Genomic DNA, 72,089 nt, shown 5'->3' on the forward strand with positions numbered 1-72,089 from the left:
TTAGAGTGTATTACAATGCACAACAATTGGCCAGAATTTATGTGGAGGAGATAGTAAGGTTGCACAGGGTTCCCCTTTCCATCATTTCAGACCGTGGTACGCAGTTCACTTCCAAATTTTGGGGTAAGTTACATGAAAAGTTGGGTACTCTATTAACTTTCAGCACAGCTTTCCATCCACAGACTGACGGGTAGTCAGAAAGGACTATCCATGTGTTGGAAGATATGTTGAGGGCATGTGTAATAGACTTTGGGGGAAATTGGGACAAGTTCTTGCCCTTGTGTGAGTTGTTCTACAACAATAGCTACCATGTTAGTATTGATACGTCTCTATTCGAAGCCTATATAGGAGGGGATACAGGTCTCTATACGGTGTTTGAAGCTGGAGAAGTGGAGCCATTGGGGTTGACTTAGTGAGGATACTCAAGATAAGGTAAAACACATCCAAGCTAAGCTTCTAGAGGCTCAAAGTTGTCAGAAGGAGTATGCTGATAGCAAGGTGAGGGATATGACATTCGAGGCTGGTGAGAAAGCACTTCTAAAAGTATCACCCATTAAAGGGGTGATGAGTTTTGGCAAGAAGGGAAAACTCAGCCTTCGCTATATTGGTCCTTTTGAAATTCTTGATTGTGTAGGTCTAGTGGCGTACAGGTTGGCCTTACCACCTCGCTTGTCTGGGGTACACCCGGTGTTCTATGTGTCTATGTTGAAAAAGTGCCATGGGGATAGGGACTATATTATTAAATGGGACTCGGTATTATTAGATAAGGAACTTTGGTATGAGGAAGAGCCAGTTGCAATTCTTGATCGTGACGTCCAGAAATTGAGGACTAAGGAGATCAATATGGTTAAAGTGCAATGGAAACATCGTTCGGTAGAGAAATCTACTTGGGAGACTAAGAAAGACATGTGAGATAAGTATCCTCAACTATTCGACGAAACAGGTACTACTCTATCTTTACTTTAGCCCTGCTTTCCCTAATTAGTCACTCGGGGATGAGTGATTGGTAAAGTGGTATTTATTATAATGACATGTTCCCATCGTTAGGGATAGACCAATGAAGAAGGATTTCGAGCCAAAAAACTTCGGGTAGAAACTTTGGAAAATTTGAGCCTAGGCCAGACTTGGACGAATTTTGAGTTAGGTGAAGTATAGGGTGATCACGTGAACTATGAGAGGTAAATTTATAATTGATTGGACGGGTTGATACCAAGATGATACGGAGCATTTACGGCTTAGCAGAATTGCATTCAAGCAAGTAAAACTCTCGTAATTGAATTTGGCGTGAAGGGTATAATTTTAAGGCATCTTTAGAAGGGGTGTGTTGAGAAATAGGGGCTTGGAGCACAAACTCTGAGCTCACTATTTTCATATATCCCGCCAAAGTGGGACAGACGCGACTTAAATCGTAAAAAAGACCAGAAATGGTCTTTTCTGCAACAATCAGTTTTTAAAACCCCAAGAGGCGACCTAAGGCAATTTTCACTAATTGTTCATGAATTTTCATGCTTAAGGTAAAGTTTTTACTCTCTAGATTCATACTTTGATTCTTAGAAACTAGAAGTATGGGTAAGGAGGGGTAAGTGGGTTAAAAGAGCGTCTAGATTGAGAATAGGTTCTTGGAACATTGGAACGTTAACGGGTAAATCCATAGAACTGGTTAAGATTCTAAAGAAGAGGAAGATTAATATAGCCTGTGTCCAGGAGACAAAATGGGTAGGCTCTAAAGCTAAGGAGGTAGACGGATATAAGCTTTGGTTTTCTGGTAAATCGAAGTATAGGAATGGGGTAGGCATTTTAATAGACAGTGATTTAAGGGATCAGGTGGTGGGGGTTAGGAGAGTCAATGATAGGATGATGTCGATTAAAATGGTCGTTCAAGGGATCACGTTGAACATTATTAGTGCTTATGCGCCGCAAGTGGGCTTACGCGAGGAGGATAAGATGCGCTTTTGGGAGGATTTGGATGAGTTAGTGGGAGGCATACCACCTACTGAGAAGCTTTTCGTGGGAGGGGATTTCAATGGGCACATCGGGTCTATTCCAGGAGGGTATGATGATGTGCATGGGGGCTTTGGCTTCGGGGACAGAAATGGAGGAGGAATCGCACTTTTGGATTTCGCAAGAGCTTTCGGATTGGTGATAGCCAACTCGAGTTTCCCAAAGAAGGAGGACCACTTGATAACCTTCCGTAGTTCAGTGGCTAAAACTCAGATAGACTTTTTACTCCTTAGGAAGGATGATAAAGGTTTGTGCAAAGACTGTAAGGTCATTCCGATCGACAACCTTACAACCCGACATAAGCTCTTAGTGATGGATTTAGGAATCAAGATGACGAGGACGAGGAGGGTCGGGGAAGAACGACCTAGGATCAGATGGGGGAGTTTGACAACGGTTAGTGCCCTGGAGATGGGAGAGAAATTGAAGGATATGGGGGCCTGGGATAGTAGTGGGGATGCAAACGGTATGTGGGATAAGACAGCTAGCTGTATCAGGGCTGTAGCAAGGGAAGTGTTAGGAGTCTCGACAGGTAGTCGTAGTCGACATCGTGGGGACTGGTGGTGGAATGGAGAAGTACAAGGGAAAGTGGAAGCAAAGAAGGTGGCGTATGCTAAGTTGATGGAGAGCAAGGACGAGGTGGAAAAGTGGACGAATGGGGAACTGTATAAGATAGCGAGGAAGGAGGCGAAGTCGGCGGTTGCAACGGCAAAAACGACAGCTTTTGAACGCCTTTATGCTGAACTAGAAGAGAAAGGCGGGGACAGGAAATTATTCAAGCTAGCCAGGGCCCGGGAGAGAAAGGCACGCGATGTGGACCAAGTGAAGTGCATTAAAGACGTACACGGAAAAGTATTGGTAGAGGAGACCCTTATTAAACAAAGATGGCAGTCATACTTTTATAAACTTTTGAATGACAAAGGGGACAGAGAAATTGTGTTGGGAGATTTGGAACATACAAGAAGTAGTCACAATATGGGGGGTTGTAGGAGTATTACGGGCGATGAGGTTAAAGCTGTCGTTCGTAGGATGCGTAGGGGAAGAGCGACCGGACCTGACGAGATCCCTGGAGAATTTTGGAAGAGTGCGGGCTCGGTAGGTTTGGAATGGCTGACTAGGTTATTTAATGTCATCTTTACGACGGCAACGATGCCCATAGAATGGAGGTCGAGCATCATGATCCCTCTATACAAAAACAAGGGGGATAGCCAGAGTTGCGACAACTATAGAGGTATCAAGCTTCTAAGCCATACTATGAAAGTGTGGGAAAGAGTGGTGGAGATGAGGGTGAGGAGAGGCGTGTCTATTTCAGAGAACCAGTTTGGATTTATGCCGGGACGCTCAACTACGGAAGCCATCCATCTTATGAGGAGACTAATGGAACAATATAGGGAGAGGAAGAGGGACTTGCATATGGTATTCATCGACTTAGAAAAGGCCTATGATAAAGTCCCACGAGAGATACTATGGAGATGTTTGGAGGCTAAAGATGTACCTATAGCATACATAAGGGTGATCAAGGACATGTACGAGGGTGCCAAAACTAGGGTAAGGACAGTAGGAGGGGATTCAGAACACTTTCCAGTTGTGATGGGGTTGCATCAAGGATCAGCTCTTAGTCCGTTTCTGTTTGCCTTGGTGATGGATGTATTGACGCGACAAATTCAAGGTGAGGTGCCATGGTGTATGCTTTTTGCGGACGACATAGTCCTCATCGATGAGACTCAAAGCGGAGTTAACGCTAAGTTGGAAGATTGGAGACGCACCTTGGAGTCTAAAGGGTTTAAGTTGAGTAGGACCAAGACAGAGTACCTAAAGTGCCAGTTCAGTGAGACTCCTCAAGAGGTTGGCGCGGAAGTTAGGCTCGGGGACCAAGCCATCCAAAAGAGAAGTAGTTTTAAGTACCTTGGTTCTATCATGCAAGACAGCGGGGAGATCGACGAGGATGTCACACATCGTATTGGGGCAGGATGGATGAAATGGAGGCTTGCCTCCGGTGTGTTATGTGACAAGAAGGTGCCACCACAACTTAAGGGCAAGTTCTACAAACTGGTGGTTAGACCAGCTATGTTATATGGGGCGGAGTGTTGGCCAGTTAAGGTCTCCCACGTGCAAAAGATGAAAGTTGCCGAGATGAGAATGTTGAGATGGATGTGTGGGCATACCAGGAGTGACAAAATTAAAAATGAGGTTATTCGAGACAAGGTAGGAGTGGCCCCGGTGGAGGACAAGATGCGTGAAACGCGACTGAGATGGTTTGGGCATGTGAAGAGGAGAGTCCCAGAGGCACCAGTGCGGAGATGTGAGAGGTTGGCCATGGATGGTTTCAGAAGAGGTAGGGGTAGGCCGAAAAAATATTGGGGAGAGGTGATCAGACAAGACATGGCGCATTTACGACTTACCGAGGACATGACCTTAGATAGGAGGGTGTGGAGGACACACATCAGGGTAGAAGGCTAGTACATAGTGGCATTATTCCCCCTTATCCGTAGGCGTATTAACGCACTATGATTTTATTTTTTTTTGTACTCTGATTTATGTTATTTATGTTATGTATGTTATGTTACCTTATTATGGTATTTATGTTATTATTTGTCGATATCTGCTGTTTTTTTGGTGCTTTGATTATACTATTGTTTGGAACTTTTCTGTTATCTACTTTTCTACTTTTAATATTCGTGTCTGACCTTTCTTCCTATGCTTCTTATTGAGCCGAGGTCTTTCGGAAACAGCCGTCCTACATTGGTAGGAGTCAGGTCTGCGTACACTTTACCCTCCCCAGACCCCACGATGTGGGATTTCACTGGGTTGTTGTTGTTGTAAACTAGAAGTATGGGTGATAATCATTGGGGGAAAGTTTGAACTGAAAAATCTATGCTGGAAAATAGCCCTAGGATAAGGTTAGGATCATGAGTTTGGCCTAGGGAATGAAATTGTGTTATATTTCTTGATAGTTAGGCCATTGTATTGATCCTTGATATGTATTTAATATTTCTAAACCAAGAACGAGAAGAACGAACCCGGAAAGGGAAGGCTCTTGCATTGTAAGGTTGTAAAAGCTTGAATTTGAGGTAGGTGATAGTCTAGTTTTCCGTATGTGTTTTATATACTTATTAAATTGCTTCATAATATGCATGTGTATATGAATAGGGAAACATGCTAGATTATGTGTGAAATGATTACTTGCTGGCCTGTTATTGTGATGAACCTGTTCTTGGTGGTATAAATCTTGTAAACATTAAATATACCTGTGGTTGTGATATTCTGGGATCGGATTTCACATTCTGACACATAATTTAGATCGGGTGTCACATTCCAACACGTATTTGGATTGGGTGTCACATTCTTACACATACTTGGATCGGGTGTCACGTTCTGACACAAAGTTGATTGTTTGTAGGTCCCTTGTGTGAAATTATAGCATGTGTAAGACATTGAGTTGGGATGTTGAGGTGTTGTTGACTTATTCTATATATGTATATGCCTATTGTGTTGAATTTACTTGTCTATGATCCTTTTATTGTCTAACCGCGTGATCTTACTAGTACATCATTGTCTTTGTGTACTGATACTATACTTGCTCTGCCTTTTTGTTTAGTACAGGGCATATTCAGCCGGTTGCGGAGAGACCACGTCTAGAGGAGTGATCGTGTCTTCGAGTTCAAGGGTGAACTGTTCCTTCAGGCTGCCGTGGACTTTATTGTTATTCTAGTCCCTTTTTTTCCAGGATTTGGGTGTTCAAACAACGTTTCTAATTATTACCGGTTTCTATTTGGAGTTGTACTCCTGTTCTAGACTTGTTAGTTTAGAGTTTTGTTATGATGACTTTCAGTTCCTAGGGGTGTTTAATTCCGCACAATGGAGGTTATAACTAGTTAGTTTCCTAAGTTTATGAGAACTCAGCACTTGTCTTTGATTTAAATCTGCTTTCGCATCTTTAAGCTTGTGTATATATTGCGATTATTGTTGTTGGGCTGTTAGAATGGTTTTCCCACTAGAATAAGTATTGTGGGTGCTAGTCTTCGCTCCATCATATATGTCCTTAATTACCCTATTATAAGCTATAGTACAGTTTTCGCCCCCAAACATCTTCATAGAATCTCTCCTTGAGACTTTGTCAAATGTCTCTAGGTTAATGAACACCACATGTAAATCCATCTTCCTCTTTCTATACATATTGTTCGATAATCTCCTTATGATATCAATGGCGTTTGTAGTGGAATGCCCTATCGTGAATCTAAATTCATTCTCGATAATAGATACACCCCTCCTTATTCAAAACTTTATAGTTCGACTTAACGGTTTGATATTCCTATAGTTATTGCAATTTTAAATATCACTATTGTTCTTATACAATGAGATCATTGTATTCCACTTACATTTTTCGGACAATTTTGACATCCTAAAAATGATGTTAAACAACTCAGTAGTCATTCCAAGTCTGATCATAATTTGTCTGTATTCTTCCAAAATTTCAGTGGGATCTCTTGGTCCAGATGCGCTTCCCTTTCTCATCATACAAATAACCTTTTGAACCTCCTCAAACTTTATACCTCTACAATACCAAAAATCTCGACAACTCTCAAAATACTTTAAAAATCACTCAGCCCAATATTTTATATATCCCCTACTTTGTTCAGTAGTTTGTGAAAATATGTCTTTTCTTGTCATCTAATAATGCCTCTTCCACTAATATTTTATCTTCCTCATTTTTGATGCATTTCACCATAACTCAATTGATCCTAGCTAAAGGTCCAATTTGTGCTTCGTGTTAGGTAACGTAGCACGTTAAGTTATATAAGGAAATTGAAATAATGTAATTAAGTCAAGTCATGACGTGGAACAATTAGTCAAATTGACGGCCAATCAAAATCTAAAACCTCAAATTTTAATGTTTAAGTGACATAGCTAAGTATAATCAAATCCTAACTAATTTATCGACATATCTATTGTGATTAGTAAGATGACTCAAGTGAACCAAATACCAATAAAGGAGGTTCAATAAAGTTAGACAGTGAATGACATTCAAGAATCTAAGTTCAGAATCAAGCTACGCTTCAAGAAGGTAAACCACTTATTTTTTTAAGAAAAAAATATTCCAATCGACGAGTACAACATAGTGAGCTTCAAGAAGATTAGTTTGTCATTCCATTAATTCATATTTCAATAAAATTCATACATGAATTTTCCTGGTATAAAGGAAATTTTTAGTAAGTCGATCAAACTACTAGGTCGTAAGTTTTAATTCTGAGGAAGGCATAAGGGATTCATCTAAATCACTTTGGAGAAAATTTAAATTATATATAAAAAACGGAAACTAAAATAGAGTGATTTCAAGAGTCTATAACATTATGTTATATATATATATATATATATATATATATATACTTTATTATTACAATGCTTAAGAAACATAAGGGACTCTTGTTGAGAAAACAGAGTTTTCATTGAGCATGTTACATAAAAGATGCTCAATTCCACAAACATTGAGAAAACCAAACTTACTAGGTGTTAATATGCACTTTCTACATGGTAGATTGTATTTTTACTAGCATATTCGACGTGAGTCTAAACTAGTCATGCCAGTAGATTTTGAAGAAGTTTTACAGAGTGTATATATATATACACTATAGCCAAAGAGCTTTAGCTTTCATGAGCAGAGGAACAAGATTTCCCTCTAGATGGAGGCTCATAATCTCATTCGCACCGCCAATTAATTCTTGTCCAATGAACACTGCTGGCACGCTAGGCCGCAGGCCTAGCATCAGCAGTGCTCTTTCCACTTGTAGGCCATTTGGAAGTTCATCCAATTCATATACAGTTAAATTAGTACCAAAACTTGATATGAGTGTCTTAATGGTGTGACACATACAACACTTGTTTTTGCTGAACATAACAACTGGCTTTTCAGCTACCATTTTCTTCACTGACTCCATTTTTAATTATAGGAAAAATGATTAATGTAATATAAGAGGAAGATGAATTGATAAGTTGTTGAAGTGATGAAGAATTTGAAACCCCCATTGAAGCTATTTATATACTAACTAAAATAGTGAATTGTGAAGAAGATTCAATATGCTTCCTCTATATCCCCACTCCCACACCAATAAATTAAAAGAAAAGAATAATTTCAGATAAGGAGTTGAAACTGTTAATTAGTAGGCATTTGAGGTTCTTGATACTGCCTGTCTTCAAAAAAAAATTAAAAAAAAAGTAAAGGTCCACCATAAAGTATGGAGGTTAGTATGTGTACTTTGTTACATATCTACATTTTTTTTTCCAATTAAGAATAAGTTATATGGTAAAGAGTTATGTTCTATGTACCTAGTTAGAGTTTAAGTTTAATAGGGGTCGTTTCAATAAAATTGGGGGGCTAAAGTCAGATTTCATCAAGATATCTTAATTTTATTTTTAGATGACATATATAAATTGAATGACAATATAAACAACAATAACATATCCTGTGTAATTCTACAAGTGAGGTCTGCACAGGATATGATGTACACAGACCTTATGAAGGAAGAAGGTAAACAATGGAAATTTTCAATGAAAAATATTATATAAAGTTAGAATAATAAATTTTGGCTCAAGAATGTAATAAATTTATATAGCAATATTGAAATAGTATTGCGCCAAATCTGATAAGTTGATATAAAGATATCAAAATAGTGTTGTGTTGCTTCAATATAATGATAACTTGATGCAGTGCTTGAAATTTGAAGAATGCATCAAAAAGAAGATTTGATCTTTTTGAAAACAGATAAAGATAGATTTTGCATAATGCAAAAGGTTTAATTTTTTTGGGAGACTTCAGAATGTTCAATAATTAGAAAATTGCTCAAGATGGTAAGCACCCCTCACTTCCAACCCTAAAATTGTGAGTTTGAGTCATAAAGAGAGCAAAAAAGTTGGAAGCTAAGAAAAAAGAAAGGGAAGGATAAGAAAGAAATATATAGAAATAATAGTGTGGAATCATGTTAGTAATCAGAATATTAATGAAATAACAAAATAGGTAGCTATTATACGTAAGAATGTATACTATAATTACCTTCAAATTATTCAATTTTTCAATTATTACAATGATCTCCACATGAAATAAGATTTTAAAAAAAAGTATATTTTCTACCCAAAAATTCTTTATAAATTTATTAGTACATGATACACACTCTCTCTCTCTCTCTATATATATAATACATTTCTATGTGTATATATAAGTTATTAAATCTCTTTTAACATAAAAACTTCCGAATATAACATTTTTTTTACGTGTTTTGAATCTCATTATTAAGACGCTACTAAGTAAATAGTCAATTTGTTATTGTCACACTTATGCTCATTAAATTGCACCACTTTAAATTCTTGTTCTAAAACACATGGGTTTTGCAATCAATAAATTTATTTATTTTGTAAAACAAATGTATTATATGGATATTAATGGAATTGATGGTATTGTGACAAACCCATGTTAGTATACTTAGCAATGGGGAAAAAAAGTTTGATTTTATCCACTAAAGATATTCTTGGAAATGATATCAAGAAAAGTGATTTTACCCTTTTAAAGGAAAATAATGGTCGTTATTCGTTAAACAATGTGAGTTATCGTTTCATTTTACTTGCTCATATATTAAACATAGGTATTTTATTTTATTTATCCATGCTAACAAATTAAGAAAGTTTTTCATATAGTTCCAAAGCATCATATAAAATTAGTTCAATAAAATACACCTTTAATTAAATTTTTTCTTAAAATGTATATCTAATTAGGGGTGTTCATGGTTCGGTTTGGGTCGGTTATTGATTAAAATCATAATCAAACCAATTTAATCGGTTTTTAAATGTCTAAAACCATAACCAAACCAAGTAAAATAATAACCACCGATTTGGTTATTGTCGGTTTGGTTCGGTTATTCGGTTTATGACTAGCCGGGACAATTCAAATATTCTCTCTCTACATTCTTCAAATTTCTTATGAATCTCTTTTTTTCTCACAACCCACAAGGGCGAACGTTGCTGCATATTGAGGGAAAAACATGATGATGGCAAATCAGGTGGACCAAACTTGCAACGCAGTTTAGATTTAAAAGAACAAGTCAAACAGAGGTTCCAAAATACAAACAATTTTGTCAATTAAAATAAAAAAATGACATATTTAAACTAAATTAACTAGAGAATCCATAATATAATCAAAAGTTGGTCTTGGATTGTTGGACTTGGACATATGCTGCTTAATGCTTACGACTTATTAAAATTTAGAGTTGGGCTTGGATTGTTGGACTTTGACATATTCTTTTAAGACATGGGCCTTAAAAATAAGTAGATCAAAATTAAATTAATAATTAAAAGGTATAAAATATCTTTAATTATTTATGAAAAACTAATATTATACATATAAATAATTATAAATTTTATGTATATAATTATCGGTTTGGTTCGGTTATTTATTCGGTTATTTTTTACTATAACCATAACCAAACCAAATATTATCGGTTTTTCAAATTTAAAACCAAATCAAATATCGGTTTTTTTATTCGATTTGATTAAATTTTCGATTTGGTTTTGATTTTAACCAAAACTGTGAACAGCCCTATATCTGATGAATAAGAATCAAATAATATGAAGTGGATCAGGAGTATTTTGCCTAACACATGCTTATGACATATTCTTCACTAATTCACAATCATAGGAGAATTAAGATAATAATAATTCACAATAAACAATGCAATGAATAGTATTATATTGTTCCTAATTATCATCATGTGATTTTATTGATCGTTTTAAGATGCTTACTTAGGAATTTCATTAGGTCGGTTATTTTTTCGACAAAAAGTTGTACATTCTGTTCATATTACTTAATTTATAATTAAAGATTCTTTGACTCATTTAGAGATTATGACTTATGAGATAGCTAGAGACTTGAGATTTCTTTTTTGGAGCCCACTGTTTTGCTTTTAGCATATGAACAAAGCTAATTAAAATGGTAAGATGTTGTCATGTTTGATAATTAAGGATATGTTTTTTTTTGGGAGGAAAACCGGTTTTAAATATTCTTTCTCTGTTAATATACTATAAATTATAAAAAGATTGTTTTGTTTGATAAATCGTTAAAAGTATGTATAAGAGTCGCAATCAAGCGTGTATTCGGTATGAAGAAAAATATTTTCTATGAAAATGTTTATCAGAAAAATTGTGTTTCTAACTTATTTTTTTGTGTTCAGCATGAATGCAAAAAATATTATTCTAAAATTATTTATGTATAATCGAGACAGATACTATTAAAAGTGGGGTTGGGTAATTGAGGTGCGGGGTGGTGGGGATGGGGCTAGACCCATCAAATGGGCTGGTTGCCCCCCCTAACCGGCCCCTTATGACCGGCCCATTAAGGGCCCAGCACAGGGAAAACCGGACCGGGCACCGACCCAACACAAAAAAAAAATTGGATCGGTCCGGTCTATTTTTGGCCTTGAACCGATAAGACCGGTCCAGTACGAGACTGGTACCGACCCACCGGTTCACCGGCCCAGTTTTCAATTTTTTATTTTTTTATTTTTTCTAAAATTAATTTTGGGCCACATTTTAAAAAAGAGTCGTTGGGCTCAACGGTTATATAAGTGGAAGTTTTTAACTTTCAAGTGTTTAACATTTCATCAAGTTTACGATTCTTTATTTGATTCCGGCGATTTGGTATAATCGTTCCTTCTCTTGCTTTTATTTAGTAAATTAATTCTAGTAAATTGAAGAAATAATGTCAATTGAAAATCTTTCGGCACAAGCTAGTCCAAATTACGGATTTGTTGATTTTGAAAATTATGAGTCAATTCTTATTAATGTTATTACAGATGAATAGGAGAAAATGATTCGAAATATGTAGAAGTTATAATTTATTATATACAACTAATTATAAATTTTTAACTTGTATATTTTGAATTTTATCAATATATTAATAAAGTCAAAGTCTTTGCATTTCTTAATTTTTTTCCCTACAAATTTTATATGATTCAATTAAATAATTATTTTTACTTTACATAATCATCTAAGGAAAATTAAATTTGTAGTCACTATAAGATTTCAATACTTGAAAAAATATGATTATAATAAATAGTATATTATGAGTATATTTATTATACATTGTAAGTATATATAATATATAATGTAAGTAATAGATAGTATATTGTGAGTATATTATATATATACATTGTAAGTATATATAATGTAAGTATATCACTATAATAGATAGTATAATGTTAGTATACTTGATATACATAGTACGTATATATAGTATAATGTAAGTATATACATACTAATTGATAGTATATTGTAAGTAGATTTGGTATACTTTTTAAGTATAAATATAACATATAATTAATTATATCACTATAATATATAGTATAATGTTAGTATATTAGATATAGATTGTAAGTATATATATAATATATAATTAAGTATATCACTATAATAGATAGTATATTGTGAGTATATAAATTGTTATAATTACTTCTAAATTAACTAGATAACGATACACTATATTGATGATTGACTCAAATTTTCAAATACATAAACGCCGCAAAAAAAATCAAGCCCAACGGCCCAACCCAGCCCGACCCATTAAGCCCAGACCCTATATCCTTAATGGGTCATGGGCCGGGGTTTTAATAATATTTCATTATTGAGACCGGACCGGACCGGCCCAGTACCCCCGTGATCCAAAAAAATGGCCCAGCCCGGCCCAACCCATTTAACACCCATAGATGGGGCCTTAAGGGGTTGGGAGTGAAGATAAAATATGTTGGATAGTGGAGAGCATAAAATCACAGTGGAATGTCACTCGTATAATTTGTTTTATTTCCATCAAGGAAGTTATTTTCTTCATTTTTAAGCAATTTATTTTCCTAGAAAAAATATTTCTCACCAATTTTGACCAACAACATTAGATAATCGAAAAATATTTTTCTCCAAACTGAACACACCCTAAGAGTCCCTTTGTGTACGTGGATAGCCTCCAACTTTCAAATGGTCTAAATTGGACCGATAAAAATGGGTCAAGTTAAAAAAACAGGTGTATTGGACGGATCATGCTTTCATGGAAATCGACGCTCTATATATAACTTTAAAGTTTAGTCAACAAATGCTATCGACATTTGTAGCCCCCCCCCCCCCAAAAAAAAAAATTGGCAATCGATAATGTAACACCCCCCAAATATTTTTCCTAAGATTCGGACCTTTCTTGTATTCGTGTAGGGTCGAACTCAATTATTGTGAAGCGTGTGCATGAGTTAGGATGAGTTCCTAAGTAATTAAAGTGTGTTAGAGGTAATGTGGGGTCATAAGGGATCCTTAGAACCAAGCTAAGTCCAAAAGAATTCGTCTTGGGTAAGTTGTCGAAGGAGTTTGTATAAGGGTCGACTTCTAACGACCATATCATTTGAAATATGATATCTGGGTGGCCCACGACCTATTAAATTAAAGGTCGTCGAGTCTTCTTTCCAACGCCATCAAGAGTATAATTTTTGGAGTTCGGAGTCAAAAGATATAACGATCCTAAGACGGACGGGTACTGAAGGAATTTCAGGTCTGGGTTGCAACTCCTGGAAATCTGGGCTTGGCGCCACAGTGGCGCGATGCGCCACTATCGCGCCAGGAACAAGCCTCAGTAGTTTGTTCCCTGGCGCGGTGCGCCACTACGAGATGTGCAGGGTTTTCAAGCCTATTTTCCAGAACCCAAAAAACTTGGGCTTGGCGCTGTAAGGGCGCGACGCGCCACTATCGCGCCATAAAATAGCCTCAGTAGTTTGGTCCTTGGCGCGACACGCCACTATCAGATGTGCAGGTTTTAAAGCCTAAATTCGACTTGGCGCCGCAGTGGCGCGACCCGCCACTATCGCGCCAGGAGAGTTTTAGCCTGTTTTCTAGATTTTTGAGAAAGGGCAATTTGGATAATTCCCCAAATTATATATACACTATCCTTGGACGTTTTTGGGACCATTTTTCAGTCCCTCTCTCTCTCTCTCTTAAAGCCCTAATATTTTCCCTCTCTTGTTCTTCTTCTTCTTCTTCTCCAAATCCTTCTCCAACAAAGGGTGCCTTCAAGAGTTTCAAGGATTCAAGCCTCCCATTGAAGGCCTAACATCAATGTCTCCTCAAAGTCTTCACAAGGTATGTAAGGCTAACCTAAAATATGGATTGAGTTCTTCCATATGCCCATAGATGTGTTGGATAGGAGTTGTGAAAGAGTTGAACCTTCTAGGAAGGTTTTCTTTAAAGTTTTTCTAAACTATAGGATGTTTTTAAATACTATTGGTTGATTGATGATTTTAATGACTTGAGTTACTAAATAGTTATCTTTCATATTATTGACTACAAATGGATCTTTGGATATAGATTTATAGGTATTGACGGTATTCTTGAGTTGAGTTTTATTGGGAGTATGGATTCATGTTTCATTCATATGAACTCAAGATAAGATTTCTTTGTCATAATTGTCTTGAGGTTGAGATGGATGGTTTTGTGTATATGTGTATTGATCGGAATGAAAAGAATGAATTGGATAGTTAAGAATGTCCTTTTGCTTCTATAAATTGAACATAGGACTTAAGGATTTTTGGAGTAGATGTTTGACGATTGATGTGATGATGATATTTGACAATGATGTGATGATAATTTTTTATGATGATGATGATGATGTGATGATGATGTTTGATGATGATATGAATAATGATATTTGACGATGATGTGAATGAAGAGGTTATGTTGATGAGGATGTTATGTGATGAATTGGATTGGAGTCTAATGTGATTATGTGGTATGTGATTTGCATAATTTGAGTTGATTGGAGTCTTATGAATATTTTGAAAATAAATGATCTTTTGAGAAGGAGCTTTAAATAAAGAGTGTGTGAATCTTTTTGCATAAACTATTTATACACTATTTTGAGTCTAAAGAATGATTATTTTCATCTATGATTTAAAAAGAGTTTAAGCATAAGTTGAGTTTGAGAAGTCTTTTAATTATTTTTGAATACGAGTATTTTGAGTATAAATGAGTTGAGCATTTCTACTTTAAAAATGTCGATTTTTGATATTGAGTCGAGATTGTATAAATTTTAAAGAGAAGGGTTTGATGATTTGAGATGAGTCGATTTGAAAGAAGGTCCAATGAGGCCAGATTTGAGTTGAGTTTTGAAAAGAGTCCAATGAGACTAAATGAGTATTTTGAGTATCTTACTCACTTGATAGATATGAGCATATTGAGTCTTGGGAGGAGTATCGAGCACTGAATTGGGTAAGAGTACAGTCCATACTCGAACCAATAAACTACGTCGCCAAACGTAGGAAGGGATTGAACCGTTAAAGTCGAATGCTTCCCATGGGATCGAACCGTTAAAGTCAGATGTTTCCCATTTTACTGTCCTAACATGATAGGACTTGGTTGAATTGGATCCATGATTGGTTGATCGTTCATACCCTGGAAAAGTACGGACGGACGTGGCAACAACGTCGGATTATTGTACTATCGCTCGCTCATATGGCGATAGTTGTCGGTTAGAGAAACTCCCAATTGAATGGATTGTGCTTGATATGATTGGCTTGATTGTGATTGTAGATGATTGAGTTGAATTGTAAAACATTGCATAATTTAATTTGCATATTTATTGAGTTGAGTCCTTTGAGTTGATTGTTAAGTTGATGGTATATGATTGGATTGGGTTAGACGAATTGTAATTTGATTGTACATGATTTGGTTGGATATGTGATAGGATTGGATTAGAGGATATGTGATTGACTTCGAGTTAACGGTATATGATTGGAGTGGATCGGAAGATATATGATTGAATTGGATTGAATGATTTAATTGAATTGTATCGTACATGATTAGACTGGATTGGATGGTTTATGATTGGTCTCTGCCTAACTGTGTTCTTACTTTAGACTTATGATACTTTGATTGAGTCTCTCTTATCTTTCTGATTTTGAGATATTTGAACCAACGTTATTCTTCCTTGAGGTATGTTTCATTCTGCCATATTACATACTCGTACATTCCACGTACTGACGTCCATTTGGACCTGCATCGTTCCATTGAGGATCTATTCACACTCAGCGTATTGGTGAGTCCTCCCCTACATTCGGAGGACACCGCTTATGTTATTCTTGCGTCGAGTTAGCCTTTTCATTTTGATTTGAGGTAGCCATGAACATGTCATTGGCACCATTTAGATAGTTAGTGATAGAGGCTTCATAGACTAGATAGTGATGGTCGATTGAGTATTTCGTTCCTTGAATTATTCTTGTCAAACTATTTTTAAATGACAAATATTAGAGTTGATTTGTTGGCCAATGGCCTTTATTCTTTGAGTTAGATTGATGTTTTGAGTTGCCCACCGACTATTCTCTTTATTTTAAGTCTTCCGCTGATTGAATGGATGAACGGATGTCTGATCAGGCTATGTGGTTCGCTTGGGAGCCAGAAATGGTTTCTGAGTGCCGGTTACGTCTAGGGTACCCTCCCGGGGCGTGACAGATAACTCGCGTAACTTTCTCTCTATCTTCAAAAAAATCTCAATATATATCATATACACCACTATATATCATATACATGTTTTATTTATTTACACATATATAAACGTCATCGATAAATTGATATACAAGATGAGCATCAGAAACAAATTCTTGTTTTTTGTATGAAGAATTTGAAAGTTTTCCGGTGAAATTTATGTATAAGCATGGGAGCGATAAATTAAAAAATATTGGACATACAATATCAACTTCTTATTATCATTATTATTAAAGATTGTAATAATCGCACATTGATTTTCTTTCCTTTAGATGTGTATGATCGTGACATTGTTCACTTTTAATTAGAGGAAAGCAAATTAATGTGTGATTTTTTTGGCGAGTGAAGTCCACAAACATAACAAAAATTTACTAATTAGGGAGATGCGGGGCTTAAAATGAAGTTTATTCTCATGACACACTCGAGTCAAATAAAAAAAAGTACAGCCCGGTGCACTAAAGGTCCCGTTAACTTATAAAAAATATTAAGAATTTATTTAATAATTCCAAATGTATCATAAAAATAGTGGTGATGAATTTAGAAGTTAGATACTGTAAGGTTAATAGACGTTATTTTGGTTCATTAGATCGATGCATGTATGAACCTAAAAAGTATCCAGAAAATTTGCCACAACAATAACAATACACAACAAAATATTCAATGTAATTTTATAAATGAGATTTGGGATCTGTCTTGAGAGGCACAAGATTGTTTCTGACAGATCCTCAACTCAAAATATCCTGAAAATTTATAACAATAACATATCTAGTATAATCTCACAAGTGACATATGAAAAAAATATTATTTACGCAGATTGTATCCCTACCTTTGAAAAGTTATTTCCAATAAAGTGCCCTCAACTAAATTATACCTAAAAATCTAATTTATGAAAAGCCTAGATTTTGATTGATGTCATAAAGTTTGTTAAGAGGATATTTTAACAAGAAATTATTCCCCATTTCCAATTGAAATTATCTCCAGAGAATTTATTTGTAAAAAAAAATTAAATAATATGCATCAATACCCCAAGATACGATAACTGACATACAGCTCTACATGCATCTAGCTAAAATAAGTTGACTTTCAGTATGTATTAAATTCCCCTTAGATGCCAATTCCTGACATATTATGAACTCTAGAAGAATTTAAGAAAAGTTGACATTTTATCCCTTCTATAATCTACTTTTTTCTTTTCTTTTTAAATGTATATTAATAATTTAGGGGTGTATAAAGGAAATCAATAAATCACATCAACACTATAATTCAAGCCAAAGGATTTTTTGGTTTCAAAAATAAAGTCACGTAGCTTTAAAAGATTATCTCACTCACTTTTTACTCTTCTGAATTTGAGCTAAATGTAAAAAATCCAGTCCCTCTTCTACTATGTCATCAAATGAATTTGGATCGAAAAAAGAAAAATTGAGTTCTTTTTAATTTGAATCGGATCCGGAAGGGTAAAGATAATGGATGAGATGACTTTTTAAAGCCACATGCCATTTTTTGAAATTTAAAAACCAACTTTAGGATTTTTATTTTTATTTTTTTAATTCTGGCAACAAAAAGGATAAATATATACTATCTATTAGGGATGTATAAAAATCGAACCGACCGATAAATCGAACTGAAAAAAGTGTTATTGATTTATTGTTATTGGGTTATTGGGTTAACAATTATTTAATAATTTTATAAAAAAATAATTATTGAGTTATCGGTTCAGTATTATTTTTATAATATTGGGTTATTGCGTAAACTAATAATCCATTAAGACTATAATAGTTTACTAATTAAATTTTTAATTTTTTACTCATACACAAATATCAAACAAAAAATATTAATATAAATATATAATCAGTTAATCACTATATAATACTATTTAGTATTTAGTATTTAGTATTTTAGTATTTTACCCTTTAGACTTTGCCGCATTAGGTTCTGTGGCAAGGATCTGCAAGTTGCAAGTTTGCAAGTTGCTACGACGGCAGCTCTAGGATTCGTATATTTGTTTTAAAGTTTTTCTTATTAGTTAAATCGAAAATCGATCTGTTAAAGATCAAAAACCGATAAATCGAAAATCGATAACAAATATCTTATTGGTTTAGTTATCGGTTTAGCGTATTTAGAAACAGAAAACCGATAAATCAAACCGATAAACTTAAAATCAAATCGAACCGAACCGATCGATACACATCTCTACTATTTATTAAACAGAAAAAGATAAACATTATTATTTTAAAGAGAGAGGTAGTCGCTTTAAATTGCAAAATCAAAAGATACATTTATCTCTTTTCCCTTAAATCTAAATACAAGGTTAATACTTGTTATTGATGTAAAGTAGTAGTATCGTTTGACACGAAAGTGCAATAAAAGGTTCCAAATTAAAGATGAAACATTCCTAAGTTCCATTCTATTATTCATTCAGTCGATCGGTGGTCACATAAAATTTGAATGTTATCATCAAGACAAAAAGATATGATGCATCAATACCCCATGAGATGCCAATTGGTGACACGTAGCTATTTAAGTACGGTATGCAAAAATCGAATCGATCAATAAATTAAATTTTAAAAAAAATGTTATTGAATTATTACTATTGGATTAATGATCAGTTTTTAATGGTTTTATAAGAAAAAGTTATAGGACTATTGGGTTGATATTGGTTTTTAATATTGAGTTATTGGGTAAACTGATGACCCATTAAAATAATAGTAATTTACTACTTTTTTTCTAAATAAATATTAATATCAATACCTTATTGGTTACTACCTTTGCCCTTTAGTATTCAATTCACATTATTGTCCTAGATCTTTTATTTGTGTTGCACTTGTAGAGTTCTTTTCATGTTAGTCACTATTGTTTCTATTTTATGTGCATTCTGTAAAGTTATAGTATTGTCTTGTCGCGCCAAATAGTTGAAGAAGTCATACAATTATTTTACGAGCATTTTTCTATTGGTTAAATAAAAAATTGAACCGTTAAGGATCAAAACCGATAAACCGAAAACCGATAAAAAATATCTTATTAATTTTTTATTGGCTTAGCATATTTCAAAATCGATAAACCAAATTGATAATACATAAAATCGAAACGAACCGACCGATGCATACCCCTATCTAACACAAGAAAGATTTGATTTTTCCCTATTTTATTGTTTTATTTTCTTCCTTAATTACCAACACACACACAACCATCATCTTCAGCTTATAACCATCACTATTATCAATCACCATAATATGTTATCATTATTGGGATTGATAATACTTACATTCATCATCATCAATCACCATTTCAACAGCAACCGTCAATCATAATTGACAATCATATATACACTATCAACTATCACTACACATCACTAGTCATTACTATCGGTCATTATCGATATCATCACTATTGGTTATTTCTATCTTTCATCGTAATTATCAGTCACGACAATCAATTGTCATCATTAATAACTACTATTAGTCATCATTGCCATTAATGATCATCATTGCCACTAATGATGAATCCGCAACTATCACAATCAATCAATACCACCCCAAATATGTTTTCATGGCCATCATTGTTAGACATTATCACCACCAATCATTTTATATATATATATATATATATATAAAAAAATTTAAAATAATCTATATATTATTGATATAGCACGAGATTAATTATTATTATATAAATTTATATTTATTAATTTTAATCAAAGTTAAAAATTTATAAGTTTTATCTTTTCAAATGTTGAGAAAATAGACAATCTTAATTATTAAGTAGTAAGCTCTTAATATAATATTTTCTTAATGTAAATATATATCCAGATTCACAACTATTAATCTTTAATAAAAATAAATGAAGCTTTCGCCAAAATCTCCCTATTAGAAAAACTACACAATGTATAATTATTTTAGAATAAGCTTTAATTCATGTTGGAGCGATTAACTACATAAGTCATTTATCATGTGAGAAGATTGGTTGAGAAATATAAGAAAAGAAAGAGGAACTTACATATGGTGTTCATTATCTAGAAAAGGCCTACAACAAAGTCCCAAGAGAAGTCTTACAGAGATGCTTGGATACAACCGAGGGATTACATTAGGGAAATGGAGGACATGTATGATAGATGGAGGAGACTCAGAGCGAGATTGGGTTGCATCATGGATCAATTCTTAATCCATTTTTATTTTCCCTAACGATGGATGAATTGACATAGAATATTCAAGGTGAGACGTCATGGTGTATATTATTTGCAGATGACATAATACTAACCGATGAGATTTACAACTGAGCTAAAGTTAGGTTGGAGGTATGGAGACAAACTCTGAAGTCTAATGGATTTAGGTTTAGTAAGACCAAAATAGAATATTTAGAGGCAAAATCAGTGATACAACTCATTAGACAGGCATGAAAGTGAGGCTTGATACACATGCCATCCCGAAGAACGAAATTTTTAAGCATCTTGGATCTCTAATTCAAGGAAATATAAAAATCGATAATGATCGATGTAACACATATTATTAGAGCGACATGGATGAAATAGAGCCTGACATTTAGAGCCTTGAGTAATAAAAAGGTACCATCAAAATTTAAAGGTAAGTATTTGTCATGACCCAACCCACCGAGCTGTGCGGTCACCTATTATACACCCTAAGTAGGAGAACCCTTAACCATTCTAGGAAAATATTGCGGAAGTTAAATCAAGACTTGAACAATTAAACCAAGATTTCTAAAGAAAACTATATTAAATCTAGCTTATACAAGGTTATACACCCCCAGGGGATACTGGTCTAAACAGATACAAGAGTTGCTAAGACTAAAAATAAAATAAAGACCAATGACCCAGCTTCCACCAAGAGAAGGAAAAAATAGAAGCTGCTGGAGGATCGCCTTCGTCTTCACCTATGAGACATAACTGACCCTACAATCAAACTATGCCAAGTGGTATAGCAAGAGTATATCAGTACAAACAACACGTACAAGTAGGAATCACCGTTCAATTTGATACCCACCGCATAATATATGAACAGAAAAGTAAGAGATATCATAATAATTAAACTTTATCATATAATTCATCCCAACCAAATAAGTACATTCCTTACTCCCACCTTAAGGTGTTCCCTACTCTAAATTTCAGAGTCCACTGCCATTCTAGTTACAATTTAAGACCTGTGGGTTATGAGCCCATCATACTACTGTTCATTTACTATAACAGTCTCCACCTAACAACCTTAACCACTTAATGATTTCACCTAACCGACACTAGTCCTAATCCAACTGTCTTACTGCATAACGCATATTCATCTCACAACCATACTCTCCAACTCACCTGAGTTCTAGGTAGCTACTAACCCTACCACAGTTATTCGTGGAAATCAAAATGTAACACTCTCTGGCAACTAAAAACCTCAACTTCTAAGTGTATAAATATAGAATACGATTATACCATATAGATCACATCCAGGTCTAACAGGGCTCATTCTCTTATCCACAAATAAATTTGTTTTAAATTACTACCCCTCAACTCAAGAGTTCATTTACAGGTCCTTAGACCATGACTTATTTACCATTAACTTTATTAGTATTTGGAAGTACAGTTATCACCAAGTTCAACCATATTCCGCAATATCACAACTTAATATTTTCCACATGCTATAACTTCACCCAAGGATCCTCTCAAGGGACCTACAAACAATCAACTTTATGTCAGAACATAACACTCGATATAAATATGTGTCGGAACGTGACATTCGATTCAATTATGTGTCGAAACGTGAAATTCAATCCAATTATGTGTTGGAACATGGAACCCGATCCAAACATACCACAATCACAAATACATTCCGTATTTACAACATTATATCACTAAAAATAAGTTCATCACAAGCAAGCCAGCAAGTAACCATTTATGTAAGAACTAATCAGTTTTCCCTTATCGGTACATATTTAGGCATATCATAAATAACGCAATTACATTCTTGAGAAAAATCTGGGAACCTAATCAACACCCACACTACCAAACCCCTGAGGTTTATTATCAATCTCTACTTAGTTTTGTATTCTTATACACAATACTATGTTCATTATAAATTAACCGTCTGTATGCAAAACATCACCACCAAAACACTTCCCTAATCATTATAACACCCAGGTCACATTCGTGTCAAACACTAACACTATCGAAATTCTACCCGTAACCCGTGGCCCATAGTTTAGTTATATGATTTCTCACTAAATTTTCTTCTATACTACACAGCAGGTATAGATTTACTACTCAGAAGAGAGAAGCCTAGCGTACCTAATCCTCAAGCATCCATAGAAAGATAATGTTGTTGAATTTATTGGTTCCAGATGTTCTACGGGCAAAACCAGATTGAATTTCATTGGTTGAAGCCTTCCAAAAAATGAAATTACCTCCCCTCTTCTTCACAGGTCAAGAGCAGACTTTTTGGAGGATTTTGCAGAAATCCTCACCTCTAACTTCCACTTGGAAGAAGTGGGGGAAATAAGAAATTCGTGTCTTAAGTTTTGTCCCACGACCTCCCGCTCTGATGGCCATATTCCCGCTCCGATGGCCCCGCTGAGGCAAGACCATCCCTCCTTGGTGGTATAGTGGGACCCAGTCAAGTAGATTTTTTGTGATTTTTTTTAGTCATAATTAACGATGATTCAGATCGTTATAGTATTACAGAGATGTGGTTAGACCAACTTTGGTGTGTAGGACGATGCTAACTCCCATATTTAGAATGCAAATTGCGAAAATGAGGATGTTGAGATGGATATGATGGGGATATTAAGAGAAATAAGTTAAGGAATGAGGATATCTGGGACAAGGTAGAAGCGACTTCTATAGTGGACAAGTAGAGGAAATTAAAGCGAGATTGAGATAGTTTGAGCATGTGAGGAAGAGATGAGCAGATACACCAGTAAGAAGGTGTGAGAGGTTGGATAGAGTGGGTAAGAAGAGAGGTAAAGATAAATCGAAGAAATATTGGGAAGAGGTGGTTAGACAGGACATGGTGTAGTGCTTCTGTCATAGCAAGAGATAAGATGTGATGGGCATACTACCGAGGATAATATGGCCTTAAATAGGAGGATATATATGGAGGTTGCAGATTAAGGTAGAAGGTTAGTAGATATGTGAGTGTTGTCTTGCTTTTCAAAAGGAATAAGCTTGGTGGGAGTCTATAACGCCGTGTCTAGCATATCATTAGCCTTATTCATGTATTCACTTGTTTTTAATATACGTTACCATTTATTGTTTAATTTATTGTGTTTCGATTATCGTACTATATTAATGTTACTATATTCCTTTTTTGAATACTTTATACTGCTTTCCTTACTGGTTATTATGTTTTCTTCACTATCATTTTTTCTTTTCATACTATTCTGATTTGTTGCACTTGAATAGATATAAATAAAGCTGGCATATACTATACCCTCCCTAATTTAACTTATATATATATTAAGATATACATTAGCAGCTATTCTATTTAAGATTTTTCAACTGCACCTAAGTCTGCAGGATTAGAATTTTAATCATCCTCCACTTATACAAGTACAACCTTTTCTTTTTGGTTGACTTATCCATGAGGGGAATTTTAATTAGCTTTATTCATATGCTAAAAGCAAAAAAGAATTCTCAAGTAGTCTCTATCTCATCATATAACCTCTTAACGAGGAAAAAAATATTTATTCTTTGCAACTATTAATTATTAAAATATTTTTAATTAATTGGAGTTTTGGTCACAACCACCTAAGTAATATGAAGCTTTTATAATCAAAAGAATAGACATCTTTTTGTCGACAAAATCACCGACCTAATGAAATGCCTAAGTAAGCATCTTAAAACGACCAAAAGAATCACATGGTGATAAGAACAAATATAATATCGTTAACTAGGATCATTTGGTCTGAAGATAAGTTTAGTTATGTTATCGTTGATATATATTGGATTAGTTATTCTGATATAAATTTTAATTGATTCTTTTGGAGTGTTAGTTTTAGAATATATGTATCACATAATTTCTAAAAAAAAATTATTTATTTATAAAAATACACTTCATCTTATTTAGTAATAGAAAAAAGGATTTGAGGGACCTCATGAATATTTTTGTTATTTTCATTATTTCATTTCGGGCTAATCAATCCCCATACTATTAGTCACCATTTGATAGAGATAATTTATCCCGATACTAATTACTAATTCTATATAAGCTAATTTCATGATTAATAATTAAATAAAAATACTATATTTTTGTTTCTAAATTATCTATGTTTATCTAGGAAAGCATCCCTTAATTGATTGCATTGTTTATAGTGAATTGCTAGATCTTAATTCTCATATGATTCTGAATTATTGGAGAATATCTCATAGGCCAACATTTGGTGCAACGTGTTAGTATATGGATAAATTTTTGACCTGTTAGTTTCTTCTTTAACGAATAACGACCATTATTTGCTTTAAAAGGGTAACATATTTTTTATTATTTCCAAAAATTGAGATGGAATTTGACAAGAATATCATTAGTGGATAAAATCAAACATCGTTTTCCTCATTGCTAAGTATATTGACATTGGTCTGTCAACATAATCGACAAATTCAAGATGTATTATAAGTAAAGAGAGTTCGAATAAAGATTGATTGTGCCCGAAAGATTATGAATCGATTTATAAGTCCAATGCCAATGGCTTGGTTTCTAGTGGCAATACATCGTGAATCCATGTATATATCATCTGCTAATACACGACCAATTTATGTTTGACTAAAAATCTTTTCCGACATTATCCCATTCTGAGGACTCACAAAAATAGCTCGGGCGGTACCACAATCCGTTCAACGTACAATAATGTGTTGAACTACTTTAACAAGTCTGCAAGTGAGATAATCAGTGTCTGATGTTCGTACAACAGTTTCCACAACTCCTTTACGGGCTCCGTAACAAGAAATGATGTATTCTGTTAAAGAGAGTCCTTCACGTAAATTTCTTTGAATAGGTAAATCAATCATTTGTCCTTAAGGATCCGACATTAATCCTCTCATATCTACTAATTAATGTACCTTAGATGCATTTTCTCAAACTCCCGAGAAAGGCATTATATGAACTGGATTAAAAGGGTCAGTCATCCTAAAATTCGGATTCACTTGTTGGCGCAAATATTCACTTGTAGCATACCATAAGTGTGACCACGACAAATTGATAGAATTTTAAGTGGTGCATTTTAATGAGCATAAGTGTGACCACGACAAATTTTACTTAATAGTGGAGCCAAAAATTTTTATGATGTAATCCTAACAAATATAAAAATGTCATATATGTAAGTTTCAATTATATTAAGGAGACTCAACATCTTATGTGTATATATATATATATATGTAGATCTTATTAAACTATTATACGAAGATAGTCAAATTATTCTTTCCTTTTAATTTATTGGTGTGAGAGTTTGGAGGTGGGGGTGGGGGTGAGAGGGGGTAGAGGGAGCATATTGAATCTTCACAAATCACTATTAGTATATAAATAGCTTCAAGGGGAGTTTCATATTCATCATCACTTCAACAACTTATCAATTCACCTAATTCCTTTTGTCTCATCACCTTCCTCTTATATTACATTAATCATTTTTTTCCAAAAATTAAAAATGGAGTCAGTGAAGAAAATGGTAGCTGAAAAGCCAGTGGTTATGTTTAGCAAAAGCAAGTGTTGTATGTGTCACACCATAAAGACACTCATATCAAGTTTTGGTGCTAATTTAACTGTATACGAATTAGATGAACTTCCAAATGGCCTACAAGTGGAGCGAGCACTGCTGATGCTAGGCCGGAGGCCTAGCGTACCAGCAGTTTTCATTGAACAAGAATTAATTGGCGGTGCAAATGAGATTATGAGCCTCCATCTAGAGGGAAATCTTGTTCCTCTGCTCATGAAAGCTAAAGCTCTTTGGCTATAGTGTATATATATATACACTCTATAACTTCTTCTTTTTCTTGTTTTAGATATCTGGTATTCGAAATTTACTGGCATGACTAGTTCAGACTCACGTCTAATATGCTGGTAATACTACAATCCACCATGTAGAAAGACCATTGTGACACCTAGTAGTTTGGTTTTCTCAATGTTTATGGAAATTGAGCTCAATGAAGACAATGTTTTCTCAACAAGAGTCTTTAATGTTTCTTAAGCATTGTAATAATAAATTATATACAATGCCATACACTCTTGATTGTGACTTCAACATGACTCGTCATTCTCTTTCAATATTATTTTTTTCAAATATTTTACTTGAGTATGAACTTGTGTCTCCGAGATACGAATCCGGGATTTGAAGTATGTGGATTCGGGATTTAATCCAAAAGTAATTAATTGACGGATCATTGACTCGCCCAAAAGCTATTTGAGCTGAAATAAACTAAAATGCGGGTCATAACCCAACTCGCCCAACTCTTACTAAGTTTTAATTCTTTATTATGACTATATATAAATTTTGTTGAAGTTAGTGTACAAAAGTTAAACTCCAAAATTATTGATATTTCACAAATGTAGACAAAAGCAAACAAAATGTTTTAAGTTATTTCCTCAGCCACACAGAAAGACAAGGTGGTGAGAAGCCCCCTCACTCTAGACTACTCAATTCAGCCACAAACAACTTTCTAAAATTACATGGCCTCAGCAACAGCTCCACCAGCTCCATTCACCTTCCTTTCCAGGAACCAAAACACTGAGCGTAGAACATACAGACGATGGTTGACAGTAAAACAAAGAAGTCGCAGTGTTGGCTTCCAGGTTTATGCAGCCCAAGAAGTCCCTAGTGGGCGACAACGTGCTCCTCCTGGTGTTGACACAAGAATTCACTGGGAAAACGAAGATGAAGGATGGATAGGAGAAAGTAAATCACAGTCAGCACAAGAACGAATCAAAACAGACGAAAAAAATCTCCTTGATGAAAAATTCTCTGACCTGCTCAACAGTTCAGCTAATTCTCATTACCAGTTAGTCTTCATTTTCTAGTTTCTATCTTTAGAAAGTTTGCTATTATCTTATCTCTTAACGTGTGGCTCACATATAACTGCCTGTTATATGTCACAAGAGATAAATATTCAATCATAAAATTCTAATTCTAATGTTTCAAATTCAGGTTCTTGGGAGTATCTGCAACAGCTGATCTGGAGGAAATTAAAGCTGCTTATAGGAGGCTATCAAAGGAGTATCATCCAGACACAACTAACCTTCCCATAAGAGCAGCATCAGAGAAATTCATGAAACTAAGAGAAATTTATGATGTCCTGAGTGATGAGGAACAACGTCGATTCTATGATTGGACACTAGCTCAGGAGGCAGCAAGTCGGGAAGCAGAGAAAATGAGAATGAGGCTGCAAGATCCACGCATGCTAGAAGTAGAAAAGTGGGAATCTGTCCCAGACATGGTGGATCGACTTGGTGGAAGGAACATGGAACTCAGTGATCAGGCAAAAACTGCCCTCACATTCGATATCTTGATTATTATCTTTTCGTTTTGTTGCATTATATATGCAGTATTCTTCAAAGAACAGTATTAACAGGAACAACTATCCAGACAATTGCTTAATGCATTATACAACAACATTCTTTACAGTCAATACGCTACATGCCTTTCTTCGAGTTTCTTGAATAAATACTGTGCAAAAATGTCAAGAAACTGAGAATTGATGAATGGTCAAAGCATGTATTGGGTAAAATATTTGCTACCCCATTCAATTGTACTCAAATGTCTGATTTAGCTTAAGGTTACCATAGTGATTTTAAAAGAGAATGGCAACAAAATAACTCAGTTCATATTGCAATGGCAATATGACTGGAGCTTTAGTCATAATAATTAACTATAGTTTATTTCTATTGAGCTTACAAATTTACATTATTGTCTTTTCATGAAATTATTGATAGCAAATGAAGAAACAACTCTCTCATACATCGATAAAATCTTTCATGACGGGGCTATGTTTCTCAATGTTAGCCTGCCTTCGCCAATTACTCACTGCCTGCTTAACAGTATCACTGGCTTTCTGTATTTCCTCAGCAGAAAATTTGTGTTCCACAATGCCCAGTGGACCAGGTTGTAGTACCTTAACTACAGTTTCCATATCCAGCTCCAGTTGCCTGTCAAAACAAGCACCAAAATGTGGAAGGCTTAAAGAAATGGTGAAGTCAGAAACTGAATGTCAACAATTTGAGCTCTGTCTCATTCTTGTCTAACAAAGCATATTATGACAATTCAATTGAATAGTACTTTAAAGCGCACTCTCCTATCAGTCATTTAAATATCTACTCTTCAATCAATAATTTAATAGCAAACAACCGGAAGAAACTCCAAGGCCATGCTAAACAAAAACAGGAGTTTATAATTTCCTGATAAGTCAATTCGTAATTCTCAAGTGTTTGACAAGTTCTAAAATTTCACTCACTCTTCCAATATCAAATGAATTAACTGATTCCTATTGTTGTTGGGGGTGGTAGGTATACCGCGGAATTAGTCAAGGTGCGTGCAAGCTGGCCCAGACACTATAGACAATTTAATTTATTGGTGAAAGTAAAGGATAGTAGCTGATTTATCAGTTACGTTATATTTCATACTCTTTGAGGTGAATGTAATGTCTTTTGGAAAAACTCCTCTGTCCTCTCAACCAAAAAGGAAAAGAATACTAGTGTTAGATAATTAAACTGCCATAAACATCAGTTTCTGTAAGATATGACTCCAACATTTTCACCATTTACAAGCCAATGTATTGAAGAACTAGCTCTAAGACGTTCTATCTTTGTTGATTAGTTGCTTAAACATTATAATATAGGGAACAATGTGTTAAGAGAGAATGGTAAGGGATCAAACTCAAGGTCCACAAGATATAAGTATCAAAATTTAAAATTAGATGAAGCTCGTAGCCAGCACAATATGAGTCAATCAACTATGCCTTCGTCGCAGTAGTTGGGATCGCCCATATGATTCCTCTGAATCCATTGGCTACATTGGAGTTCATTTAATTTTCAAGTCTCCCATGTTGCTTTTTTTTTTTGTTTTTCAAACGCAAAAATACAAAGGAAAACTCATGCAGGAAAGTCTCGCAAGTAGAACCTTAGTAACTCAGTTGGTTAGTTACTTGAATTTTCACCTCGTTGAAGAGGGTTAGATTCCTCACCTTGTAATCCCCTCCACCATTCCCCCTTCCCCTGCCCCTTATCTTTTTTATTGAAAAAAAAAAGTCTCGTAAATTGTGCACATGAATTGGGCTGAATATACTTGAGCGAATCTCAAAACAATGTAACCAAATACAGCTTAAAATGCACTGCAACCATCAAACAGAATTACGTGATCGGCAAATCCAGTACAACAATGAACATAATATAAAAAAAGGGCAGTCCGGTGCACTAAAGCTCCCGCTATGCGCGGGTCCGGGGAAGGGCCTGACCACACAATGAACATAATATAACAGAGATAAAATACTTGCATAGAGCACTTCAAAATGGGAAAGAAAATACTTTCATATAGCACTTCAAAATGGGATTTTTTCCCAATCTCACCACAATACTAACTGTATGTTAGTATATAGAAATAAAGCCTAAAATACCATAAGACATGCGCGCTTAAAAAAAAAAAAAGGTTCAAGATAGAAACTTGGATTGGTTCCAAATTTTCAAGTGAAAATCAAAGACATTGCCTGAAAACAATGGTCAGGTAACTAACAATCGAAAAACAGTGGTCAAGGAACCCCCAAACACAGATCCATCACGAAAAATAAAAAATAAGATTACAAAGCCTATATATCAATCTAGTATCTAAATCAGTGGGATTCAACTATAAGAACCCTTTGTATCCATTCATCTCTATTTAGGTTCATTTCCTTCCAATGCTAAATATTTCAGTAATCAAAAGATTCATCACAGATAGACTACACTTTTACTCTAATCTCAAGTTACGGCAACCCTTCGTGACCTAGTTATTATTGTATATTAACTTGAGGTTGTTCCATCAACTTCAAATCCTGAATTCGCCTTTTAAGAGTAATAAATCAACAATTTTCGTGTTTTATTAGCGATCAAGTAACAGTATAAAAAAAATAAACTAACATTCCATATGATTTTCAAGCACAAATTAGCTGATTAAGACACGAATAATGAATGAGATGTAAGAATTACCTGAAGAGCCTGGAGAAGGGTAACACATTCCCGATTTTCGACAGCGACACAGTCATCTTCCTTCTGCCTATTCCTATCAATTCCCCCAAAAAAATGTGCTCACTTCAACAGAACTACAGTCTGATTAGGGTTTCAGCTACAGGGAAAACGGGGGAGATGTGAATAATCAGTCGGTTTCGGGTCGAAAATCAACCCGACTCCACTGGGTTCGTCAAGGCCTTTATTTTCCTCTCGTTTTTTATTAAAATAAACTTTGATTGCTTTATTCTTGAAATATTATTATGATTAATTATTTTGGTAGGAAAATATTATGATTAATTAGTATTTTGATATAGTTTCAAGAAGGGAGGTTCATAATTCGGTTTGAATTGGTTTTTTTATTATAATCAAGCAAAAACTACACAAAATGGACTTAATTGTGAACTATTTGCTAAAAAATGGCCTAACCCAATCTATTTAGGCTTAATGGACCAACGGCTCAAACAATTTACCCGCTTACCTTATTTTTTCCCTTTTTATTTCGTGCATGATGTCAACATGACGTCAGCACCACTACTATGGATTAATCATATGTGATACTCTATCGGTATATTGATATCATATCAATATCATATAGGATAGAGCTCAATCTTATGTGATACTTCGTCAGTCTATTGACACCCTATCGTTATCATATAGGATTGAATTCTTTTTTAAGAAATAAATAAGAAACAATTAAGAAAAAAAAATTATTGAAGTCATAATCTTATTTATTAAATTCTAAATTAGTAGAAAATATATTTTTATAATTTTTTTCTCTTTTTACAATTTTTTTTAAAACAAATTGTATCTAAATTATGACTCTTTTTAAAATTATTTTTAAATTAAAATATTAAAGAATTGAAACATACATCAATGATATCATGATAGTATGTAGATATACTGTAATAGTATCATAGATGATTGAGTAATCTCATCGAAGCACTGAAGCAGACCTCAATGAAAATACTATTTATGTAACAACCCGAACCATCGTTAGTTACAATTAAAAAGAAATCGCAAAAATTTGACCGACTAGGTCCCACCAGAGCAGGATGGTTCCGCCTCAGCGGCGCAGCCAGAGCGGGAATATGGCCGCAAGAGCGGAAGATCGTGGGACAGAACTTAAGTCGCGAATTTTTTATTTCCCCCACTTCTCCCAAGTGTAAGTTGGAGGAGAGAGTTTCTGCAAAACCCTCCAAAAAGGTTGTTCTTGACTGGAGAAGAGGAGGGAAGGGAATCTTAGGTTGTGGAAGGCTTCAACCCGTGAAATCCAATCCGTTCTTGCCCGTAGAACGTTTGGGAATCAACGATGTCGACAGCATTATCTCTCCACGATTGTTTGGCGCCCAGGTAGGCTAGACTTCTCTTTTCTGAGTAGTAAATCTATACCTACTGTGTAGTATAAAAGAGAATTTAATGAAATATCATATAATTAAGTTGTGGGTCGTAGGTCATGGGTCATACGGAAAAAAAATCGATTGTGTTAGGATTAAATCCGAATGTGACCTGGGTAAAAAGGTGTTGCAATAAATGGGGAGGTTATTGATTGTGATGTTATTGTATACAGACAATTAATTTATAACGGGCATAGAATTGGGTACAGAAAAGTAAAACTAGTAGATTTTGAAGATAAACCCTAATGATTTGGTAGTGTGGATGTAATTGAGTTACTTATGACATGCCTAAATGGATACAAATAAGGGAAACATGTTAGTCTCTATATAAATGATTGATTATTGCCTTGTTTTGTCATGAACCTATTCTGGTGATAAATTGTTGTAAATATATGAATGTATTTGTGATTGTGGTATGCTTGGATCGAATATCACGTTCTGACACATATATGGATCAGGCATCACATTTCGACACATATTTGAATTAGGTGTCACGTTTCGACACATTATGTCACGTCCCGAGAGGGTACCCTAGACGTGACCGACACTCAAAGACCATTGCTGGTCCCCAAGCGAACCACTTGGTCCAATCACACATCCATTCAATACCAATCAACCAGCGGAAAGTTTAAAATAAAAAAATAATCTAGTGGGCAATCCAAATCAACGATCTAACTCAAGAAAGAAAGGTCACGGGCCAACAATTCAAACTTCAATCTTTGTCATTAAAAATAGTTTGACAAGAATAATTCAAGGAACGAAATACTCAATCGACCCATCACTATCTAGTCTATGAAGCCTCTATCACTACTATTTAATTGGTTCCAATGACATGTTCATGGCTACCTCAAATCAAAATGAAAAAGGCTAACTCGACACAAGAATAACATAAGCGGTGTCCTCCGAATGTAGGGGAGGACTCACCAATGCACTGAGTGTGTATAGATCCTCAATGGTGCTCCTATTGACGATCTCTTAAACCTGTCTCTGCATCATGAAATGATGCAAGTCCAAATGGACGTCAGTACATGGAATGTACGAGTATGTAATATGGCAGAATGAAACATACCTCAAGGAAGAATAATGTTGGTTCAAATATCTCAAATCAGAAAGATAAGAGAGACTCAATCAAAGTGTCATAAGTCTAAAGTAAGAATACATTTTAGACAAAGACCAATCATATATCATACAATCCAATCCAATCATGTACAATCTGATCCAATCCAATCATATATCATCCGATTCAATCCAATCATATACAATCGGTTCAATCCGATCATATACGATCCAATCCAATCCAATCATATACAATCCGATCCAATCCAATCCATTCACGTATCCAATTCAATCCAATTCATTCACGTATCCAATCCAATCCAATCAAGTAACATCAACTCTAATTCAATCCCATATCATCTAATCCAATCCATCATATATCACCTAATCCAATCCGATCATACACAATCCAATCATACACAATCCAATCATATATCCTCCAATCCAATCATATGCAATCAACTCCACCATAAAGTCAAAGGACTCAACTCAATAGTTATGCAAATTAAATTATGCAATGTTTTACAATTCAACTCAATCATCTACAATCGCAATCAAACCAATCATATCAAGCACAATCCATTCAATTGGGAGTTTTTCTAACCGACAACTATCACCATATAAGCGAGTGATAGTACAACAAGCCGACCTTATTGCCACGTCTGTTCATACCTTGCCAGGGTAAGAACGAATCAACAATCATGGATCCATAACCAATCAAGTCCTATCATGTCGGGACAATAAAATAGGAAATATCTGACTTTAACGGTTCGATTCCATGGGAAGCATTCGACTTTAACGGTGCAATCCTCTCCTATGTTTGGCGACGTAGTTTATTGGTTCGGTATGGACTATACTCTTACCAAATTCGGTGCTCGATACTCCTCCCAAGATTCAATATGCTCATATCTATCAAGTGAGTAAAATACTCAAAATACTCATTTATTCTCATTGGACTCTTTTCAAATCAACTCATTTAGTCTCATTGGACTCTTTTCAAAACTCAAATCAAATCTGGCCTCATTGAACCCTCTTTCAAATCGACTCACCTTAAATCATCAAACTCTTCTCTTTAAAATTGATACAATCTCAACTCAATCTCAAAATCGACATTTTAAAGTAAAAATGTTCAACTCATTTATACTCAAAATACTCGTGTTCAAAAATAAGAATTTAAGAGGCTCTTTCAAACTCAATTTATACTTAAACTCTTTCTAAATCAAAGATGAAAATAATCACTCTTTAAACTCAAAATAGTGTGTAAATAGTTTATGCAAAAATATTCACAAATTATTTATTTAGAACTCCTTCTCAAAAGATTATTTATTTTCACAATGTTCATAAGACTCCAATCAAATCAAATTATGCAAATCACATGTCACATAATCACATTAGACTCCAATCCACTTCATCACATAACATCCTCATCAACATAACCTCTTCATTCACATCATCATCAAACATCATCATCACATCATCATCAAACATCTACTTCAAAATCCTTATTTAATTCTATGTTCAATTTATAGAGACAAAACAACATTCTAACTCTACCAAGGTTTCGTTTCTTTTTTTTATGCCCTTCACATTCATAACTATCCCAAAATTCTCATATAACTAAAAATCAATTTCATCAAACTCATGTAAAAGAATACATTATTTTACTATGAAAATAATATTATTTTACTATGAAAATAATATTATTTTTATTATACATAAAAACCATCAATCTCGTCCTCAAGACAAATTATAACCAAAAAAAAATCTCATCTTGGGTTCATGTGAATGAATACATGAATCCATACTCTCAACAAAGTCAACTCAAGAACATCATTAACACATTTTAGTAATATTCTATAGTTTAGGAAATTTTAAGAAAAATCGTCAGAAAAGGTTCAAATCTTTCACAACTTCTATCCAACACATCTATGGGCATATGGAAGAACTCAATCCATATTTTAGGTTAGCCTTACATACCTTAGAGTAGATTTTGAAGAAACCTTGTTGTTGGGTCTTCAATGGAAAGCTTGAATCCTTGAATTTTTTAGGGCAAATCTTGTTGGAGATGATTTGAGAGAAGAGGGTGAAGGTTAGGGTTTCTTTGGAGGTGAGGAGGCTGAAAAAAATGAGCCTAAAATATTGTATGTTAGTGTATATATGTTTAGGAAAAATATCCAAATTGCCCCTCTTCAAAATCTAGAAAACTGGGCAAAAATCTTGTTGGCGCTATAGTGGCGCGTCGCGCCACTGCAGCGCCAAGCCAAAATAGGCTTAAAACCCTGCACATCTAATAGTGGCGCGTTGCGCCAAGAACCAAACTACTGAGGCTGTTTTCTGGCGCTATAGTGGCGCCGGGCATCACTGGAGCGCCAAGCCTAAATTTCCTGCAGTGGTCGCCCAGGCCTGAAATTCCTGCAGTACTAGTCTGTAGTACAATGGTCATAACTTTTGACTCCAAACTCCAAAAATTGTAATCTTGATGGCTTTGGAAAGAAGACTCAAAGACCTTTAATTTTTGGTCGTGGGCCACCCAGTTCATTATATTCTAGGAGATATGGTCATTTGAAGTTGACCCTTATACTAACTCATCCAAAAACTTAATCAATTGGAATTTTTTGGACTCGGTTTGGTGTTAGAGATCCCTTATGACCCCTAAACACATCTAACACACTTCAAATACTTAAAAATTAATCCTAGCTCATATATATAATTACAATTCCTTCGGTTCGAGCCTACACACACATGGAAAAATGTTCGAGTCTTTGCAAAAAAAAATCTGGGGTGTTATGCATTATTAAATCGGATGTCACATTCCGATACAAATATGACTGGATTGGTCCCCTGAGAGGGCCAGGTATGAGTATGTGTGAATGGTCCATGAGAGGACCTGATGATATCTGTAATTCCATGTAATATAAGGTTAGTGGCAAGAGCGTCATGGATTAAGAACCTATAAACGAACTTTTGAGTTGAGGTACTGGTTATAAATAATTGTGAGCTTGAACAAACTTATTGGTGGGTAAAAGTGTAGGTTGTACTAGGACTTGACGTGACATGTGTGTTATAATCGCACTCTACAGTTATAGGCTTGGAGTTTGAGGTTTCTTATCGACAGGGAGTCTTATCATTGAGACTTCAACGAGTAACTGAGGTAGTAGTAGTGGTTACCTAAAACCGGATTGAGTAGAAAGTGTGGTTGTGAGAGGGCTAAGTCCTATGTCGTGAGACAGTTGGTCTAAGACCAGTGATGGTAGGGTGAAACCATTGAGTGGCTAAGATTGCTAGGTGGAGACTGTTAGTTGATTGAGCAATTATAAGGTAGGGTCCATAACCCACAAGTCTTAAGTTGTAACTAGGGTGGTAGTGGAGCTCTGGAGTTTAGAGTGGTTTATACCTTAAGGTAGGAATAAGGAGTGTATTATTAGGTTGGGATGGATAAAATGATAAAGTTTAACTATTATGATATCTCTTATTTTCTGTTCATAGATTATGCGATGGGTATCAGATTGAACGATGATGCCTATCAGTACGTGTTGTTTGTATTGATACTACTCTTGTTATGCCACTTGACATAGTCTGGTTGCAGGAGTCAGTTATGTCTCTTAGGTGAAGACGAAGGCGATCCTCCAATAGCTTCGATTTTTCCTTCCTCTTGGTGGAAGCTGGGTCATTGATTTTTTATTTTATTTCTACTCTTAGCAGCTTTTGTACCTGTTTTAGACTAGTATCCATGGGGATTTTTATGTGTTATTCTTATACAAGTGTATTACTTCAAATTTTTATATAAATTTTTGGCTTAATTAGTCAGGTTGTTGATTTAAATTCTGTAATATTTTTATATAAAGGGTTAAGGGTTCTCCTACTTAGGTCATAGAATGGGTATCCGCACAGCGCAGTGGGTTGGGTCATGATAATTTAGTTATTCCTATATACCACTAGAGTATATTATACTTTAATGGTATCAAGGAGGAAGAAACAGTCCTTCAATGAAGGCACTGCTCAGTTACTCTTTAATACCATCAGAATATATTCATATACTATAATATATTGTAATGGTATCATAGGGGGGGGGGAATGTGGGTGCTAACGTCACCGTGATAATAAATATAGATGCATGTCATTTTAAAATAAAAAGAGGGTATGAAAGTAATGGAACATTTAAGGATAAATATTTTACTTTTGGGGGTATAAGTGTTCTTTTTCCTAAAATTAAAATCAACTAAATTTAGTTGATTTTTCGAATATTATAACTAAATCAAATATAATACATATTTATTGGTTTGTTATAATTGATTTCGTTCGAGTTTTAAGAAATCTAACAATATTTTTCTTTCTTTTCTTTTTCATACAATAAGAAAAGATGTTTTTCATTTTTCTCAATGTATAATCTTTTACTACCTTTTCATTATGGATTACAGAAGGAACCTTAATAGTTACATTAAATCAATCATCATTTTATTTGAGTGCTTATGTTTATGCAAATATATGAGCAGCTTATAACTAGTAAACAATGTAGTTATATATTTTCGTATTGTAATTAGTTTTAGAAGAAAAAGGGATCTTTATTTTTCTATAAAAAAAGTCTCACTAAAAAATATTGCATAAAGAGATTATCTTTCTCATTCAATATGTATATAAATGGATATCATTTTTGTAACGACCCATTCCCGTCGTTAGGGTTAGGCTAATGGGGAAAGATTTCGGAACAGGAAACTTCAGGTAGTAACTTCAAAAAATTGAAGCATAGGCCAGACTTGGACGAATTCTAAGTCAGGTGAAGTCTAGGCGATCATGTGAATGACAGGAGGTCAAATTTATAATTTGATTGGACAGGATAATAGCCAAGATGATACGGAGCGTTTAAGGCTTCGCAGAATTATATTCGAGCGAGTAAAACTCCCAAAATCAAAGTTGAAATGAAGGGTATATTTTAATACATCTTTGAAAAAAGGTGTGTTGTGAAATGAGGGCTTGAAGCAAAAACTCCAAGCTCACTGTTTCTGCATATCCCGCCAGAGCGAGATTATTTCTGCCAGAGTAGGATCTGTCCCGCTAGAGCAAGACAGTCATGACTTAAATTGTGAAAAAGATCATAAACGATCTTTTCTACAACAATCAGTTTCTAAAACCCCAAGAGAAGACCTAGGGCAATTTTTATTGATTCTTCATGGATTTCCACGCTTAAAACCAAGAACAAGAAGAACGAAATCGGAAAGGGAAGGCTCTTGCATTGTAAGGTTATAAAAGCTTGAATTTGAGATAGGTGATGGTCTAGTTTCCCGTATGTGTTTTATATACTTGCTAAATTGCTTCATTATATGCATGTGTGTATATGAATACGAAACATGCTATATTATGTGTGAAATGATCACTTGCTGGCCTATTATTGTGATGAACCTATTCTTGGTGGTATAAATATTGTAAACATTAAATATTCTTGTGGTTGTGATATCTTGGGATCGGATGTCATATTTCGAAATATATTTGGATCGGATTTCATGTTTCGACACATATTTGGATCTGGTGTCACGTTCCGGCACAAAGTTGATTGTTTGTAGGTCCCTTGAGAGGACCCTTATGTGAAATTATAGCATGTGGAAGACATTGAGTTGTGATATTAAGATGTGGTTGACTTATTATGTATATGTATATGCCTATTGTGTTGAATTTACTTGTCTATGACCCGCTTACTGGTTAACCGCATGATCCTACCAGTACACAGTTGTTTTTTGTACTAATACTACTCTTGCTCTACCTTTTTGTTGAGTACAGGGCATAATCAACCGACTACAGAAAGACCTTGATTGGAGGATTAAAAGTTGTTCAAAGTCTGAGGGTGAGATATTCTATCATGCTACCGTAGACTTATTTATTAATCTCAGTCTTTCTTTCGGAACTCAGATGTTTAGACACTGTTATATATTTTGACTTCTATTTGGAGAATGTTTCCCCCGTTCGTACATTGACACTGATTAAAATTTTGGTACGGATGACTTTCAGTTCCTAGAAGGTTTTGACTTCTGCATCTTCATAGTTATTAAAATTATTGGCTGAGTTTATAGGAACTCAGTATTATTTTCTAGTTATATTCCTGCTTCTGCAAGATTTTTTATACTTATTTCTTAAGTTGATAAGCTGGGCTTTAAAAATAGTTCTCCCATTAGAGTAAGTATTGTGGGTGCCAGTCACGGTGGGTTGGGGTCATGACAAAGTTGGTATTAGAGCCTAGGTTAGTTAATTTCGTCGTACCAAAACGAGTCTAGTAGAGTCTTGCGAAACGGTCCGGAGCGTCTGTACTTTTCTTCGAGAGGCTACATAATTTTAGTAAAAGTTTTACAATCTTCCTTCCTTCGTTCTGTCTGATGATCCAAATTGGTATCTAATCACTTTCACTCTCTTGTCCGTAGATGGTTAACACACGTTACAATGATGTTAGACCTGTAACTCCAGTTTTGCCCAAAGAAGAGCCAGTCATTCGAGGGCATGGCAGAGGGAGAGGTAGGCGAGGCAGGGGCATAGAGAGGGCAGCATCTTCCAAAGTATAGGTTCCTATTGAGGAGGTGATAGCAGGTAAGGCCCCTCCACTCTTCAGAATGAGTTTGAGGGAGAGGTAGAAGTTAGAGAGGAACAGAAGCGGATAGAACAAGGGGAGGGTACCCACACTGAGGCTACTAGTATCCCCCCTCTAGATCCAATCTTAGCTCAGCAGATCATGGCATTCATGAGTGGGATAGCTGACATTAGTGTCACCCCCACCATGACCGCAACACTAGCTCCTATTGACCATCCGTTTGTTGCTGCAGATCAACCAACAAATGAAGTGGTAGGTACAGATGCATTCTTCAGGCCACTAATGAGTTCTGTGATAACTAGTACTGAGCATAACATGCTCACCAAATTCCTTAATATCAAACATCCCGTTTTCCATGGTACCAAAAATGAGGATGTCTATGAGTTTATTCTTAATTGCTATAAGAGGCTACACAAGCTGGGAATAGTGTATCAACATGGAGTGGAGTTTGTAACTTTCCAGCTGGAAAGAGAGGCCAAGCAATGGCGGAGGGCCTATGTAGAGTGTCATTCACCTGTGTTTCCCCCACTCACTTAGGGTCAGTTCAATGCTCTATTTTAAGAGAAGTACATGCCCCACACCCTAAGGAACAGGAAGAACGATGAGTTTATGGCCCTTGAGAAGGGAGGGTTATAAGCGGTTGCTTATGAGGACAAATTTTATGCACTGTCCAGGTACGCTACTCTACTGGTCACTACTGAGGAGGAGAGGATCAGGTTGTTTGTGAAGGGGTTGGGCCCCGAATTGCAGGTACTTTCTGTTCATATGACTTCATCTGGTAGGTGCTTCAATGAGGCCACAAATTTTATTAAGAAAGTTAAAGGTGTGAGAAAGGATGGGTAAGCCAAGGCTTTGGCTAAACGACTCAAGAGTGTAGGTAACTTCCAGGGGTCTTATTCCATAGGGTCAAGCAGGCTGGTGATTGCTGCCCAGCCAATTCAGTCAATACTTTTCGCTTTCACTGGCAGCTTTTCAAGTACTCCACAGCAGCATCAGGCCCATAAGGGTTAGGGAGCATCATTTTCAGGTAGCCACCCATCTTTTAATCACGACAGTTTTAATTGTAAAGAGCTGGGCCATATATGAAAGGAGTGCCTTCACCCCCGAGATAATTTTAGCACCCCAGCAGACCAGAGCATAGTCCAGCAGATGGAGGGAACGATGGCAGAGTACACCCACAAAGTGGGCCAGGAGGAAGTCTGAGAGGCCGTGGTGCCGGAGCAATAGTAGTACAGGTAAGGGAGCAGTCTAGCAAAGCAGAGAGATGGCCCATCAGGATGACCGTTCTCAGTTTTATGCATTTTCAGGCAAGACCAAGGCAGAGGCATCTGATGCGGTTATCATGGGTACTATTCTTGTTTGTGATCGGATGACTACTATTTTATTTGATACGGGTTCCACTTATTCATATGTGTCTGTAAGATATGCCTTGGGTTTTGATTCATTGTGTGATATATTGGATGCCACTGTTCATTTTCTACCCCTATTGGAGAGTCAGTCATAGTCACCCATATATATCATTCTTGTTATTTTGTATTTATGGGATACCAGACTTGGGTTGACTTATTGATCCTAGACATGACAGATTTTGATGTGATCTTAGGCATGACTTAGTTTTCCCCCTACTTTGTTGTACTTAATTGCAATGCAAAGACTATAGCTCTACAGATCCTGGGGAGGGAAAGGTTAGAGTGGGAAGGGGTGTACAAGCCTAAGTCAGTTAACGTCATATCCTTTCTCCAGGCAAGGAAAATGGTGAGGCGGGGTTGTTTGGCCGATTTTGCCCATATTCGAAATGTGGAGGTAGAGTCTCCTTCTATTGAGTCTATTCCAGTAATGTGTGAATTTTCAGAAGTTTTCCCTTTAGACTTGCTTGGTATGCCTCTTGACCGAGACATAGACTTCTACATTGATTTAGAGATGGTTACTCATCCAATTTCCATTCCTCTACCGTATGGCTCTGGCAGAGTTGAGAGAGCTTAAGGATAAGATTCAGGAGCTTCTTGATAAGGGGTTTATTCATCCTAGTGCTTTCCTTTGGGGTGCTACGGTGTTTTTTGTCAAGAAAAAAGATAATAGTATGAAAATGTGCATTGACTACCAATAGTTGAATAAGGTCACCATTAGAAATAAATACCATTTGTCTTGTATTAATGATCTGTTTGAATAGCTACAAGGGGCTTCAGTCTTCTCAAAGATTGATCTCAGGTCTGGGTATCATCAGTTGAAAATTAGACCTGAGGATGTGCCCAAAACAGCTTTTAAGACAGGTATGGGCACTATAAATTTCTAGTAATGACCTTTGGATTGACCAATGCACCTGCAGTCTTCATAAGTTTGGTAAATAGAGTGTTCAAATTGTTCCTGGATTTGTTAGTGATAGTGTTTATAGATGATATATTGGTGTATTCAAAGAGTGAACAGAAACATGCAAATCATCTTTGAATTATGTTGGGAGTTTTGGAAAAACAAAGGTTGTATGTGAAATTGTCTAAGTGTGAATTTTGGCTGCTTTTAGTTGCCTTTTTAGTCCATCTTGTTTCAAAATAATAAGTAATGGTGGACCCACAAAAGATTGAGGAAGTTAAAAATTAGGCTAAGCCTAGTTCTATGACAGAGGTTAGAAGTTTTGTAGAACTAACTAGTTACTATGGCTAGTTCTTGAAAAACTTTGCTTCTATTGCTACTCACTTGACCAAGTTGACTAAACAGGAAGTACTATTCGAGTGGACTAACAAGGGTGAAAAGAGCTTCCAAAAGCTCAAAACTCTCCTGACCACAACACCAATTTTGACTCTGCCAGTCAAAGGTAAAGATTTCATTATTTATTGTGATACTCCACATTTTAGTGTTGTGTTTATGCAGAATAAGAATGTTGTAGTATATACTTTACGGAAATTGAAGGTGGATGAGAGGAACTACCCGACTCATCACTTAGAGTTGGCAGCGATAGCGTTTGCACTAAAAATCTAAACATATTATTTTTATGGTGTCAAGTGTGAGGTTTTTACTAATCACCGCAACTTACAAAATATGTTCACCCAGAAGGACTTGAATTTGAGACAACAAAGGTGGATGGAGTTGCTTAAGGACTATGATGTCACTATCTAATACCATCCAAGCAAGGCTAATATGGTAGCAGATACATTGAGCTGGAAGCCAAAAGTCGGTGAGCGTTGGCTGTTTAGCTTGTTTGGGGGGCCATGAGCGGCCCCTTTCTAAAGAGATTCAGGCCTTGGAGGACAGATTCATGACGCTAGGCATCTCAGAGAAAGATGGGATAATAGACGGAGTTAATCTAAGGCCCACTTTCATAGAAAAAATTAAGACCAAGCAGTTTGAGGATGTATACTTAAATGAAATTAGAGGAAAGGTGTTGATGGGCAAAGCTCCAAACTCAACACTAGATGCACGTGGGGTGCTTTATTTTTTGGAAAGGATTTGTGTACCCGGGTAGATGGACTAATTCAAAAGATCTTGTTTGAATCTCATGGTTCACAATACTTTATTCACCCTAGAGTGACTAAGATGTATCAAAATTTGAAATGGCTATATTGGTGGCTGGGTATGAAGAAAGACATAATTGAGTATGTAGCCAAGTGTCAGAATTGCCAACAGGTGAATTATGAGCACCAAAGACCTGTAGGTTTGTTGCAAAGAATGTCCATTCTTGAATTGAAGTGGGAGATAATAGCCATGAATTTCATGGAGGGACTTCCTAAGACTTTGGGAAAGCATGACTCTATTTGGGTGGTGGTTGACAGGTTAACGAAGTCAGCACACTTCATTCCAGTTAGAGTGGATTACAAGGCACAACAGTTGGCCATAATTTATGTCAAAGAGATAGTAAGATTGTACAGGGTGCCCCTTTCTATCATATCAAATTGTTGTACATAGTTCACTTCCAAATTTTAAGGTAAATTGCATGAAGAGTTGGGTACTCAACTTAATTTCAGCACAGCTTTCCATCCACAGACCGACAGTCAATCAGAAAGGACTATCCAAGTACTGAAAGATATATTAAGGGCATATGTGATAGACTTTGGGGGACATTGGGACAAGTTCTTGTCCTTGTATGAGTTCTCCTACAACAATAGCTACCATGCTAGTATTGATAAGGCACTATTCGAAACCCTGTATGGGAGGGGATGCAGGTCCCCCATAGGGTGGTTTGAAGCTGGGAAAGTGGAGTCATAAGGGTTGACTTAGTGAGGGATACTCAATAAGGTAACAAACATCCAAGCTAAGCTTCTAGAGGCTCAAAGTCGTTAGAAAGAGTACGCTGATCGCAAGATGAGGGATATGACTTTCGAGACTGGTGAGCAAGCACTTTTAAAAGTATCACCCATTAAAGGGGTGATGAGGTTTGGCAAGAAGGGCAAACTCAGCCCTCACTATATTGGTCCTTTTGAAATTATTGATTGTGTAAGACCAGTGGCGTACAGATTGACCTGACCACCAATCTTATATGTGGTACACCTAGTATTCCATGTGTCTATGTTGAAAAAGTACCAGGGGTATGGGAATTACATCATTAAATGGGACTCGATATTATTAGACAAGAAACTTCGGTATGAGGAAGAACCAGTTGAAATTCTTCATCGTGACATCCAGAAATTGAGGACTAAGGAGATCAATATGGTTAAAGTGCAATGGAAACATCGTTTGGTAGAAGAATCTACTTAGGAGACTGAGAAAGACATGCGAGACAAGTATCCTCAACTGTTCGATAAAACAGGTACTACTCTATATTTACTTTAGCCCTGTTTTTCCTAGTTAGTCACTCGGGAAAAAGTGATGGGTAAATTAGTATCTTTTATAACGACTTGTTTCCATCATTATGGATAGCCAATGGGAAAGGATTTCGAGTCAGAAAATATTGGGTAGTAACTTTGAAAAATTGGAGATTGCACCAGACTTGGACGAATTCTAAGTCAGGTGAATTCTAGGGTGATCATGTTAATGATGGGAGGTCAAATTTATAATTTGATTAGACAGGCTGATAGCCAATATGATAAGGAGCATTTACAGCTTCGCAGAATCATATTCGGGGGAGTAAAGCTTCTGAAATTGAAGTTGGCATGAAGGGTATATTTTAATACGTCTTTAAAAAGTGGCGTGCTGTGAAATAGGGGTTTGGATCACAAACTCCAAGCTCACTATTTCTGCATATCCCACCAGAGCAAGATTATTCCCGCCAGATCTGTGCCGCCAAAGCGGGACAATCGCAACTTAAATCGTGAAAAAGACTAGAAATGGTCTTTTCTGTAATAATCAATTTCTAAAACCCCAAAAGGCGACTTAGGGAGATTTCAATTGATTTTTTACGAATTTCCATGCTTAAAACCAAGAACGAGAAGAACAAACTCTGAAAGGGAAGGCTCTTACATTGTAAGGTTGTGAAAGCTTAAATTTGAGGTAGTGAGGGTCTAGTTTCCCGTATGTATTTTATATACTTGCTAAATTGCTTCATGATATGTATGTGTGTATATGAATAGGAAAACATGCTAGAGAATGTGTGAAATGATCACTTGCTGGCCTGTTATTGTGATAAATATTATAAATATTGAATGTTCTTATGATTGTGATGTCCTGGGATTGGGTGTCATATTCCGACACATAATTTAGATTTGGTGTCATATTTTGACACATATTTGGATCGGGTGTCACATTCCGACACATACTTGGATCAGGTGTCACATTTCGACATAAAGTTAATTATTTTTAGGTCCCTTAAGAGGACCCTTATGTGAAATTATAGCATGTAGAAGACATTGAGTTTTGATATTGAGATGTGGTTGACTTATTCTGTATATGTATATGTCTATTGTGTTGAATTTACTAGTCTATGACCCGCTTACTGGTTAACCGTGTGATCCTACCAGTACATCATTATTTTTTGTACTGATACTAATCTTGCTCTACCTTTTTGTTGAGTACAGGTCATATTCAGTTGACTGCTGAGAGACCTCGATTAGAGGATTAGAAGTTGTTCAAAGTCCAAGGGTGAGCTATTCCCTCATGCTAACGTGGACTTATTTATTAATCTCAGTCCTTCTTTCGGGACTCAGATATTTAGACACTGTTTAATAATTTGACTTCTCTTTGGGGAGTGTTTCCCCCTTTTTTTACATTGACACTTGTTATAATTTTGGTACAGACGACTTTTAGTTCTTAAAATGTGTTGACTTTCACATCTTTGTTGTTATTAAAATTGTTGGCTGAGTTTATTGGAACTCAGTGTTATTTTCTGGTTATATTCCTGCTTCTGCAAGATTTTTAATACTTATTTCTTAAGTTAATAAGTTGGGTTGTAGAAATAGTTCTCTCATTGGACTAAGTATTGTGGGTGCCAAACACGGCGGGTTGGGATCGTGACAATTTTCTAACTCTTAAATTATCATGATCATAACTAGTTGTGAGTGGCACTCACACTAATACTCAGATGGAAGAACCATTTACTAACCCAAAACTCAACCTAACCACCATTCCAAGAACCCACATGATGCAATAAGATAATTTAAAAGCAATTTCAATTAAATAAGCATTGAATCCCCATAAACTCAATCAAGTCAGACAAAACATTGCGGAATTAAACTCCTTAAAACGTATAAGTCATTATACCAAAACTCTAACAAAGTCTAAAATTGAGGCGATGCAACCCAAAATAAGAAATAATAACCTAATGTCTATGAAATGTGTGAGTCCGAAGAGATGGATAAAGAAATAAAGAGGAATCCATGGCAGCCCGAAAGAACTAGCTCACCCTTGAATTCGAGTAGTGGAAATTTCATAGTTGAGGTCTCTCAACAGTCATCTAAATATGTTTTGTGCACAACAAAAATAGATCAAGTGTAAAATAAATACACAATCATAATATATGTCACGCCCCAAGAGAGTACCCTAGGCGTGGCCGGCACTCAGAAACCATCTCTGGCCTCTGAGAGAACCACTTGGTCTCATCACTTATTCGTTCATCAGCGGAAGACTTAATAAGAATACTTATATGGGCTCTCCATTAACAACATCTAATGAAAGAAGAAGTTTTTTTTTAGAAGAAGTAGTTTCAAAGGAAAATTACTCGGATTACATCATCAAACTCTGTCTATGAAGCCTCTAATACTCTTAGATGGTGCCAATGACATGTCCATGGCTACCTCAAAAGAAACATCACACTCAACAATAATAAAAGGATAAGGAGTTCCTTCGAATACAAGAAGGACTCACCAAATAGACGAAAAGAAATGATCTTCAACGATGCGCCTGTTGAGGATCTCTAACACCTGTATCTGCATCATAAAATGATGCAGGTCGAATGACGTCAGTACGTGGAATGTACGAGTATGTAAAATGGCCGGAAGGTAAGGACAAATATCAAGAAACTCCTCTCAAGAAAACTCAGCTCAGAACTCAACATCATCTCAACATCAATATGTAATGCAAGTTTAAAATATAATAAAAATAATAGTAATGAGCAATGCTTACTCAGTTGGAAGTTTCTCTAACCGACAACCATCACTTATGAGCTAGCGATGATACAACGAAGCGATGTCGTTGCCACATCCATCCAATACCTTGCCAGGGTAAAGGACATCACCATCTTGGATCCACTCATCAAAGTCCTCTTTTTGGAACTTAAGAGGCATAGCCTCCATCCTACGCTGGCTACGTAGTTCTGGGTTTGAGTCAATTAAACTCTTACCCAACTCGGTGCTCAATACTACTCCCAAAATATGTGCTCATATTAAACTCATCATCTAGTCTCATTGGACTTTAATTTAAATCATCAAACTCATCTCATTTCATGTTCATCAATTATTATACTTTCAAAAAAAACATCATTTACATCTCATCAAAACATCTTGCTCAAAATATCATTTGCTCAAATTCATTAGAACTCAACTCTTTTGCTCTTTTAAAACTCAATAGAATACATATATAGTATTAATTCATATAACTTTCTTTTTATCAATGAAAATAATAAAAAAGCCATCATCTTTACTCAAAACAAGTGTAAAAATATTCATGAACATCAAATCAATTAGGATTCATGGGAAAGTAGCCATGAACAATAATTCCAATAATATGATAGATAATAATAATAATAACAATAATAATGCATAAATATATCTAACTCAATAAAAAGAGAATTAATTCATTTAGAATTCAAGATTTGGGAAAAACTCAACTATAACTCAATTATAATGAATTTAGATATTGGACGCATGAACGAACTCAATCTGATGCTATGAAAGCCTTACATACATTAAATCGGAAGTTTTACTTCGAATTGGAACACTCTTGGACCCCTAGCCTTTTCTTCTCGCCGGTTTATTTTGTGTACTACCCGAAGTATAAGAATTACTGGGGTAGTATTTTTATACTACTAAAACTAAAACTATATTTGAGAAGGAGTAAAGAAGTATATAGAGAGAAGAGTTGCTTAAGAAAGCTTGGTGAATAAAATGAGGAAATAAGGTGGGTATTTATAGGTGTGGAGGAGGGACCTAACAATAAATAAACATAATCATAAAGGATGATCTTGAAAATTCAATGAAGAATTTTGATGTCATGGATGATGTCAAATGGTTCTAGATCTTTGTATGGTAGGTGAGATGAAATCTCTTTTAATAGAATATTCGTTTTCGAAGCTGCGTTTGAATAAGATAAATTCCTTATTAGAATTTAGTATCTTCATAAGAATTGTAGATATAGAAGTCTAGTTTCAGTTAGTTCAAGAATTATTCAATTTGGAGCAATCTACATCGAGATATGAATTTTATTCTACAAATACTCCATTCCATCATAGCACTATGTCTTGCAAAGATCAATTTATTTAATCTACGTAAACTCTGAATCTTAAGATATGTTCTTCATTAAAGTTGTAGGTAATGATATTGTGGTTACTCAAAAATTTGAATCACCTAATTTGGATCATCCTATGAAAAGTTATGCCCAAATTACTTTAGTCATGAGAGAACATGATCAAAATACTTTTAGAACATGATCAAAATACTTTAGAACATGATCAAAATTCTTTAGAACATGATCAAAATACTTTAGGCATGAGAGAACATGATCAAAATACTTTAGAACATGATCAAAATACTTTAGGTATGAGAGAACATGATCAAAATACTTTTAGAACATGATCAAAATACTTTAGAACATGATCAAAATCTTTTCATGCCTTCATATAAGGATTTTTGACAACTCAACAATTTAATGCATTTAAAAGCCAATATAAGTTAATATAATATATGTAATTAAACTTCAAATATTTAATAATCTATGCATTTGGAATCATGATATGAAAATCCATAAAATTTCATGCTTGAATTAAATAGAAAATTTTGATAATTCATTTGGACTTCAAGAATGAAAGGATCCATGAATCAATAACATATTAAGGGGTGTTACAATATACTGGTAAGATCACATGGTTAGTTTCAAATATATGAAATATGAACAGGATCACACGGCTCCCGATCCTCACATTCTAATTATTATACACAATGAGCATGATTAATCACAACACAACAATCAATTCGATTCTCTCATGGAATCCACACACAAACTATTATGGTACCCGATCCCAATTATAGTTAGTACACCGATGTAGTACCTAATATGAATGTATCGATGTGGTGTTCGATCCAAATGTATCGTCATTATATTCGATTCAAATTTATAAGCATGGTATCCAATCCAAATGTACCAGCAAGGTACCCGATCTGCAGAAAATCACATATCACAATGAATAGCAATCACACTTGTCCAAGCAAGTAAAACAATCATTGCATGCGATTGGCCACACTTATCATTTTAACACATGTTCTTCCCTTTTTCCTAATCATAAATCATGCATGTAATACTAATGAAGTATTTAACCAGCATATATAAAATAAACGGGAAACAACAATTATCACCTACCTCAAAACAAGCACGAATGCTCTAAAGAACCTAAGCTTTCACTTTTTGAAGTGCATTGGCTTGTTCGTGATCTAAAATAAATACAAAATACAATAATCAATGAACAATGGCCTAGAAATATCCGAATTGTACTCAAATTCTAACCCTTGACCAATTTCATGATCATCCCACGCAACTAAGACTTTTTCCACCATTAATTTAGGTCAAAAATCTGTTGGAAAATTATATGCACAGCGGAAACATACCAGAATCATACTACTTACCTGAATAATAGATAACACATACGTTTATACTAGAACACGTACTATCATACTAGAAGACATAAACTTTCTAAAATTTAATTCGATAAATACCTCTTGAAGCGTGAGAAGATACCTTCAAACAAATCCACAAGTTAGACTGCAGTCCGCGATCTTCTACAGTGATCCCAAGTTCACAGTCAAACTCTCTCAATACTTGGGTGGGCAAGTGTCTCATAGAAAACCCTCCCCCTATCTTTTTCTAGGTTAGGAGAAACCCCTACTTATAGAGACCTTTTCCCAGTCCAAAAAAAAGAAGAAAATAGGATTCTGAGTTCTAATTAAATATGGGTACTGTAGGAACCACAAAATTAATTACTGAGGCTCCTTATTATGGAAATAATTCAAAATTATTAATTGCAATTATTCTTACCATAATAAATTATAAATCATTCTACTAGAAATTTATAATTTCACTCCTCCACTTATATTTCGAAATTCTCCATTAAACACTTATTTATTCCTCATGTTAAGATTACAGATACTAATCAATAAACTAAATTAATGACAAATTTAATTCAATGATTAATTTTCTTTAGAGCACTGCTTAACTTATTTCATGTGTCGGATTCATAAATCCACTTGCAAGGTTTGACACAATGAAAACTTATAAACTTCTCAAAAAGGCATATCATCAATCTCTATATCGAGACATGGATTCCATCAACTAACTTATTATTTCACCAATATATATTATTATCATCCAATCTACTAGGCATATTGACCCATCTCAGAATCTCACCTTTTAATAAATCAAAACGATAATTAATATATACAGATCATAATAGTTATATCAAGATTAAGAATATAAGTACATTTAACAGTTTAGAGCATATGTTTTTGTCAGTCAGTCTAAAACAACTATATCTACTCGGTCCCATTCAATACATACAAAATGCACTAGCACAAGAAGTTGAAACTATACCGCTCCCATAATCAAGATAAATTATATATAATCTTGTGCTACAATCATACCGATGACTTATTCAATTTCCATCTTAGATTATAACAAAAATATTTTATACTTATAAGAATCGATGATTTAATCATCTGTGTATAAACTAAAACTCTATACACTAAATTATCTACTATATAAGTAAATAGACACATAAACGAATATATGATCTATTAAAATTGAATAAACAATTGTTCTATAATAAATACTATATCCAAACTCATGGTTAATAGTATATTTCCCATGGTTAATAGTATATATCCCAACAATCTCCACTTAGACTTTAACCATCACAATTGTTATAATATACAATATCTGAATGCATGGTTAATAGTATATACCCTAACAATTTCCCACTAAGATATTTAATCTTAAAAATTATTAGAATATTATGTCTAAATCCATGATTAATAGTATATACCCTAACAAAATCCTCCTCTAAGATAATCACTATAGATTCTAATGCCCAACAATCGAATTAAAATTAGGGGAGTAATTAACTTGCCTTTACTGAAGGAATTAGAGGAAAACGGAAGAAAATAGCCTAAGTCGCCTCTTTCTCTCCCAACAACGAAGTTGCAGAAATAAAAATAATTTTGAGACGTTTTTATATTAAGTACGCAACTTGCTCGTTATGGTAGCTTTCATGGAAATAGAAACTCCAAATTTCTCCCCCAAGCCTCCATTTCACAACATACCCTCAATCCTTGACATCTAAAATAAGTCTTTCATGCCAAGTTCGATATCGAAAGTTATACTCACCCGAATTCACATTCGAAAAACTCTATGGATTCCTTCATGTCTTAGATAACATAAAATCAAATTCAAACTTAGACATTAACCCCAATCCTTTCCCGAATTGTCATAAATCTCACCTTGCTCAGATTTCGTTTGAGACTGTCCTAGCTCAAAAATTTTAAGTTACTACACAAAAAAAATTTAGCCCTATTTTTTTTTACCATTGGCTTTTTCATAACGATTTAAGGGGTCGTTACATAAATATTAAGGGGTTAAGTGAAATTGATTTATTATTTTATATTTTCCTAAAGTACTTATTTTAAATTACTAATCTTGCTTAAGACTGGACACCAGATCAGGTTATTCCGATACCGTTTTGGTCCGTTCAGTTTCGATCCGATCAGATAGAATTTAGGAGAGAATGGGATCTGTTAAATCAGTACCCACAATGGGACGGTACCATATTTTGGTACCGGTATACCGGTCCCGATTCTGGTCCGGTCCATTCCGTATTACATTTGAGACTTAGTAAAACAGAACCCTTCCTAGAAAGTGATTGTGTAAATTAGGCACTCTACGAATAGGTATAAATTGTAATACGAATTTGAATAAGTTGGAATGATTTTTAATTTTTATCCTTGTTATATATTTTTACTCAATGCATTTATTTTTTTGTTTATTTAAGATTTTGAGTTTATAAATTAAAAACTTATAATTTATAAATTTCAACTATTATAAATATAAAATTTTAAAATTTATATATTTTGAAATTTTGAAAAAAAAAATATTTAACAAACTTAAGTTACTTAAATTACAAGTTATAACTTATAAACTTAAAAAAATTCAAATATTAATTCTTTAAAACTTACAAACTTATAAATTGAAAAACTTAGATAATAATACATTAATAAACTTAAGTATTCAACTTACAAATAAACTTTAAAAATTTTAAAACTTAAATACTTTATAAACTTAGAAAGAAATATTCATTCGTATTTCGGGACCCAATGTTGATTTTCGATTTAAATGTCAGCTCCATGTTTGGGGTGGCCGATAATTTAATTATTCAAATTATAATATTTATTTTTAACTCTAAAAAACAAAAAAAATAATTTTTAATAGCTTTATGTGTAGTCCTATTAATCCCATCCCATTCCATTTCAGTCCATTTCAGTACTATCCCGATAATAATTTGATGGGACGGGATCGAGTTTTCATCTCGATAATTTTGGTCCGGTTCGTCCCGATATCGATCAACAATCCGGTCAAACGGTTTTATTCCGGTCTGGTGCCAATTCATTCCGGTCCGGTCCCAATCTTAGCCTTGCTTGCCACTCTTTGTACCAAAATACGTTTTGAAAATAATAAAATTGGTGGAGTTCATATGATGAATGTGGTTTTGGAAGGAGAGACTTATGGAAACTTTTTAAGTAGCGGTGTTCGAATCACAAAACAAATTGCCTTTGGATTGACACTATTTTCGTCTCTGAGTGTTTTCTTTTGTGTGGGTATTGAAGCTGTAATTGAAGTGCTGAAAAAAGGCCAAATCTCGTAAGGTCGTCTCAAGTTTATAGGGATTTCATGAGGTTGAAAAAATACATTGGCTTAGTGACTATAGAGCACTGCATTAAACTAATATATCTCATGTTGCTTGCATTTCTTTCTTGGACGAGAAGAATTGCTACAAAACCGACAAGAGAGTCCTCTTCCATAAATTGTCAGGGCAGCCCGATGCACTAAAGCTTTCGCTATGCGCAGGGTCTAGTATTAGGAAATTAATATTGTGAGAAAAGTCACCCATGATAATCCAAGATCACATTCACCACCTCTATCAGAACTATTGAATGTGATTTGTGATGATGTATGTGCTTGTTATTTACAAAATTTAAATCGTGATGTGGTGCTAATTAATATGGCTTGTATGGCTAAGCTTGATCTTATTTGATGTAATTCTTTTTACTCACATGATTTTTTTTAAGACATATAAAATACAAACTGAGTAATTTTATAATACAAAACAAAATAAAATAACTTTATTCCATAATTTCCTTAACTTTATTGATATCTTTTAATCAAATATTTTTTTAATATTAGAATGTCATACACTCAACTTTGGACATGTGGAACTTAAACCTTACCATAAAGTCCAAAGAGATTCAATTCAACCTCAATTCAACATATGGGAAATGAGTGGAGATATTTGTAATGTAGAACAAAATTGGAACTTTCCACATTTGACTTAATTTAGTTTCACTTTAACCTTTATGATGAATCTGTTTTCGAAGATGCAATAATTACAAAGGTAAGCTTTAGGAAATTCATTTTTGGCTTATTCTAATATATTTTAGTAGTTTGTTTTCGTACACCTTCTTTTTTTAATAATGTGATTGAAAAGGTCTTGTATAATTGTTTCGTTTGCTCTACAGTGAAAATCATTCTTAGACGCTCATGCTCCAGATATTCTAGAATCTTAGTTTCAGGAAAAATTATTGGTGATTCGAAGAACATTGAAATTTTTGAAGTAAATTGATATTTAATCTAAATCCCCTTTCTGAGTTTTTTAAAACAGAAATCGACATATTTATAACTTTTAAGTACTTATTTGTTTATTAGGGAGCAGGATTTGGGTTGGCATATGTTAAGTGGAATATTCGTAGCTAACAAACTATCCTAGACTTTTGTAGGTAAAACCCAATTTAAAACTTATAGCCCCACTGATAATTTAACATGGTTGGACTTTGGGCTAAGATTAGTGAAGATCAAGTAAGATAAGGATTTTTTAGCCTGATCTAAATAAAATAATAATTAAAACTTAAAGTCTACTTAGAATCTTAAATATTAAAATTTAGATACATATTATGTTTATGTGAATAATTAAGTATTATTTATATTATTTTATTTATTGATTTGAGACTTAATTAACAAGTAATAATACCATATAACATTGTCTCGTTGATAATAATATTAACATGTTTAAATTAAAATATAAAAAAATATATTATTTTTTAAAAAGTGGGCTGGCCCGGAGCAATCCACAACCAACGTATAAGTGAATTGAGCTTGCTATTTTTGGGCACACCAAAAAAATGAGTCAGCCCAATCTGACCCTTCAAATTCTAAAACTTATAAAGCCCAATTAGGGTGGGGTTGTTTATATACATCAAGCGACCCTTAGATGCAGATGGTTGACAATAAAATGTCTAGGATTAAAATAGTAAACTTTACCTAAATCCCATAATGGAAAAGTCTAATTACTATGCATCCCTCATTGTACCAAAATTACCCGATATCCCCTTTTTTTCAACTTTTCTGATACATTAGTGATGTATCTGATACATCAATTATCTATAGAGTAATTAATGAAGATCATCTATTTATGGATAATATCTTAATATAAGGTATGATTGGTTCTTTAAATCAATTACTGATCTAATTAATGGATTAATTTGGTTAAAAAAATAACGGTTGTGTACGTGAAGATTCAAGCCAAAAAACAGAGCATAAATTCAAATCAAATTCGATTTCAATTTTTTTTCCAGTTTTGGTGATACATAAGTTATGTATCTGATACATCAACTTTAGATGTAGAATACTTAATGCATATCAGCTATTTATGGTTAGTATTTTAATGTAAGTTTTGATTGGTTATTTAATTGAATCACTGATCTAATTAATGGGATTAATTTATTAAAAAAAGCAACGGTGATGTTCATGAAGATTCAAGCCAGAAAACAGAGCATCGTCTCGAATGGAAAAAACAGAGCATCAATTCAAACCGAAGTTGATTTCAATTATTTTTTCACTATTACTGATACATAAGTTATGTATCTGATACATAACTTTAGCTATAGAATAGTTAATGCACATCAGCTATTTATGGATAGAAGATTGAGATAAGGTATGATTGGCTCTTATAGTTCCGAATCTCAATGGGTGGGACGGGATCTTCTTGATGACGTATTTCATTCCCTGCATTGACATGAAAATGGTTAAATACAACTTCAACTTTATACATAAATACGATGTATCATATGCATTAAAATATCTGATGCATGAGATGAGATTCTGATACATACAGAAGATGTATCAGAAGCAGTTATATATTATATTCTGATACATAAATGTAGATGTATCAGAATCATTAAAACTTGAAACAACAGAAAATGACACTTAAACATGATGTATCAGAAATAGTAAATCTCCAAAAAATTGCATTTGAAAAAGACATTATGTATCTGATACATAAATGTAGATGTATCAGAATCATTAAAACTTGAAATAACAGAAACTGACACTTAAACATGATGTATCAAAAATAGTAAATCTCCAAAAAATTGCATTTGAAAAAGACATTATGTATCTGATACATAAATGATATGTATCAGAATCATTAAAACTTGAAACAACAGAAACTGACACTTAAACATGATGTATCAGAAATAGTAAATCTCCAAAAAATTACATTTGAAAAAGACATTATATATCTGATACATAAATGATATGTATCAGAATCATTAAAACTTGAAACAACAGAAACTGACACTTAAACATGATGTATCAGAAATAGTAAATCTCCAAAAAATTGCATTTGAAAAAGACATTATGTATCTGATACATAAATGATATGTATCAGAATCATTAAAACCTTCACAAAATTTTTATTCTAAAAAAAAACTTAATTAAACCAATACCTTTGGGAGATTAGGACGTGTTGTAACCCCTTCAATCTTGTTGTCTATTTCTTTGGGTGCATGTTTAACTGTAGCTTTCGACTTCAATTTCTCACGTAGCTTATTCATCACTGTTGGATCGTTACGATGTTTGGATCTAACCTCGTCGTAATCTTTCCAAGACGAATCAGAACCAGGTGAAACAAGAATTCCTTGATTTTTATTGGACTGTTTGAGACCATGAACGGATTCCATATGTATTATTGAAGGTATGAGAAACAAAAATAGAAAGATTTACAGAAGAAAGCAAATGATAAAAATTGTAGAAGATTTTTCAAAGATTTACAGAAAAAATCAAAAGATACAAATTTTAGGAGAAATCAGATTGAATGAGGATGAAGTGAAATTCCATATAAGGAAAGATTAAAATATACCTTAGTTGAAACCTTGAAATTGATTAACGGTTGAAGAGGATCAAATTAACTAGAGCAAATTAGGGCGAGGATGAAGGAGGAGGCGGATGTATCAGTGAGGGAGAGAGAGAGAAAGGAAAAAGAGGGATTTTGGAAATTTTTTGGTGTAGTAGGGAATAAAAGTAAATATAGCATCTTAATATGTGTAAAAGGGTAATTTTCCCATTAAAATAGTTGTATACTCTATCTCAAATTAGTAAAGTGATTTCTAAAAATAGTTGTCTCAAATTATTTCTTATCTTAAATATAAACGAGCGGAATTAATGTTTAATCATGTATCATTGCATAAATTCAAAGTAAAATATAATATTTGAAAAATGAAGTTACATATTTTCTTATCTTAATTAGGCTTCTTTTAGCTAATAAATAAATTGTCTCAAAAGAAATTTTAAAAAAATGATGAAAATAGTTACTTCAATAAATTTTCTTTTAAGCCTTACTTATTTTATAATTTCTTAATCTAGAATTGATAACTTAATCAAGTCTTCTTTTTAATCTTGATATTTTTCATAATTGCTTTTTTTAAAAAAAAAAGAATACAAAGAAAAAAATTGAAATAGAAGTAAATAAGAATTTTCACGACAAAGAATTAATTTTGTTTTATTGGTAACAAAGTTAGGATGTCACTCACCACCAAAATAACTCATATTTTATTCTCACACGTTCTTACTACAAATAAAAAGCAACTTACGTGGAGAACACATAACGATCCGTTTCTGTCCGTTGTGAATAAGTTAATGGAAAGAAATTTGAGTTAGAAAACTTTTGAATAATAACTTACAAATTTTGAGTCTAGATCAGACTTTGACAAATCTAAATTGGGTGAAGTTTAAGATAATCCAGTAATGAATTATGATTGATTTCTGGGTTTTGATTGTTTTGAAATGATAGCCCAGAAACTAAGGAGAGCGTATGACTTTATGGATCGAATATAGGCAAGTAGAACTTTCAGAATTGATCTTGGAATGACCAAATTTGTAACGACCTCCCTGTCGTTACGGATAAGCCAATGGAGAAGGAACCCGGGCCAAAAAACTTCGAGTAGTGACTTGGGAAATTTTAAGCTTAGGCCAGACTTGGACGAAATTTGAGTCAGGTGAGGTATAGGGTGATTCGAAAATGGATGGGAATTGAACCTATAGTTTGTTTGAGTTTGTATGGTTTTACGAAATTGTATTCGGACGAGTTAAACTTTCGAAATTGAACTTGGCGTGAAGGGTATATGTTAATGCGTCATGACCGACCAGGGCAGGGCCCTATTGATAAATGAAAGAAAGGGTTTATGGATAAGGGTATATTGTGAAAAGGGAGACTTGGAGACTCTTTACGAGCTCTCTGTCTCCGCATATCCCGCTAGAGTGGGATGGTCCCGCTCTGGTGAGACAGTCGCTAGTTAATACGGGGTAAAAACCCAAAAAATAGTATTCTGCATAAAAACAGTTCTTAAGAAGTTAGGAAGCGACCTAGGGCAAATTTCTGCTGATTTTCATCATATTTTGTGCAAAAGGTAAGTAAATAGCTTCCATAATTCGTATTTCAATTTCGAGAACCTAGAATTATGGTAGGTAATCGTTGGGGGAAGGGTTTTGGCCTGAAAGTAATGGTGGAAAATAGTCATAGATGGGGGTTAGGATCATGGGTTTGGCCTAAGAGGAAAATTATGTTATATTTCATGTGAATTAGGTCCTTTTATTGATCTTTTATATGTATTTACTGTTTTTAGATCAAGAACAAGCTGAATGAACCAAAAAAGGGAAAACTCCTCACTTTAGAATTGTCAAAACTTGATTTCGAGGTAGGTGATGATTTTGTCTTCCCATATGTGCTATATGTGCTTGCTAATTGCTCCATTGTATCCATATATGTATGTGAATAAGGAAAGATGAAATGAACCATGCGAAATGATTGTTTATTGTCTATGGATTGTGATGAACTTGTCCTTAGTATATATAACTGGTGAATTATTCATTGTATTTGTGGTTGATTGTGTATGATTGGATTGGGTGTCACGTTCTGACACATAACTGAATCGGGTGTCACGTTCGGATACAATCTTAGACTGGATGTCACGTTCCAACACACTAATAGGTGTTTGTAGGTCCCATAAGAGGACCCTTTTTTGAATGTGCATGATAACTAGGATTGTTAATCTTTTAGTACGATTAAGTACCGAATATGAGGTGATAAGTGATAAGTCTACTCTATATATATATGCTTACTGTGTTGTAATTACTTGCTCATGTCTTACTTAGTGGCTAGTTGTGTGATCTTACCAGTACACTATTGTCTTTGTGTATTGATACTACACATGCTATGCCTTTATTGAGTACAGGGCACCTTTCGACGGCTATTGAGAGACCTCGATTAGAAGATTGTTGATCTATCAGAGTTCAAAAGGTGAGCTAGTTCTTCCAGGCTACCATAAGCTCTTCTTCATTCAGGACCTAAACTTTCAAACACTGTTTAATTTATGACTCTTGGGGTTGCATCCCCTTCCCTTAGACTTGTTGTTTCTTAGAGTTTTGGTACTTCGACTTTCAGATTCTAAGGGTATTTTCGCATGTTTAGCTGAGCTAGTTGAGTTTATGAGGACTCAACACACTTTTTCTTATATTTAATTTGTTTAGTACCTTAAATTATGTATTCCCTTGCGATTGTTGTTAGTTTGGGTTGTAATAGTGATTTTTGCACCAGAGGGTTAGTGTGGGTGCAAATCACGGTGGGTTAAGATAGTGACAGAATTATTTTAGAACGTCAAGATTTGAGATTGTGTTGTAAAATGGGGGCTTGAGATGTAAAGGCTAAGTTTATGTTTTAGTGTAACCCGCTATAACATGAATAATTCCTCTATGGTGGGATGGGGCCGATATAGTGGGTCATTCGTTGGTTTTATCAGAAAAAGGTCCTAAAAATGTTATTATTTCTGTAGTTTCGTTTTGAGAGAGCTAAGGGTGACTTAGGGCTGTTTCTTTTCAGTTTTCCACCAAACTTTTCGATACATGTAAGTTACTTATTCTTCTAGTGTGTAATTCAATTCTTAGACCCTTGAATCTATAGGAAGTCACTTGGGGAAGGTTTTGGCCTGAAATTAATTGTGGAAAAAGTCCTAATTGGGGGAGATGATCAGAAAATTGACCAATTAGGATTTTGATATAATCCAAATAAATTTGGTCATTGTCATTGATTATATATATTCTTTGTTTGTTTTAGACTAAGAAGGAGTCAAGGCATTGAAAAAAGGGAAAGCTCTAGTTCTTTAGAGTTTTCAAGTCTTGTTTCGAGGTAGATGATGGTTGTGTTTCTCGTTTATGTTATATGTGGTAGTTAACTACTTCACTAGTGTTGCATGCATAATATATGATTAGGGAAAAGAAAGAACATGAATTGAAATGACATCTTGTGATCAAATTACATGCAATAAATGTATTATTTGGTTGTGCAACTGTGTGTACCTATTCGTTGTGGTTGTGATTGTGATGTGTGAATTAGTGTTGAATCGGGTACCACGTTAGTATATTTGGATCGGATACCATGCTAGTACAATTAGATCGGGTGCCACGATGGCACATAATTAGATCTGGTACCACGTTGATACACTAACTATTGGATGGGTACCAAGTCGGTAAACTAACAGTTTTGGTATGGGTTCCACGAGAGGACTATTATTGACTGTTGAACTGTGATTGAGAATGTTTACCTATATAATGGTTTAAGAGTTGGCATAATTCTGTTATGATTATATGTTTTGTTGCCTTACTATGTTATGATTTCTTTTGCATATTTCATTTACTGAAAATGATCATGTGATCCTACCAGTACACTATGGTTGTATACTGATAGTGCACTTGATCTTTCTTTGTTGAGTACAGGCATATTCAGGCGGCTGTTGAGAGACCTCAGTTAGGAGATCACTGACCAACTAATTCGAGGGTGAGCCAGTTCTTTCAAGCTTCCAGGGATTCATCTTGGTTCTTAGTCCCTTCTCTTCGGACTTAGACCTTTCCAGACTTTTATTTTTATTTATTATTTTCAGGGTTGCATCGTCTTACTGTAGACCCTTAGTAGAGTTTTGGTATAATAACTTCCATGTTCAAGATTATTAATTTCCGCATTGTTTTGGTAAATTTCTTGAATTTATGGGAGCTCAATTTTTAAACTATATTTAATCTATTTTAACTCGTTAAATGCATGTTTGGTTAATAGTTGTGTTCTAATTTAGTTCTTCCACTAAAGGGTTAGTATAGGTGTCACTCACAATATTATGGGTGTCACACACGATGGATCGGGGTCGTAACAACTTATTAGACTTATTTTACCATGATTTAGTACTTTTAAATTATGGTCATGTTCATTTTAACTAATTTATTTGCAATATTTGTTTTATGAAATTTCATTATTATTTTTGTTGAATATTTTAGTGTCGCCACTCATATCATATTTTGTGTTATTTTCTTAAGAAACACCTTAGATTGTTATATTTTGATAGAATGAAAGAAATATTTAAAGTATAAGTTAATTATATGTTTGTATCAATACTTTACCGAAAACCCCCAAAAACTCAAGAAATTCAAAATAAATCTTTTACTGATACATCAACGAAAGCAGATGAATAGGACTGTTACAATCTCAAAAAAATAAACATTCACCAAACAACAACAATAAAGAACAATAACAAAAGCAAATGGATTATGAGGTCAGCAACAATGACATTGAGATGTTAAGTATACAAAAACAGACAAGTCAAAATCCAAATGACTATACAGAAAGAGATAAGGACCCCAATCCTCACCAAATAAACACCCCCTATCTACAAATACTAATAATAAGTGTATCTTTCTAGATAAACTAATGGAAACCTCCTAGCAAGATTCAACCAGAAACCACATCACAATTCAGGGCTACGTAGATGAGTTAGATCCACTTGACGAAACCAAAAATCCATTGGAGATCGATAACTTCATTCCCCTCAATTCCGCAAATAAAGAATGAATTTATAAAAACTGGGCAAATGCCCTTATAATCAAAGTTTTAGGAAGAAGAGTGGGATACCAATTTTTACAACAAAAACTAATAGCCATTTGAAAAACTACTAAAAACTTGTCCCTTATAGACATTGGATTCGATTACTACTTAGTGAAATTTAGTAAAAAAGACAACTACAAAAAAGCTTCACATGGAGGACCTTGGTTATAGGAAAGCCAATTCCTAACGGTAAGGAGATGGGAGCCAAAAATTGTAGCTTCTAAAGCATCTTTAACTTACTCTGCCATCTGGGCAAGACTACTCGACCTCCTTACCGAATTTCTACGACTATGAAATCCTTCAAAAGATTGGAGGAAAACTGGGACAACTAATACGTATTGATGCCTGCACATCTTCAGCAGTAAGGGGCAAATATGCTAGAGTATGTATACTTGTCCCCATCGAGGAACCACTTAAAACCTTTATCGTAATCGAAAGATACATTCAAAGGGTCACCTACGAGGGATTCAATATGTTATGCACCTCTTATGGAAGAATAGGTCATAATGATAGAAACTGCATCGGAGAACAACCATGGCAATACAGAAAAAATTAAACAAAACATTGAGGAAATTGGTAAAGCTGATCAATGGACCATTGTGTCACACCAAAGAAGGAGGAAATCCAGCAACCAATTAGAGAGAAATCAAAAAAAGTCAGACGGCTCGGATAACAACGAAGGGAACCCAACGCTGACGATGAACAAAAAGAAGAAGGAATGGAACCTACCAGGTAGAGTTCACTACAAACCAGAATACAAGCAAATGACCTCTATACTAAACAATGGGCAATATTACTCAACGGATAATAGAAACGCAGGTTATGGACATAGAAACTCTCATCTCTAAAGAAGAGGTACTAGTAGCATTAAATGTTGATTACAATTCTTCCAACGGTAAGGATAATCTACACCTAAAAAATAAGTTTAAACTCCTACAAGATCGCTATAGTACACATCATATTGACAATCTAAAGATTACATATCAAAATCACATTAATGAACTAGATAAGGCAAGGAAGAAGGATGAGGAAAATCCATCAGACCAACCTCTACTCCAATTAAAAAATGATAAAAAAATCATATAAACACCACAGATCCTAAAACAAACAACTCTCACATTTCAAAAAATTAAAAAAAACAAAGAAAAAATGATGAGACCACCAATAAACCATCATAGGAGATTCCACTGCACAAGGAGGAACGTATGGGTGAGAGAGCCAAACAATATCAATTGGATCCCTGCTCAAGAAAAAATAACTCCTCCACCACAAAACTTCTCCGCAGCTCCACTCCCCTGGAATCATGTTCCCTAATCATGGTTGGAACATGGACTAACGAGACACATGTTGAGCATAGGACTCCAGATCAACGGACAGGATATGGTCCTCCAAATAGAGGACCCGCGCTACTTGGATCAAATAGTAATGGAGGGCTTGAGAATTGGAATAAACAACATTGCAAATCACCCCTGGCTGACCAACTCAGCGCAACAAGCACCACTGTATCCTTTATTCCCGAACACTTGAAACCCACAAAACATAGCCAACTTACTCAATATGAATCTCCCCCTTTTCCCAAGCCATCAACTACCACCAGTTCCAAACCAATTGTATCAACAGAACCCCAACATAGAAGTGAACTTTCAAATGAATTCACAAAACTTCATCATGATGTCAAACCCAGGGAACTACTATGCCAACAACAATGCCCAGGGTTATGCACATGTGTCGATCCCCATGCAGAACCAGAGGAACATAACAAAAAGGGAACAAGCATATGTGTCCCCTCCTCAAGCTGCACAAAATCTAGTGGCATCACCAACACTGAACCAACCAGTGATGAAAGAAGAGGTAGGATTCAGAATAGAAAATGTAGTTCAGTATGGGATGCTAAGATCAGAAAAGATAATAGTGTTCAAGGAAAAAAAAGATTCATCTTACGCTGCCCGATGAAATTGAGAAAATGATCAATCATTATAAGGAACTTAACACCTCCTCAAGAGATTTACAAGTATGCAATGGTAATGGTTCCAACACTATTTGCCAAATATATGTGGGGAAACGAAGAAAGTTTGAACCATCAGAGTTCTCAGAGGGGAGAGAGCTCACAAATTCTGAACTCTAATATTACAATTATTGAATGGAACTGTAGAAGAACGGAAAACAAAAATTTTAGAAGAGCTTTCAGATCAATTCTCGACTACAATAAACCAAGCTTAGTTGCTTTTCTTGAGACAAAATAGGACAATCACCATGGCATCATGAGGGACTTCGGATTCAGCAGCTTGGTTCAAGTTTCTGCTCAACAAAATTCTGGAGGAATTGTAATTATATGGAACAGCGAGGAGATCACGGTGGATCAAATTGGTTCTACAAACCAAGAAATTCATACAATGATAAAGGTACACAATCAATCCAACATATGGCTCCTAACAATTATTTATAGTAGCAATTTACTTAGCGGAAGACTTATTTTATGGAATAACCTTAAAACTGTAGCTAAAAATTTTAAGGGACCATGGTTAGTAGCCAGAGATTTTAACGAAGTAACAAAAGCTAATGAAAAGTTTGGTGGTCTACCTATTAATACTACTAGACTTAATCAGTTTACGAGTTGCTTGGACAAATGTGGATTGGTAGACTTAGGATTCAAGGGACAAAGGTTCACTTGAGCTAACAAAAGGAAAAATTATAAAAAGTTAATTATGAAAAGACTTGATAGATTCTTATCCAATTCAGAATGGATAAAACGCTATTAAGATGCAAGTGTGAGACATCTCATTTGAACTCATTCCGATCATTGTGCAATTGAGCTTGAGTTACATAAACATATTCCCAGAAATAAGAATATATTTAGAATAGAATCAATGTGGACATCTCATCCGATCTTTATAAATATTGTGCATGATTCATGGAAAAACCAAACAAATATTACCAACGCAATAGAAAGCTTCACTAAGAACGTAAAAGAATGAAACACCAAAACGTTTGGAAACATTTTTCATTAAAAAAATATCCTTCTTGCAAGAATCGGAGGAATTCAAAAATCACCAAAATACATGACTAGTTCTTTTCTCATCAACCTGGAAACAGATCTTGTTGAAAAATTAAATAAGATATTAAAATTATAGAAAGAATTTTGGAGACTACAATCTAGAATCCAATGGCTTCAAGAAGGAGACGCAAATACAAAATTTGTCCACGTTACTACAATGCAAAGAAGAAAGAAAAACATAATTTTACTCTAAAATATGATGTGAAAAATTGGTATTATGAACAAAACAACATAAAAGAGATAATTAACGCTTTCTACAATGACTTATACACCACTAGCCAAAAGAAGTCTCTGATTAGTGAATATTATATGACCTATGGTGCTAATATAGAGATCAAGGAGCATAACAGGCTGACATTGAAATCCAGCGAAAAGAAAATAAAAGATGTCATCAACTCCTTCAAACCTTTAAAAGCACCAGGGTCGGATGGTCTACATCCATTCTTCTACCAAAAATATTGGAACGACACAAAGAAATGCCTAATCAATTTTTGCAAAGAGACTTTTAGGACAAGGAGAATGTTTGAGGATATGAATACAAATTACATATGCCTAATACCAAAATGTCAAACGCGAAAACTATAAAATAATTTAGACTTATCGGTCTACGTAACACCACTTATAAAGTCTTTACAAAAATTATTGTCAACAGAATTAAATCTTTCCTTCCAAAACTTATACATCCAACTCAAGCCAAGTTCATAAAATGAAGAAGAGCCTCGGATAACGCCATAATAGTTTAAGAGGTCCTAAATCACTTTAGAACTTTAAAAAGAAAAAAAGCAAAAATGTTGATTAAAATAAACCTATATAAAGCATTTGATAAAATAGAGTGCTCTGGTCTTTTGTTCGATTCTCCCTAAAAACACTAAATTTCCCCTCCGAACTAGTTGATATTATCTTGTCGTGTATATCCACTTCAAAAATATCCATCCTTGTTAATGGTTCAAAAATGGACTTCTTCAAACCATCTAGAGGAATAAGACAAGGCGTTCATCTTTCTCCTTACATCTTTATTATTTGTATGGAAATGCTAGACGCATCTATCAAGAAGTAGACTGTCATAGATGGGATTCCATAAAGATTTTCAAAAAGGGATTCTTAATTTCTCACATCTTCTTTGCCGACGACCTTATCTTACTTGCAAATTCCAATGAAAAAAATTGTAACTCTATAATAGATGTACTAAATAGTTTTTGTGCAATCTCTGGATAATCAATAAATTTTAGCAAATTCAAAATAATTTTCTCCAAAAACACTCCAACAGATGTGTCACGCCCCGGGAGGGTACCCTAGGCGTAGCCGACACTCGAAGGCAATTTTTGACCTCCGAGCGAACCACCTGGTCCAGTCACACATTCATTCAATCAATCATTAACTCGACAAGAAAATTTAAAAAGGGCTACTCAAAAGAACAATTCAACATTTCTACACTCCGGTCTATGAAGCCTCTATCTACAACCTAGAAGGTGCCCATGACAAACCCATGGCTACCAACAATCAAGACAAAGTAAATGACATCAAAACTATACAAAAAGAGCTTAATATCCTCCGGAACTAAGAGGACTCACCACTAGCTGGGAGTGGGTGTAGATCTTTAACGGAGTGCCAGTTGATTATCTCTAGTACCTGTCTCTGCATCATGAAACGATGCAGTCCAAATGGCGTCAGTACGTGGAATGTACTGGTATGTAAAATGGCCGAATGAAATGACATAAAGGAAACATCAAACCCACTCGAAACTCAACTCAAGAAAAATAACAACTCAATCAAGTGTCCTAGGTCTAAACAAGAATACGGTTTAGACAGGACCAATCACATACCATTTAACTCAATCCGACTCAGAGTACTATCAAGACTTATGTGGGAGTTTCTCTTATCCGACAATCATCACTTATGAGCTAGTGACAGTACAACAAGCCGACGTTGTTGCCGCGTCCGTTCATGCTTTGTCAGGGCATGAACGAGTCAACCAATCATGGATCCAATCCAACCAAGTCCTATAATGTCAAGACAAACATTTTGGGGAAACATCCGACTTTAACGGTTCAATCCCCTCCTACGTTTGGCGACGTAGTTATTGGGTTCGAGTATGGACTTTACTCTTACCCAATTCGGTGCTCGATACTCCTCCCAAGACTTAATGCTCATAAAACTCCATCCAATCGACTCAATCAAATCATATCAACAAGTCTCATTTAAACCTTGTCAACTCATCAACTCTATCACAATCAAATCTCTCTCAATCATACTATCCGATCAATCTCAATCATATCTTTCAAGAGTAATTTAAATATACATTTATAGCAACATATGAACCTAACCAATCATTCCCTCCATCCATTTAATTAATCTTTGAGACTCATCACAACTTCAAGGCTTTAAAATCGACACTTCAAAATAAGCAACATTTTAAAGAAAATAACATCCTTAATCATAATCTACATAATTAAGAAGATCAATAAAGCATATTTAACAACTCATCTTCATCAACTCATACTCACATAAAGGCTCTTTTAGGAACTTCTTAGCTCAACATCATCAACACATATAGAATCAAATAACTAGGGGATAAAACTTATTCAAAAATAAACCGTACCAAGAAACTCCATTTTCATGGACATCTAACCTCAAAGAAAGAAGACGAAGGGTCATCTTCTAACTAAAATTTCAAGACACACATGCAAAGCAAAGAAGCACAAAATCAGGTAGAACAGGTGCGAATCAGAAAGAGACCATCATTTTAAGAACTCTTCATCATTTTCACAAGGACGAAGAAGACATAGAAGAAGACACAGAACAAGGAGGGTTTCAATTAGTATAGTAGTGGGTAGGTGAACTATTTTGTTTTTTATCCATTTGTTTTACCTACTTTTGTACCTCTTTTACAGAATAATAAAAAGCTTAAGGGGCACAATTGACCAAAAAAAAATAACTTCAGACATACGATATCTGAAGTTAAATTTTAAACAAAATGTTTAAAGTTATATGACTGAGGTTCACATATATAAAAAAAAACCTCAAAGAAAGAGTAGGGAACATGGGTGGACTCAACCCATGTTTTGGATAGCCTTACATACCTTAGAATAGACACTTGAAGAAACCTTGTTGTTGGGTCTTCAATGGAAAGCTTGAAGTCTTGAAGCTCTTGGGACAAATCTTTGTTGAAAATGGAGAAGAAGAAGAAGAAGAAGAAGATGAAGAAGAAGAGAGAGTTTTCTAGGGCTTTTCTAGAGAGAGAGAGGCTGCAAATTGTGATCCCAAAATGCCCAAAGATGATACATATATAATTTGGGTGAATTCCCAAATTGCCCCTTCTCAAAAGTTCTGAAAATAGGCTAAAATGCTCCTGGCGCGATAGTGGCGCGTCGCGCCATTGCAGCGCCAGGCCGGTTACGCCTAAAACCTACACATCGGTTAGTGGCGCACCACGCTAAGGACCAAACTATTGAGGAACATTCTTGGCGCGATAGTGGCGCGTCGCGCTCTTATAGCGCCAAGGCCAAATCTTTCTGGGTTCTGGAAATTGACTTGAAAACCCTGCACACCTCATAGTGGCGCACCGCGCCAGGGGCCAAACTACTGAGGCGTGTTCCTGGCGCGATAGTGGCGCATCGCGCCACTGCGGCGCCAAGCCCAGTTTTCCAGCAATTGCAACCCAGGCCTGAAAATCCCTGCCGTGCTAGTTCATCTTAGGATCATCATATCTTTCGACTCCGAACTCCAAAAATTACATTCTTGATGGCGTTGGAAAGACGACTCGACGACCCTTAACTTAATAGGTCATGGGCCACCCAGATTGTCGTCTTTCAAAAGATAGGGTCGTTAGAAGTCGACCCCTTAAATGAACTCATCCAAAAACGTAGCCACGACGAACCTTTTGGACTTAGCTTGGTCCTAGGGGTCCTTTGTGATCCCACATCACCTCCAACACTCTTCAATTATTCAGGGACTCATCTTAACTCAAGCACATACTTCAAAATAATTGAGTTAGACCCTACACATGTACAAGGAAGGTCCGAATCTTAGGGAAAAATTTTGAGGGGTGTTACAAGATGCTAGAGAAAAAATAAACAATTGCCTAGGTATAAAACACTCTAATAGCTTTGAAAAATACTTGGGATTTTCAATGATCAATTCAAGACTATCAAAACATAATTTCCAGTTCATTATCGATAGATTTAACACTAGGCTAAAGGAGTGGAAGTCCAACTTTCTCACAATTGCGGGAAGAACCGCCCTAATAAAATCAACCCCTGCAGCTATCCCAAATCATATCATGCAGCTTTATCATCTACCCAAAGCAATGTTATCAAAGATTGACTCAATTCAAAGAAATTTCTTGTGGGGAAGTACGGAAGAAAAAAAATGTCACCTAGCAAACTGGAACATTGTTACCAAGCCAAAAAATAAGAGGGGCATTGGGTTATATAAGGCGCTATGGAAAAATGTTTCTTTCAATATGGCATTATCCTAGAGATTTAAAAAAGATCAAAACTAACTTTGGGCAAAACTTTTGCAAAACAAGTATGGAAATAAAAAAAAAGAAATAATCAAACGGCTACAAGCCACCTAAGAGGATCCCATATAGGAAAAAATATTATTAGAGGTTCGAAACTTTGTAACGAGGGAATTAAGTGAAAAATTGGGAATAAAAAATAAATAAACACATGGCAAGACAATTGGATAAACCAAGAAAAGCCTCTAAGAAATATGATTTATGGCCCTCTAATGAAGCATAAATATGATTTAACTATAGCCGGCATCCTTAATAATGGTTACATCAAAACTGAATCTTTCTCCTTTGAGCTCCCAACAGAAATTAAGAAATAAATTCATAGCACATACATCAAGCAAATTAGTATAGGAGAGGATAGCTATATATGGAATACTGTAGGACACAATGTCTTCTCAACAAATGTGGTTTACGATCTAGTCTCAAAAGAAAGCAATTATAAATTCAAGGAGGAGGATTTTACTTGGCTTTGGAAGATCAACACTTTAAATAAGATAAAATACTTCTTGTGGTTAGTTTGCCTTAACAGAATTCCCACAACTCACATGTTACATAAAAGAAAAATCCTCCCCAGTGATATATGCAACATTTGTCAGAATGAAAAAGAAGACATAGAGCATATGTTCTTTAGATGCACTCACTCAAGAATATTATGGGATCAAGTGAATCCAAGTCACAACTATCCTCACTACACAGATAGCATAGAAATCATGAAATTATGGTTGAAAGAACAAATTAAGTCAAAGAAAAGGCTAAATGACTTCTTAAATTGGCCTGATTTTATATTGTTTCTCCTATGACAAATCTGGAACAACCAAAATGGCATCATATTTCAAAAAAGTACAAAACCTACCCTGATTAGCCAAGTTTATAATAAAGCAATGAATACAAGTTTATAACCAGTAAAAATATTCCAATTAGAATAAAAAGTACCATCTACATCAAATGGAAACCTCCAAATAAGAACGTCTTTAAGCTCAATATAGACGGAGCTTGCAAATGTAATCCAGACAAGGGAGGAATTAGAGGTGTATTTAGAGATCATAATAAGAAATGGGTCTTGGGATTCAATATGGGAATACACTATGCCTCTAATATCTACATGGAAGCATTAGCTCTATTTCACGGCTTAAAAAATGTTATACAAAACAAATTGACACCCTTAGTAATCAAAACAGATTGCTATAAAATTATCGGCATGTTATCTAACAAAGATTGTTCCTATCAAAATTTAATTGATGATTATAGGTACCTATTGCATGAAGCGGGAAGTGCACCTATCAAGCATATATATAGAGAAGCTAATGGAGTAGCGGATCAATTAGCAAAAAAGGATGCGAGCTTGATACTTTTGAAAGCTTAATGTTGTACCCCAATCCCCCCATTTTTGTTATTTCTATTTTTGAAAGGGACAAAATAGACACTATATTGCCTAGACTAATCTCCTTATCTAATGACTCTTAAGTTCGATTATTAATGAATAAAAATCCTTCATTACCCAAAAAAAAAATATCAATTTAGTATAGATAAAAAAAAAGTGGAGATTCCATAGGATGACACATAAGGACTTTGATTAGAACAAATAAGATGTATTTTGGTGAAGGGCCCAAAGTATCATGCTACAACATTAATTATTTGGTATTTTTGGTTATCAACGATTTTCATATTGAAGTCTGACTAATTTGAATTCACATTATAGGATTCATTTTTTTGGCGGCGCTCCCAATAAAATACCCTTCCAAAACTCAAAAGCAAAATCGTTTATTAAGAATAAAAATATCTTGACCATCTCATGCCACCACAATCGGATTCACGTTGCAGTGTCCATTTTTTAGGGTAACAAAAAAAATTCCATATCTAAAAATCAAATATGAATAAAGATATCTCGACTATTCTATTCCACCGCAATCTATGTTGATTATTATTTGGTTAATGTTACTTGGATCTGCTGTGTTTTGTTTTGTTTTCTTCTTTAAATATGTTTTGTGTGGGGTTGTATGTTTTGTGTACGCTATCATTGTAGCCACCAGCATTTCATCCTAGCAGCTTGATCCAATTATACAAAATTCTTGTGAACCTAATAATTAAACATTATTTGATAACAATATCACTTTTGGCTGCTCTTGCATGCTCTTGATTCTTGATCGATCAACAACCCCCCTGACAAATCAAATAAAAATATTCCTTTCTGGTTCGTATTATCTGTCTTTTATAATTTTTGTGTATTTTTAAAAATAGATATTTATTAATTATAATCATAAGAATATTTATCTAAACAAGTACTACCTCTTGTCCTACGTTCCTTAAAATAACATTAACTAAAGTGATAATTTGTCTAAATTGCTCAACTAAATTCTCTTTTCTTCACCGGATCGATACTAACTTACCTACTCCTGCTCCTACCGGATCCAAACTCTTGCTCGACTCTTCATGGCACGGTTGGCCGGGAATGAGAACAAAAGGAGATGTCGAGTCGGCTCCTATGCCGCTAGCTATGCCCTGCTTGGTCCCCCTCCCCCGGCACGGTGGAGGTTCCGTAGCACGTCATGAGCACCGGGCTAAGGGAGGCGTCCCTTGTTTGCTCTTGGATTGGACTAAGGGGCAATCCTTACTGTGGAAGCATACCTTGTCATTCTTCTCCTTCAATGATGCTCCGCCAGCCATTCCTCGTGCTGAACAGGCTATGGGGGATCT

At 34.9% G+C, this 72,089-nt stretch overlaps 5 protein-coding genes across 5 annotated transcripts; 3 read left to right on the forward strand and 2 right to left on the reverse strand.

The window, feature by feature from the left end:
• Positions 1-7,420: 7,420 nt before the first annotated feature.
• Positions 7,421-7,985, reverse strand: LOC129881780 (monothiol glutaredoxin-S2-like). Its single transcript, XM_055955890.1, has one exon. It carries the CDS (start codon positions 7,932-7,934, stop codon positions 7,626-7,628), a length of 309 nt encoding a protein of 102 aa, XP_055811865.1. The 5' UTR covers positions 7,935-7,985; the 3' UTR covers positions 7,421-7,625.
• An 18,184-nt stretch (positions 7,986-26,169) lies between these two features.
• LOC129881781 (monothiol glutaredoxin-S2-like) lies at positions 26,170-26,478 on the forward strand. The gene has a single exon (XM_055955891.1). It carries the CDS (start codon positions 26,170-26,172, stop codon positions 26,476-26,478), a length of 309 nt encoding a protein of 102 aa, XP_055811866.1.
• A 602-nt stretch (positions 26,479-27,080) lies between these two features.
• Positions 27,081-28,144, forward strand: LOC129882902 (NAD(P)H-quinone oxidoreductase subunit T, chloroplastic). The gene is made up of 2 exons (XM_055957389.1): positions 27,081-27,517; positions 27,664-28,144. The coding sequence occupies exons 1-2, from the start codon at positions 27,189-27,191 to the stop codon at positions 28,082-28,084; spliced, it is 750 nt and encodes a 249-aa protein (XP_055813364.1). The 5' UTR covers positions 27,081-27,188; the 3' UTR covers positions 28,085-28,144.
• A 230-nt stretch (positions 28,145-28,374) lies between these two features.
• Positions 28,375-30,896, reverse strand: LOC129882903 (uncharacterized). Its single transcript, XM_055957391.1, has 2 exons — positions 30,693-30,896; positions 28,375-28,661 (listed from the first exon to the last, which is right to left on the reverse strand). The coding sequence occupies exons 1-2, from the start codon at positions 30,746-30,748 to the stop codon at positions 28,469-28,471; spliced, it is 249 nt and encodes an 82-aa protein (XP_055813366.1). The 5' UTR covers positions 30,749-30,896; the 3' UTR covers positions 28,375-28,468.
• Positions 30,897-39,570: 8,674 nt separating this feature from the next.
• LOC129883677 (uncharacterized) lies at positions 39,571-41,717 on the forward strand. Its single transcript, XM_055958293.1, has 5 exons — positions 39,571-39,702; positions 39,756-40,252; positions 40,409-40,484; positions 40,853-41,080; positions 41,478-41,717. The coding sequence occupies exons 1-5, from the start codon at positions 39,571-39,573 to the stop codon at positions 41,715-41,717; spliced, it is 1,173 nt and encodes a 390-aa protein (XP_055814268.1).
• Positions 41,718-72,089: the final 30,372 nt, after the last annotated feature.

Source organism: Solanum dulcamara, chromosome 3 (genome assembly GCF_947179165.1).
Source record: "Solanum dulcamara chromosome 3, daSolDulc1.2, whole genome shotgun sequence".
Taxonomy (NCBI): Eukaryota; Viridiplantae; Streptophyta; class Magnoliopsida; order Solanales; family Solanaceae; genus Solanum; species Solanum dulcamara.

Excerpts from the sequence above, each read along its gene's own strand:
- LOC129881780 (XM_055955890.1), bottom strand. The coding sequence starts at position 7,934 with ATGGAGTCAGTGAAGAAAATGGTAGCTGAAAAGCCAGTTGTTATGTTC.
- LOC129881781 (XM_055955891.1), top strand. The coding sequence starts at position 26,170 with ATGGAGTCAGTGAAGAAAATGGTAGCTGAAAAGCCAGTGGTTATGTTT.
- LOC129882902 (XM_055957389.1), top strand. The coding sequence starts at position 27,189 with ATGGCCTCAGCAACAGCTCCACCAGCTCCATTCACCTTCCTTTCCAGG. Across the intron at positions 27,518-27,663 it reads TCAGCTAATTCTCATTACCA|GTTCTTGGGAGTATCTGCAA; the intron begins GTTAGTCTTCAT and ends TTTCAAATTCAG.
- LOC129882903 (XM_055957391.1), bottom strand. The coding sequence starts at position 30,748 with ATGACTGTGTCGCTGTCGAAAATCGGGAATGTGTTACCCTTCTCCAGG. Across the intron at positions 28,662-30,692 it reads CCCTTCTCCAGGCTCTTCAG|GCAACTGGAGCTGGATATGG; the intron begins GTAATTCTTACA and ends TTGTTTTGACAG.
- LOC129883677 (XM_055958293.1), top strand. The coding sequence starts at position 39,571 with ATGGTTAACACACGTTACAATGATGTTAGACCTGTAACTCCAGTTTTG. Across the intron at positions 40,485-40,852 it reads GGTTGGGCCCCGAATTGCAG|CACCCCAGCAGACCAGAGCA; the intron begins GTACTTTCTGTT and ends AGATAATTTTAG. Across the intron at positions 41,081-41,477 it reads ATCTGATGCGGTTATCATGG|GCAAGGAAAATGGTGAGGCG; the intron begins GTACTATTCTTG and ends TCCTTTCTCCAG.